Source organism: Malaclemys terrapin, chromosome 4 (genome assembly GCF_027887155.1).
Source record: "Malaclemys terrapin pileata isolate rMalTer1 chromosome 4, rMalTer1.hap1, whole genome shotgun sequence".
Taxonomy (NCBI): Eukaryota; Metazoa; Chordata; order Testudines; family Emydidae; genus Malaclemys; species Malaclemys terrapin.
The window spans coordinates 48895164-48967252 of NC_071508.1; the positions used below are offsets into that span (position 1 = coordinate 48895164).

General features: G+C 43.7%; 2 protein-coding genes across 2 annotated transcripts; one reads left to right on the top strand and one right to left on the bottom strand.

Moving 5' to 3' along the window:
- The first annotated feature begins 3397 nt into the window (after positions 1-3397).
- Positions 3398-35904, top strand: LOC128837230 (tesmin-like). The gene is made up of 12 exons (XM_054028220.1): positions 3398-3441; positions 13212-13329; positions 15523-15581; positions 17483-17641; positions 18218-18338; positions 20622-20698; positions 22796-22887; positions 28191-28262; positions 28862-28964; positions 31628-31765; positions 32572-32747; positions 34439-35904. Exons 1-12 carry the CDS (start codon positions 3427-3429, stop codon positions 34629-34631), a joined length of 1323 nt encoding a protein of 440 aa, XP_053884195.1. The 5' UTR covers positions 3398-3426; the 3' UTR covers positions 34632-35904.
- An 11922-nt stretch (positions 35905-47826) lies between these two features.
- Positions 47827-53137, bottom strand: LOC128837234 (spexin prohormone 1-like). The gene is made up of 5 exons (XM_054028225.1): positions 53089-53137; positions 52896-52973; positions 52747-52804; positions 49973-50050; positions 47827-48021 (listed from the first exon to the last, which is right to left on the bottom strand). Exons 1-5 carry the CDS (start codon positions 53125-53127, stop codon positions 47936-47938), a joined length of 339 nt encoding a protein of 112 aa, XP_053884200.1. The 5' UTR covers positions 53128-53137; the 3' UTR covers positions 47827-47935.
- Between the last annotated feature and the right edge of the window lie 18952 nt (positions 53138-72089).

A 72089-nucleotide genomic window follows, 5' to 3' on the forward strand; every position in this document is an offset into this window, starting at 1 on the left:
TCCAGCTCACCACTGGTTGTAATAGTATGAATGCTGATAAGGGAACACAAACATTTCTGGATGACATCCTCTGATAATACCAATAATACACTCTAGCTAACATAGACATAGAAGAAAATATTGAACTGTAGCGTGGCTCTTAACTATTTAATCTAAAAGCTTCCTTCCTTACCCCTCAGTATTTCTGCTAGTCTGTTGCAAATAACTGCAAAGTCACAAATGTAGCATTATAACCTCACTGTGAGACTGAGCAAGAGAACTCCAGGCCTTGTTATGGGTAAAAGCTTGAGGGGTGGGGAGGGCGAAGGTTGTGTGGCTTTTTTACACAGATGTTTAATAAGTAAATGTCATGGGAAAACCTAAACAGTTAAAAGGTAAATGGAATACAGTCTAAGTAAATGTTTTCTTGACTGTGAATATCTCTTTAAGTGAAGCAGATAGTTCTGCTGCTGCACAGTTGGTAGGGTAAAGTCCTGTTTTACAGCTGTGCAATGCAGGTCAATGTCTTGTGAACAAACCGTATTAAGATAACAGAAAACATGTTCATTTTACGCAAGAATTGCCCACATACTGCTCAGTCCAACAATATGAAAGGTCAAAGTGAGGACACATGTACAGGCTGAATGACGTCAGTTGAAATTGTCACTTTTGAGTTTACAACTACAAGTAGGCATATTGCTGAAGACACCTTTGTGACACCACCATTGAATGACTCCAGTTAACATCATGTTAAATACCACCTTTGCAACTTCTTCATATTACGTAGTTTTAAACAAAAATTCACAATTGAAATGGTTACTTTACCCTATGATCTCTTATTTGGTGCTCTCAGACTGAAAGTGTAAAGTACTACAATATGTCATGTTTCATAAGATCGCTGGTGCTTTCGATGAGCTTGGAAATTACTTACCTGATTTTCAGATGTGCTGAGCACTCACAGCTCCTATGGACTTCAGTTGGAGTGCTAGCAATATTGAAAATCAGGCCTAGAATTCAAACTTAATTTTTAGAAATGTTTTTATTTATGCAGTATGAAAAGTGCTTTTCACCCTGTGAACTTACTGAAGGCCATGCCAGAAAGTCACTGGAAACTGTGGGTGCGCAGCATCTATGAAGATCTTTCTTTAGGTGCCTAGATTTGAAAATTTGGGCCAGGGCTCATTTCAGAAAGTTCTGTGACAATGTCCTATTATTTGGCCAAACATTTTAAAGGTAAAGGTTATAGCCAAGGGGTTTTTTTATTACAGTAGGTCAGATGACTCAATCACTTACAACTTTTCCAAGTCGTGAATGGGCTTTTCTGAAGGCAGTACTTCAGCCTCTGACAGGATGCTGTTTCTACTAGAATACTTTTTTCCTTTCTTTATTTCTACATCTGATTTTTCCTCCCCGTTTTTCCTGATCTCTGTTACTTCTCCTTTTCTTTCTGTTTTTCTTCCTGCATCCCCCTGTGCACCTTTCCAGCCACCCATGTTTTTCTATCCCGCTCTTTGCCACTCTTCCCCTTCTTCTTCTATTGAATGCTATCATTATCTCAAATAACTAACAGGAGAAGTATTAGCAGCTTCTTATGCCAAACCAAGTAGGCTGTCTAATACCCTATTCGGATAGTACACCATGCTATGATGGGAGAGGGCTAGGGAAGAAGTGACAAATTATCATACTCTGAGATAGCACACTGGGTGTATGAAATAATCTGACAGAATGTGCTTGACTATCTAGAAAATGAGTGTTTTATTTAGTAACTAAAATCTTCTATTGCCATTGACTGCACTATCTATCAGCCTCTTAAAATAGCTGTTAAGCTCCCAGTTCTTTCATCAGTTCAATAAGACTTGCTTTTTATAGCTGTCTAAGCAGAGTAATACAAAAACAGAGTAAGATTAGATTTTTTTGTTCTATAATCTCTCAGGGAGCTTGATTTGATTAGATGCACAATGAAGACACAAACTTCATAGGGCTAGTATTGTAATCATATCTCATGATGTACCTGATTCAGTGAGTTATATCACACGTTTTCTACCAGAAACTATTGACATATATGCTAACTCCAGAAATTGAAATATGTTAAAACTAGAAAAATTGGATTTAAAAAAAAAATCAATCCCACATCACTTCAAAGTTCCTTTCCTGATGTTGGTGGTAGTTCCTCATAGCTGTTTTTTGTTGCATACTTTGTCTTGTACTTGGCTTTTAGTGCTGCAGGTTGAGACCAGTCACTGTAATTTTGATTTCCCAATTTAAATACCTTCTGCCTTTTTCCTTGGTGTTTTTTTATTATTATTATTCTTTAGAATGAAAAGAGGTGTAAACTATTCAGGATTGCTGCGGATAAACACCAGCACTTGTAAAGCACACTCCAAAGCCATTCTGTACCGACTCAGCCTGTTGTTGAACCGCTTCTTGCTGCTGTCAAGACTCCCTGTGTAGGATTTCATGAGCCACGGCATTAAAGGGTAAGCGGGGTCTCCAAGGATCACAATGGGCATTTTGACTTCCCCTACGGTGATCTTCTGGTATGGGAAGAAAGTCCCAGCTTGCAGCTTCCTGAACAGCCAAGTGTTCCAAAAGGTGTGTGCGTCATGCATCTTTCCAGGCCAGCCTGCGTTAATGTCAATGAAACGCCCACGGTGATCCACAAGCACCTGGAGAACCATAGAGAAATACCCCTTCCAATTAACGTACTCAGAGGCTAGGTGGGCTGGTGCCAGAATTGGAATATGCGTCCCATCTATGGCCCCTCTGCAGTTAGGGAAACCCATTTGTGCAAAGCCAGCCACAATGTCATGCATGTTACCGAGAGTCACAGTTCTTCTGAGCAGGATGCAATTAATGGCCCTGCAAACTTGCATCAACACAATTCTAATGGTCGACTTTCCCACTCCAAACTGGTTAGCGACTGATCGGAGTTGCCAGCTTCCAGATTGCAATAACCACCTGCTTCTCCACCGTCAGGGCAGCTCTCAATCTCATGTCCTTGCACTATAGGGTGGGGGGCGAGCTCATCACAGTCCCACGAAAGTGACTTTTCTCATGCGAAAGTTCTGCTGCCACTGCTCGTCATCCCAGACATGCATGATGATGTGATCCCACCACTCAGTGCTTGTTTCCCAAGCTCAAAAGCAGCATTCCACGGTGGTGAGCATCAGGGGTGGCTCTAGGCACCAGCAAAGCAAGCACGTGCTTGGGGCAGCCCATTTGCAGGGCCGGCAGGGATCCAGCCTGGGAGCTGAGAACCAACAGAGGGCCCTGGGAGCTGTAGTTCCTTGGTTAGCTCCCTGCCTATAGAGCCAGCCCTGGAGCAGGGAAAGAACTACATTTCCCAGCATTCCCTTGGCCATTTCCCAGCATTCCCTTGGCCACTACCAACAGGAAAGAGGAGGAGAGAGTGAAGTAGCTGAGACCTCACTCTGCAGCCTGCTGTGAATGGAGAGCTACACTGTGAGTAGGGATACCATATTTTAACATTAAAAAAATAGGACACTCCACAGGGAGGGAGGGTAGCCCCACCCTGCCACCATCCACTCCCTCTGCCTGCCCCCCACAGAAACCCCAACCCCTCCTGCTCCCTGTCCCCTGATCACCCCTGCCCCTAACTGCCCCCCAGGACCCCACCCCCTATCTAAGCGCCGCTGCTCCTTGTCCCCCGATTGCCCCTTCCTGGGACCCCTGCTCCTAACCGCCCCTTGGGATCCCATCTAAGCCTCCTTTCTCCTTGTCCCCAACTGCCCCCTCCTGAGACCCCCCCCCCAACTTCCGTCCTAGGATCCCACCCCCTACCTGTCCCCTGACAAACCCCTGGGACTCCCATGCCTATCCAACCGCTGCCTGTCCCCTGACTGCCCCCCCAAACCCCTGACCCATCTAACCTCCCCTTCTCCCTGCCCCTGACTGTCCCCCCCGAACCTCCACCCCATCCAACCCCCCAGCCCCCTTACCGTGCCACTCAGACCAGCGTGTCTGGCACTGCGCAGCGCCAGACACACTGCTGCATACATGCTGCTGTGCTCCCCCGCAGAGCCACAGCCCCCTCCCCCCCAGCACCTGCCTTCCAGATTTGAACACCTCAAAGTTCAGGAGTGCTCAAGCTCAGTTTGGGCAGCTGTTACTTCATTTCTCTCAAATCAAATATACTGATCCACTGTAACTGGCTGTAGAAAAAGTAGGATAAAATTGAGCAAGAAATGCTTCCCAGTGGTTATTAGGACTGGAATTGCTATTTTCAACAGCCATTGCCTTTTTTGTTTGTTTGTTTGTTTGTTTGTTTGTGTAAAAGTAATACAGTGATATTGCATTGGCAAATTCCCCATAGAAAGAAAGAGTGGAACAAAAGAATAATAAAGGCACCTCAACTTTTCCTCATTTATGTAGGACAGTCTTATAATATGCATCCAGATATCCTCCAATCACACAAGCTGAAAATTGTTCCACTTTACTGCAGTTCTGTAACCATATGGGAACGAATCCTGTCTGTGTTCTGTGCACATCTAAAATTCCTGCTGAATGACCTGCCGTGGGAGCGAGTTACCAGTGATCCAGGGCTGCAGCGGAAGGAGGGTGCAGGTGGGGGGGGGAGAGCCCAGGGCTGGGGTGGCAGGAGGTGTGTGTGGGGGTCAATGGTGGGGAGGAATGAGGGAGCCCAGAGCTGCTGTGGCAGGGGGTGTGGGTGGGGGGGGAGAGCCCAGGCCTGGGGCAGCAGGGGGGTGCTGCGAGGAGCCCAGGGCTGGGACGGGGGGCAGCCAAAATTTTTTTTGCTTGGGGTGGCAAAAAACCTAGAGTCGGCCCTGGTGAGCATGTCCGTGAATGCCACAAGCAATCTCATGTCATATGCATTATGCGAGTCGACATCATTGTCGGACTCCTCACTGTCAGTTTGTAGCTTAAGGAGTAACTCGACTGCCAAACGTGATGTGCTGGCGAGACCTATCAGCATATTCCTCAGCACTTTGGGATCCATTCCCGCAGACCAAAAGGGAAGACAAAGCGCACAGTACAAAAAACGTTGAAAGAGGGCGCCAGATGTGGATGGAAGCACAGGGATTGCTTTGATGCAAAGCGATGCATCACAGGGCATTGGGAAAGGACCCAGAATGCCCCACGTACCCCTGCCCCCTTCCCACAAGCCACAGCGCCAGAATGGGAAGAGGTGCTTTGTGGGATAGCTGCCCATAATGCACGACTCCCAGTGCCATTGCAAGTGCCGCAAATGTGGCCACACCAGTGCGCTTGCAGCTGAAGGTGTGAACACACTGCAGCGCTTTCCCTACTGCTCTCTCTCTCTGTGGGCTGGTTTAACTCACAGTGCTCTACATCTGCAAGTGTAGCCATGCCCGTAGTGTCTAACAAAGTTATGTGGAACAGATTGTTTATCGCAAGTAGTTAACACATATTCAAAGGGACCATTGTTTAACTTAAATTGATCACCTGATTGTGAAGTTCCAGATCAGGTAGTCTGTGTTTGTTGTAATTTCTGTTCATAACTTAAATTTGCAAATAAAAAAAACAGGTATTACAGATGATGCAATTGTAAGTGCCCTGCATTTAAAATACAAAGATATGTTCGTGAACAAGAAAACAGTAGTAGTGTGTTCAGCTTTCTTTCACAAGGTTTTATTTTAGTATCTACTAGTACTAGATAGATTGAAACAGTCTTATACAGCTCTCTGACTATCTCTAGATCATATAAATATAATAGAAGCATAGACTGTGAGGCCAGAAGAGACCACTGTAGTCATCTATTCTGACCTGTATAACACAGGCCACTGGACTTCCTTGAATTAATTCATATTTGAACTAGAGCATATCTTTTAGAAAAAATCCTATCTTGATTTAAAATTGTCAGTGATGGAGAATTCACCATAACCCTTGCTAAGACGTTCCAATGATTAATTATACTCACTTAATTTTTTTACCTTATTTCCAGTTTTAAATTGTCTAGCTTCCATTTCCAGCCATTGGATCTTGTTCAGTCTGTTAGACTGAAGAGCCCTATATCAAAATTTTGTTCCCCATGTAGGTATTTATAGATTGTGATCAAGTCACCCTTGGCCTTTTTTTTCTTTTGGTTAAACTTAGCAGACTGAGCTCATTGAGTCTGTAAAGCATGTTTTCCAATCATGGGGGGGCGGGATAGCTCAGTGGTTTGAGCATTGGCCTGCTAAACCCAGGGTTGTGAGTTCAATCCTTGAGGGGGCCACTTGGGAATCTGGGGCAAAATCAATACTTGGTCCTGCTAGTGAAGGCAGGGGGCTGGACTCGATGACCTTTCAAGGTCCCTTCCAGTTCTAGGAGATGGGATATCTCCATTAATTTAATTTAATCCTTTAATCATTCTCCTGTCCCATCGATGGCTCTCCAATTTAATCAGTATCCTTTTGGGGTTTTGGACATCACAACTGGACATAATATTCCAGTAGCAATTGCACCAGTGCACCATGTCACCCCTAAATTTCAAGGTAATTGTAAATCAGGTTTTTGGATAACCAAATCTTCTTCTTCGAGTGCTGTTCCTGTGGGTGCTCCACTTCAGGTGTCAGTGTGTCCCATCTGTGATGTTACTGACATGAACCGTGACTGTATAGATCATTGTTGCAACCAGGGTCCTATAATGGCACCAGGTCTTGTACAGAGGAGGTCAAGTGGTGTGTCTATGGAAACGTTGTAGTTTTCTGGTTATGATTATTCTATCTGTGTGTGTGTGTATCATTTTTGTATTTGAAGTTATGAGTATTGGCTATGTACTTGTATCTCAATGTGTTTGATTCTAAGTAGCCTCAGTGAAGGATTTGGTCAGCTTCTTGAGAAAGGACTAGTCTCAGTAAGTGCCCAATCAAGAAACACTTATCTGACAATGGACTTTGGGAGACGCCCATCCACATCTGAGCTTTCCTGGGAATGTTCAAACTAATATGTAAACAATGGCTTTGGCCTGCAAAAAGCTGAATCATTCATGGACAGATTTATACAGAGTAAAACAGATTTATTTGGGGTTTAGGCTCCCAGAAAAATTGAATACCGGATGCTGGGAAAGTTCCTGTTAACTGAGAAACTCCTGGGCCAAGTGAATCTTAGTTTCTGTGAACTGCAGGGGGGCATGGCCAAGCCTCTTGGTCTGTGCTGGAGCCAACTGGTGTGTCTAGCTCAGCAAGATGGGAGTGGAGGGAAGCCTTTTCTGGCAGAGGGGTTTGTTCTCAGTGGTATCCCAGCACATCTAGAGACAGTCTTCAGGGAGTTTCTGTGACCCAACCCATCGCACAGTCAATCTGAGATTTTCGGTAGCAGTGTCTGGTCAGGATGCACCTGTACAGTAGCAGTCTCGCGGTGCCGCCGGTGCCTCATCTAGCTCACACACACCCCGACCCCTGCAGTTCCTTCTCAGTCATCCTCGGCTTGAGACAGAGTCCGGTAGCAATGTCTCTAAAACCTTCAAAAACATTAGGTTAAGTTAGATAGCATAGTTATTACCCTTTTTTATTAGTAATTTGTTATTTTAATTAATATAGTTAAAGTTAGCATTAGTTAAACTTAGTTAGATAGCCATAAAAAAACCTTTCATTTTCCCATCCCCCTTTTTCATAAATATGCCTGGCTTCCCAGGATTTAAAAGATGTACTTCATGTAAGGACGCAATACCAATTTCTGATGGCCACTCCTTATATGTCCGATGCTTAGGTGAGTCACACGTACTGCAGAAGTGCGCTCACTGCAACAATCTCAAAGCGAGAGCAATGAGAGATAGAGATCTTTATTTTAAACTTATTCTAATGGAGAAATCCCTCATTCCTACATTGGGCCCTGGACAACTCGCAACAAGGGACTCTGCAGCTCATCCTCCATGGACAGACTAAGTGCCAACTCCTCTACAAAATCGAGGAAAAGGGTCATGTCTCCACCAAGCCAAGAACTGTTAAAAAAGAATGGTCTCCAGCGAGATCGCTCCCCATGGTGCCGACCTTCTCCAGAATGAGCACTATTGATGCATCGGGCACCTCTGATACCGTCCGCTCCATGACCTCTGCCGGCAGGAGAAAGGAGTCAAGTAGCAGGCACAAAGAGACTTCCTGCTCCACAGCTCCGACTACCCCTACAAAGGGCACAGTACCACAACCTCAACCACCTGTGATGGCTCCCCCTCCAGCATCAAGCTCATCGGCACCGAAGAAGGCTACACACAAAGGGTCGGCACTGGGCTCACTTCCATCTAGGATGGCAACACAGAAGGATACAGCACCGCATACAACGGTACCAATCCCCCTTATGCACTTGTCAGATATGGAAGTGTTCTCTGTTCCCAGATCTCCACTGTTCGGCACTGCCTGCTTGCCATTACTGACTGCACTGGACCAACCAGAATCTCCTGGTGCTCCACATTTTTTGAGTGATGAGGAGGACAACATGGAGGAGGCAGTTTTCTCATCTGGACACTCCTCCCCAGCAGGAACCTCGTTATAGACCCAGGGAACAGAGCACCAGGGACTTCTCCCCCCCCCCCCGGCTCACTAATCCATGGATGTGCCCTCCCATTCCATTTCCGATTCAATGGCCACAATGGGACCCATGGGCAGCCTACAGGTCTCAATTTCACAGACCTCCCACTTCCCACAGGAAACCCATGCGCTCTGTAATGACATCGGTACCCGAGCCCTCTGAGGTGACAGAGGAGGTGGAGGAAGACAGGGATGAGACAACAGAAAATTAAACATCCCCTGATCACAACTCCTGTTTCCACTGATGAGGCAGTTATGCCCCCGCCTCCCACTAGTACAGATGATTTCAAACACTTTTAGGAGTTATTCCGGTGGGTGGCATAGAGCCAAAATATTCTTCTTGAGGAGGTACCAGGGACGCAACACCAACTCCTCAAGATCCGACACACTTCATCAACAACAAAAATAGCTTTGTCCATAAAGGACGCTCTGATGGAACCTTTAGAAACGGTGTGGCAAACACCTGCCACCATCCCCCCAACCCATAAGCATATGGACAGGAAATACTATGTGCCAAATAAAGTCATGGACTTCCTTTTTTTCACACCCACAGCCTAACTCCTTAGTGGTGGATGCGGTCAACCAGTGGGGCAAATATCCTCAATTCAAATCCACACCACAAGACAAGGATTGGATGAGACTAGACCTCTTGGGGCAAAAAGTTTACTCTTCTGCGACTCTTGAATTCCACACAGCCAATTACACACTGTGTACGATCATGATAATTATATAAAACTGAATTATATAAAAATGATTTCATCCAGGAAATTCCAGAGGAAAAAAGAGACCAATTCCATGCCATTGTCAATGAGGGACAACGTATTGCTAGAACAGCGCTCCAGACATCCCTCAATGTGGTGGACACAGTGGCATGCATAACAGTGACAGCTATCATCATGCACAGAGCATCCTGGTTGCACTCATCTGATATCCCAAGGGAACTCCAGACCAAGGTAGAGGACCTTCCCTTTGACAGGGACAAGCTCTTCTCCGCTAAGACGGATGAGGTCCTCCATTCCATGAAAGCCACACTGAGGATCCTCAGGATCTACACACACCCTAACAGGAGATGCAGATACCAGCCTTACAATGGTAACAGAGACAGCACGTCTCAACGCCAGCAGAGACCATACGACAATCAAAGACAAAGGCACAGACCACAGAGATATTGCCTTACCCAATCCCAGGTTGCAACGTCCCAAGCACCACCAAACAAGACACAATTTTAAAACATTGATCAAGGGTCTGACCGACCTCCCCCTACCGTTAGCGCCAATGGAACAAACGATCCAAAACTTTGGTCATCAGCTTCGACCATTTTACCATCCGTGGGCCTCTATCACCACGGACCATTGGGTTTTAGAGATCATTCGAATGGGTTATACCATCCCCTTTACCTCCATCCCACCTACCCGTCTCCTCGTCCCCGTTCCTCTTCAGGGACCCTTCTCACAAGCACCTATTGAGACAAGAAATACATCACCTTCTACAACTAGGGGCCGTGGAACAAGTTCCAACACAACACAGGGCAGGGATTTTATTTCCATTAATTCCTGACTCTAAAAAGAAAAACGGATGTTGGCAACTCATACTAGATCTCAGAAAACTCAACAAATTTGTCCATACCCACAGATTCAAAATGGTCACACTGAACTCTATCATCCCTGCGCTGGAAGAAGGTGACTGGTTCTAAACCTTGGACCTGCAAGATGCCTATTTTCACATTGCCATCCATCCCGCTCACAGACGATTTCTATGATTCACAGTGGGACAAGATCACTTCCAATACAGAATACTGACATTCGGACTGTTGACCGCTCCATGTGTCTTTACCAAAACCCTAGCGGTGGTAGCTGCTTATTTGCGCAGACAGGGAATATTGATATTCCCATACTTAGATGATCGCCTGCTAAAAGGCCATACCTTGACAGAAACATTACACATTACTTGAGAAACCATCTCTCTTTTTCACTCCCTAGTGCTACAAATCAATTAAAAGAAATCTATCCTAACTCCAGTACAATGTTTGGACTTCATAGGAGCACACCTGGACTCAGTGGAGGCTAAAGCATCACCCCGATTCACAGCAATGACCTCCCTCATGTGGGTGGTCTCAGACAGCCCATGGGTGTCTGCACACACCTGCCTACAACTCTTGAGACATATGGCAGCTACCACTTTCGTTGTAAAACACCCCAGACTCTACATGCGCTGCCTTCAAGGATGGCTGAGCTCGGTATAGATTCCACGAAAGCACAGCCTAAACAAAAGACTTACACCGACCCCAGAGGTTCTACATTCACACACGATAGTGGACAAACCCAATAAACGTTTGCTCAGGCATCCCATTTCAACAGGATCCACCATCTATACAAATCACAACAGATGCTTCACTGATCGCATGGGGAGCTCACCTAAACCAACATTCAGTCCAAGGCAAGTGGTCCCCACTGAAACACATTTATATATCAACCGTGCTCAAATTACGCACGTTCCACAAAACGTGCCTTCATTTCCTCCCTTTTATATGAGGCAAAATTATAAGGGTTCTGACGGACAACATTGTGTGTATGTTCTATATAAATCAACAGGGTGGAGCATGTTCCCACTCCTTATGCACAGAGGCCTTAAAACAATGGAACTGGTGCATAAAACACAACATCACTATTACAGCAGCATACCTCCCGGGTCGACTGAACATGATGGCAGACACATTAAGCAGACAGTTTCCCCAAGAGCACTAATGGGAACTGAATGACGAAATAACACAACACATATTTTACATATGGGGATCCCCACACATAGACCTGTTCGCGACATCAGTAAACAAGAAATGCCCAAAGTTTTGCTCACGAGCAGGACTAGGGGCACAATCCCTAGGGGACACTTTTCTCATCAAATGGAACGCTCCCCTTTTGTACACATTCCCATCAATACCTCTAATCTCCAGAGTAATACACAGAATACAAACCGACAGGACCAAAATAATACTCATAGTACCAACATGGCCCAGACAGACATGGTTCCCTTACCTGACACCCACAGAGATCTGCACACCATTCACTCTCCCTGGCCTATGGAATCTTCTCTCTCAGGACGATAGTCAAGTCCTCCATCCAGACCCAGAGAAACTTCACCTGAAGGTGTGGCTCCTTCATGGCACCAAGACGACGAACTAACCTGCTCAGAACATGTAAAACAAGTCTTAATAAACAGCAGGAATCACAACACGTGTACTACTTACCTCCAAAAATGGAAAAGATTCTTCCTATGGTGCCAGAATAAACAAATATCTGCAAGCAAGGCACCACTTCCACTAATCTTGCAATATTTATTATCCCTAAAGAACTCAGGGCTTACTATGAGCTCACATAGAGTTCATCTTGCCGCCATCACGGCCTTCCATCAACAGGTAGACAGGACTTCGATATTCGCTCACCCGATTACTAAGCAGTTTCTCGCGGGCATATAGAACATATATCTAGATATCTGAGAACCCATGCCAGTATGGGATTTAAATCTGGTGCTCAGAAGTCTAACCAGAGCCCCATTCGAACCCTTAGCCACATGCTCATTACTTCACTTATCTATGAAAGTGGCATTCCTGGTCACCATTATATCAGTGTGAAGAGTCAGCAAAATAGGGGCTCTCGTGGCTCACCCACAATACACAATATTCTTCAAGGATAAAGTGACACTTAGAACACATCCTAAGTTTATGCCCAAAATATTCTCCTTGTTCCATCTCAACCAACTGATTCACTTAACTACATTTCATACAAAACCACACACTATCGCTCAAGAGGCGGTCCTGCACACGTTGGATATGCGCTTAGCATTTTATCTATTTGGAACGAAGCTCTTCCAATTGACTTTTGACTTTGTGTCAACAACAGAACGATCAGAGGCTCTGCTATATCTCCGCAAAGATTACCGAAATGCATATCCAGCTGTATCCATATGTGCTATTCATGCACAACACTGAAGCCCCTCCGGGCATCAGAACCCACTCAACAAGAGCTTTATCTACATCCATAGCATTCCTACACAATGTGCCCATTCTAAACATCTGCAGGGTGGCCACCTGGGCCTCTTAACACACATTCACAAATCACTACGCAATTACTCTCAGTTCAAGCTCAGACACAAGACTAGGCCTCACTGTACTAGCCTCAGCAACAAACTGAACTCTGAATTCCTTTCCATCCTCATGAGAGCACTGCTCTACATTCACTGAAGTGGAGCACCCACAGGGACAGCACTCAAAGAAGAAGAGAAGGTTACTCACCTTGTGCAGTAACTGAGGTTCTTTGAGATGTGCGTCTCCTTGTGGGTACTCCACTACCCACCCTCCTCCCCTCTAATTCAGAGTACGAGCTAAACACTCCACGGTAGAGAAGGAACTGAAGGGGTCGGGACCTGAGCATGCTAGATGAGGCACCAGCAGCACTGCGAGACTGCTACTGCGCACACGCACCCCGACCAGACACTGCTACTGAAAATCTCCGATTGATAGCACTGGGACGCACCAACACCTGAAGTGGAGCACCCACAGGGACACACACCTCGAAGAACCTCAGTTACTGCACAAGCTGAGCAACCTTCTCTTAAACTTTGAACTAAATGGCTATGATTTTTCACAATTGAAATCAAATAGTTAAATTTTTCTATAAATGTGTTGAAGTTAAAGAAATGAATGAAAGAAAACATATTCTCTTTCTCTAGGTATTCAGACCTCTACTAGATCCAGTTACTGGTGGGAATAATTGTATTTGTTATGACCAATTCAAAGGAATGCTTAATAGTTGTGTACAGTCACAAGCCTTGCCAGGTACCTCCAATGGTAAGTGTTTGGAGAAGTCACCTACTGTGAGTTTGATTTTTTTAATTTGGTCTCCTCCCATCTACAACTGACAGTATAAATGACTGACTGTCCCTGTATGATTTCTAGTTTGTTTTTCTCCTCTAAGTTAATTTTTTGTTAGCACTCATTAAAGTGTGATGGGATTGGAGATGGAAGTCTTCTATTTATCCATGCATAAGGCTATGTTTATGTTATGGAGGTCATCGAAGTCACAGAATCCGTGACTTCCAAAGACCTCCATGACATTCTCTGCCTCAGGCCCAGGGGCCCCCTGTAAGGTTCCAGTGACAGGCAACAGCCTCCTGAATGGGCCCTTGGGGTTCCAGCAACAGGCGACAGCCTCACGCGGGAGGGTGCGTAGGGGGCGCCTTTGGCGAGTGGCTAAGGGTGTCCAGTTTTCTCTTTGGGAAATTTGGCCCCCCTTCAGCTCCCAGCCACCGTGGTTGGAGGGGGCCCCCCTGCAGCTTCCAGCTGCCACAGGCAGAGGGGGAACCCCACAGCTGCCAGCCACCATGGTGGTAGAGGAAACCATGGAGCCGCAGCAGCAAAAGTCACAGACAGTCACGGCTTCCGTGAATTTTTGTTTATTGCCCATGACCTGTCTGTGACTTTTACTAAAAATAACCATGACAAAATCTTAGCCTTATCCATGCAGCAGTTACAGCAGTGCAAGCTTCTCCACATTCCCTTATCAGTGTGCCTCAGCCCCAATCTAGGAGGAGCTGCTGCTCTAGTTAGGGAGAGGGAGATTATCAGTCTTCAGGTTATTTTAGATCTTGACCTCTCTGCTGAGTCTGCCAGCAATGAGTGCCACTGGTAATTGGGAATTTGTAATGTGGATGCTTACACATTAGAAACAAGACAGCAATCACAAGCTCATGTGACATAAGCCACTGAACAGCTATTAAATGGGAATGATTTTTGGTCATTACTCACAAGGCCCAAATTTGAACCAGTTACTGAAAGGTAAGAAGTATGATATACCATCACCAATCCTCTGAATTGTTCCCCAGGGCTCTGATTTCTGATTGCACGTTAGCTTTGTGACTTTTGATCTTGCTATGTGATAATGTGGGCTTTACATCATGGAGGTTGAAAGGAATTGTTTTTAATTTCTAGGCAGTATTGTTTCTATCCATGTACCTCTATTTACTTTGATGTCCATAAGGAAGCTGAAGAAGTTTGAAAGAGAATGTGTTCAAAAAAATTGTCGTAGCTCAATGGTTATCTTGAAAAGTGAAGATATAAAGTTCAATTAAAGGATAGTTTTCTCCCTGGTCCTTTAAAAAGATATTGCCCAGGTTCAAGTAGGTAGGAGTGAGCTCTCTTCTCATGGGCTCAGTAATGGCCACTTTGTGCCCTTCCATACACAGGTGTACAAGGGAAGGAGAGGGGATGGGGTGGGCAAAAGGAGCCTTACACCATTGCATAGGGGCCATGCACAGTTGCACTCCCTGTGTGCAACAGTATTCCTTGCTTACGAGCCATCCCAAAGGGGTAAGGGAAGAGACAGGAGTAAAGCCAGATATACAGAGCTGGACAGATATGCAGAAAGGATCATGCTGCATCTTCGTAAGCAGTGATGCCGGGGGTGTGCTCCCTATAGTATGCATGCCTGGAACCTCTTGGAGGGATTGTGCATCCTTGAAGAACGTTGCCTTTTGGAGTTCCCCCTGCGATTGTGCTGCTCTGCATCAGTCCTAGCATGAGCCAGTGTCAAAAAGACAAAGCTGCCCTTGTATAGATGCCAGACCACAAGGCATGTTCTCCAGTTGTTTCTTCTAATATATGAGGTATCGCATAGCCATTTGTCATGTGATCGGGTATTAGAATCCCTCCAGTGGCAAGTTGCACATTCATTAGCCTTTATTAACGTAACATCACTGAGAAATGTATAATTTTTCCCAGCTATTTTGAGAAACATCAAGCTGGCTCAATACTGGGGTCTCATTTCCCAGCGTTCCTGACAGGAAGTCTGTTAGTGGAGAATAATCAATATTTTTATGCCAGCTTAGCTGCACTTTCAGAGTGCTTGTTTTAATTTTTGTCAGTGTCCTACGCAATCCTGTGATGTCCAAATCTTTTTTCCTTAGACCTATAGTATAAAAGATCTCCTAATGTTTGCCATTGTCCTCATTGTTTGTTTAAAAAACCTTCCATTTTGTGTGACAGAACCTTGCAGTGATACCAGCACTTTACCTCAGACTAGTGCTCCTGTCTGTGATGAACTTGTAAGTATGATTTTAAGATGTTATTGTTATTTTTCTGAAAGTTTTTGTTCTTTGTTTTTGATCTTACAGGCAAAATATTGTAGAAATTGAAAACGGGAATCACCTAAACTGCCAAAGGGTAAAATGTTTTTTCAAATGCAGTCCTACATATTCCACATACAAAAGAAAAAAGAGAACATTAGACATCCATTTATGAAAATCTTGGCTGTAAAGTTAGGCTCCTAAATCCTCATTTAGGGGCTAACCTAAAACCCACTGAAGTCAATGGAAAGACTCTGATTGACTTCAGTGGGTTTTGGATCAGGCTGCTAGGCACCTAAGTAGGTGGCTGATTTTCAAAAGTGCTGAGGACCAGCAGCTGTCATTGAAGAGAATGGGTATGTCTGGGTTGACAGACTCAGGTTAGTGGAGCTTGCACTACTGCACTGAAAGTAGGCTGTGTAGATCTCATGGTTCGGGCTGAAGCTCGGACTCTGAAGCCTGGGGATGGGGGTAGACTTCAGAGCCTGAGTTCCAACCCAAGCCTCAACTTCAAAGCACTATCTGCACAATTCTTTTTAGATCACTAGCACAAGCCTCAATTCCTCAAGTGTCTCATCCTGGGCTGGGAGACTTGCTTCTGTGGGCAGTCTGCAGGCAACATGGATGTACCCAGTGAGGCAGTGCACATGCATAAGTACTTTGCTAAATCAGGGCCCAAAAGAGACACTAGTCCTGCAGATGCATTTTATTTGATAATGTAATGCACTATAGCTGCCTTGCCTGCCCCCAAAGGATTTCCCCAGCCCAGGGGGATCTTGGGTGGTGTAGTAGCTTCTATGCTACCCCTCTGCCTAAGGCAGTCACATGGACTGTGGCCAGTCATCCTTGTACAGTCAGAGAATACAAAAGTGGCTTATGGCTACCTTTGCACATATCTCATCCTGAGCTGTGCCAAAAACCCCTCAGCTGTCACTTAGCATCTGAGCCTGTATTATGTTGCATGCATACAAAGGGGCAGAGTTAAGGCTGAGGTACAACTATAACACTGGCAATTCCTACTGTTGGAGTGCTTCACTTTGCAACCCTAACATTCTTTTACTGTGTTCGGGTTTTTTAAATGTAATTTCCTAGGTTTATAAAAGAGAAACCATAAAAACAAAGAAATTCCAGGTTGGAGAACTTTTTGCTAGACATCCCTAGGACACTGTCATGGACAAGGTGTGCCGGGGTTCCTGGTGAGTGCTTTAGTGTGTGCTTTGAATGAATCAGGGCTTTATTCAGAGGTTTGATCATTATGCAGTGGGTACTACAGTTCTTCCATGTACCAGCTTGACAAATGCTTTATGGTGGATAGTGTTGCCAATGAGTAAAGGTGCAGCAATTCCCATTTGAAGAAGAGTACCACCAAAGTTTACTCACTAATCACTGTGACAAATGACTTAGTATGGGAATGCTGCTTAAACTGTCAGGTTCCAGTCCTGATGTTATTGCTCAGTTGTTAATTAAATTAAATCCCTTGGGTCCATAGGGCTCAAATTGTGTATTTTATAATTAATTCATGTGTTTCACATTACTTGCTAAAGCAGTCTCTTAGCTTCTCCACGGCTGCGTGGAACTGAGTTGATGATTGCCAGTATAGGAAGGGAAGGAACGTCTTTGTTACTGTAAAATATGTCTTTGTGCATTACCCATTGTTATTCTTTAGAAGTATTTTCATTTGAATATTAAATGAAAATCATTCAGCCTAAGCTGTACCATTTAGAACTAGCTATTCTCCAAATTAGGTTTGAATACAGTTTTTGCTTTCAAATGCATTGTTTATGCAGCTATAAATTTTCATCTCCTGTCCTACTGGCATTGCAATTTAGGGTAGCATTTAAAGTATTCCTTTTAAGATGTGAAACTATTTATTTTTTCAGGCGGAGGTAAAAGAAGCAATTGTTAGTAATATGGCTAATAACCAAAAGGAAGCAGTTTTTCAGAATTCAAATGCAGGAGAAACCAGCTGCAAGTTACTAACTGCACAAAATGTAATGGAGGACCCCAGCTGTTCACACAGAAAAGATTCCAGTCCAGTGGTAATTACTTCTTGAAACTGACAGCAACAGTACACATTGAAGGAAATTATGTTTATTTTTTGCTTATTTATTTGTATTATAGTAGTCTAGAGGCCCCAGTCAGGGGACCACTATGCCTGTGCTATACAGACAAGTAATGAGAAGGCAGTCCCTGTTCCAGAGAACTCATGATCTAGGAGCTTATATTTAATTATACTATATTTTGTCTATATTTACTATATAACATTAGAAACAAAGCAAGCTGTGGAGTTGGCTACAACCAAAAAGAGGTGCTTGCTCTATAGTTATAGTTGGGTGAACAAAATGAAACACCATTGCAGACCCATATTTCTGTCTTGAGGACCAAATCCTAAACACAGAACACAGCACTAGTAATTGGAATGTGTCCTGGAGAGTTCCATGGTTGGGGAGTCTAGAAAGCTATAAATCCTTCCCACCTGAGATGAGGAGCAGCAGCATAGCTGTTCAATGGCATTCTGCAATCAGACAGATAGGTATTCTTGTGAAAAACTTTGTATCTATGTGCCTAGAATGACTATCCTTAGATGAAAACTAATCATTTATGGTGTATTTCAGGTGATCTGCCAGTTGAAAGGAGGTACTCAAATACTCTGCATAAACAATTCTGGCACAAGAGAACTGAAAACAGTTCATCTGGTTCCCCAGTATCAAAACCAACATAATTATCTTCAGTCAGGTACAAAGAAAATGAAAATTTAAACTAATGTGTCAGACATTGTGCCACAAATCATTAATGTGTATCTACGTGTTTGTGTTTCTAAGCAACATTGGTGCTGAGATGAGCCAGGACTACCACCAATTACTCTTTATTATTTTATGGTTTCTGCTAGGTACTTCACAAAAAGACCACAAGAATGCTACAATAGATGTGCTGAAATTAATGAATTGGTCATATGATGTTAATAAGCAGATTACATTCAGTAGGAAGCAGTTTGTCCAAGCCACACGCATTCTCAAGGATGACACCCACTTGCATTTACCCAAGCTTGCCACCAAATGTTACTCTTTCTCCAAAAATAAAAAGCAGCTGAAGGGGCATGGATTTAGCATTAAGATTTTCATCTACAACAGCAATGCTGTATGCAGGGCCGGCTCCAGGATTTTTGCCGCCCCAAGTGGCGGAAAAAAAAAATAAATAAAAAAGAAGCCGCGACCGCGATTGGTGGCAGCTCCACCGCGCCGCTTTCTTCTTAGGCGGCAATTCAGCGGCAGGTCCTTCCCTCCGAGAGGAACTGACGGACCCGCTGCCGAATTGCCGCCAAAGAGCCCAACGTGCCGCCCCTTCCCCTTGGCCGCCCCAAGCACCTGCTTGCTGGGCTGGTGCCTGGAGCCGGCCCTGGCTGTATGTGCATGTAGTTTAATGGTAACATTTTAGTAAGCTTCTCTTTCCTCCAGCAGCATGACTTTCTTAAGAGCCATCTTACCATTGTCTCCTTCCATGTTGTTTTTAGTATTATCTGTTGTTTGTATTGCAGTAGAGCCAATGGGCACCAATCTGAGATTAGGGTCTGATTATGTTAGGCACTGTAAAAACATGACTAACAGGCTCAGTTTCACAAGGTGCAGAGCATTTCCAACCCTGATTGACTTCGGTAGATTCTGCAGATGCCCAACATATTTGATATAGTGTAAAAAAGCCAAACAAGGCCCTTACCAAGGATAAATCTGAAAGATCCAAAATGAGGAAAATATTTATATTGAAATTCCAAATTCTATTACAGTCACAATATCTCCAGAGGAGAGGATGGTGAAATCATATCAGAGAACTACCATATGTCTTTATCTCCCATTTGACCAGACTTTCTTCCATTTTACTCACCTTCATAGTATAAAACAGAGGGCAATGGGAGGCCCAGTATTAGAAGAACCAGAAATTAAGTCCATTAAAGTCCCAGAGCGATGGACCCCAAAAGTTTCCAATTTGAGCTTTTTTCTGAGCTCCATTTTTTCTTACAACATCTGCAAGAAGGCATCTATAAATTAATTTCAGATAGCAAGATTCATTTCGTCAATCTCATAGAGTCTAATCTTTTTTTTTTTCAAACTGGTGTGGAGGATTAATATGAATTAAAGTGAGTGGGACTGTTCACGTACTTCAAGTTAAGCATGTGCTTGAGTGAATTGCTGAATCAGGACCTATGTAAAGAAACCCCCTCTAGGGCTATGGCCTCCTCCTTATTTTTCTAGCTGTAATTTCTTGTTCATAGGCAAATACTTCTGCTCCAAGTGCATTCTTTTGACTTTCAAAGTTGTAAAATAAGAGTCCGAAATAAATACAATGAAAGTTTCTGTCAGTTACTTATTTATAAAGGTATTTTAGGCTATAAAATTTGGATTTGGAGTATTTTTAAACATACTCTGATGCATTTAAGGTCAAAGAGTAAAGGCCTCTGATGGTCAACTTGTTGACCAACTGGTGATGGCCTTTGGTGGCTGTGTGCAGTTGTTTAGTACACCTCTACCTCGATATAACGCTGTCCTCAGGAGCCAAAAAATCTTACCGCGTTATAGGTGAAACCGCGTTATATTGAACTTGCTTTGATCCGCCGGAGCACGCAGTCCCGCCCCCCCGGAGCACTGCTTTGCCACCTTATATCCGAATCCGTGTTATGTCAGGTCGCGTTATATCGGGGTAGAGGTGTATTTAATTCCCAAATGCAACCCTTTTGCAAATTTAAAAGAAATGTTTCTGGAGAGATATCTTCTGGGCCCTCCATTAACAATATTTATTGTGGGGGAAGCATGAGTTTGGTTCCAAGCTAATCTATGACAAAGAAGCGGAGATGAAAGATGAACTCCGGAAATGTCTTTTTTTTAAATAAAAGAAAGGCTTAAAGATGCTAAATGGCACATCTGTTCCCACAAGTTTAGGCTTTGATCCTGAAAACACTTATGCATGTGCTTAACTTTATGACCTATGAGCAATCCAATTAACTTCATATAAACTTTTTCTTATCAGATATGCCTAACACTATGACATCTCTGCTGGGACAATTTTTGCCAATTCCAGGTAAAGTGGATCTCAATGAACAACAGGTGAGGAAGCCTTTAAAAAAAAAAAAAGAAAAAAAAGTAAATATACTGTCATTTCTTCTCTTAAGGCTTCTCATTCATTCATAAAATGGGATATTCATTCGACTTAGGGAAGTAACCAACACATTGTAAATTCTGTAAAGACCCTATAAATCAAAATTTCTAGCTGTTATGTACATGTTGCTGTAACGCTTGGCTAGGTCTGCATCCAGTGGTACAATAAGATATATTGAGGCCTGTGATTTCAATATCATTTTTGGAAGAATGAAGGTGAACCCAGTGTTAAGAACATACCTTTCAGCAAGAATGTAATTATTACAGTATCAAGATCTTGAATTTGGAGTTCATATATGAGCTGTTATGATTGGAAACTGTTTCAGGTGTTGTCTACACAGTGCCACAATCTGGACTATCGGTGTGTGATTTGTAGAGCTTTTTGAAGTGTTCCACTCGACCCTTCTAGCTTTCATGATCTAAAAGTTATCTACTCTGAGTTAACATAGTCCTGTCTGAAACAGGAATACATCAATATGAACTAGGTACCTTTTAGTTCATGTCAGCAGAATTTACACAGAGTAGTCAGAGAGCAACAGTTTAGTGTGCTCTACAGATCACATACCTGTAGTCCAGTCTGTGACACCATACAGACAAGGCATTAGAGACTTGTTTCTGTTTGTAAATGAAATCACAACTTCCTGATTTTTGCCTGGAAAGGCGGAAACTCTTCATCCAGAAGCTTTGAAGAGAGAACATGAGCTAAGAATAGCAGTCTGAAAATTCACACTTGTGAGGTGCCAATTACCCTTCAACTCCCATTCAAATCTGTCAGAGTTGAAGGTGGTCAGCACCTTGGGGGATTGAGCCATAATTGGAAGAAATTCCCACCATATATAAAATATGAAATGGTTTTGGAATTAAAACTCACTTTTGCCTTCTGTGTGCGTTTGTGAGTGTTTGTTTAAAATGTCAAATTTTGAAGTGGAGCAATCACAACCCAATGCATAATACATATGCTGGGTATTAATTTTTTCTGCCATTGTAAGCACTCTGGCAAGCATCCTCCGTTGTACTTCAGTACTTCTCCTCTACTCACCCTGGTTAGGACTTAAAATGTTCATTGTTATTATGCTTTATAAGTATTCAGGTTGTTATCCTTGTTATTTATCTATTATCACCGCGGTAGTTGTTGGAACAGTGTGATAGTTTAAATAAAACAATGGGACCGAAGCCTGATAAGAAGATAGAAAGCCCTGGATTTCTAGTCTATCAGTACAAATAGAGTTCAAACCAATAGTGACTGGAAGTTATTACGTGATGACGTGTGATTTGAATTATATTAATTTGAATGAAATGTGTCAGATGAATTTGTGGCTCAGGCGAATTCCTAGTGGATAAGTGTCTATATAAAAAGGGGAGAGGAGAGAAACCCCAAGCACTGAATGGAGTAAGGTGCTGGAAGTGTTCTCTTATCCATAAAGATAGTGACTGCAGGTCAGGGGTGAGACACACTGGAAATGTGGTGTAAAGAAATTTGCAGTTTTGTTTTCCATATCTTTCTGTATCCTCTATTTCTACATTCCTTCCCGTCCTCTTCTTCCCAACAGTTCCCTGTTTTCTCCTTCCATCTGTATAACCTCCCAACATAGCCCCAGCCTTTCTTTTCCTGATCCTCTCCAAAAAAGGTCCTAACCGTTGTTACTCTTTTTAAATTTCAAATGCTCTGGGGCCAGTCAAAGGGTTTATTACATTTAAACTCAATGGAAAACATCAGTGGCCAGTGGCTACTGACTGCTGGAATTAAAAAGAGATTGGACCCAGACTAGACAGCAGCATGAAAATACTGTGCCAGTGCTGAACAGCATAAATGAAACTTACTGCTAGTTCTCTGTAATAATGAGGACAAGGGTCCTGGCATATCGAACCTTTCTAAAGAATGTGACTACATATTTTCCCAAGATCTGTGCCTCCATTCGTTTTATTAGTAACTTTCGCGTGATTAAACCAGTCCACTGTTCTCTGTCTCATTCTCATAGTCACAGACATGATTTGTCTTTATTAAAAATTATCAAAAACAGATTTTTTGCTTATTATTTTGAACAGCTTGAGAACGGATCCTTACAATCAGTAGCTAGCAGTGCCACATTCCAATCAGAAGTAAATCTTCAAGGGCCAACAAAAATGACTTTAGTTGGGTAAGAAACACAAAATCTTTAATTTTCTACTAATTTCAGTGTCAAGTTATTTTGTTTCAGAGTGGTAGCCGTGTAAGTCTGTATCAGCAAAAAGAACGAGGAGTACTTGTGGCACCTTAGAGACTAACAAATTTATTTGGGCATAAGCTTTCGTGGGCTGAAACCCACGTAATCGGATGTATGCAGTGGAAAATACTGTAGGAAGATATATATACACAGAGAACCATTGTAATATTTCTTGTCGTTTTGGAGAGTTAACTTCAAGCACTGATATTGTTGTTCTTAATATGTCTTTTCCCCTCTCTTCTTCAGCAAAACTGAAACTAACAGGAAAGTGAAGCTTTGCACTGGGGAAGGAGGAGTGCTCCAACCTTTAAAGGGACAGGCATCACATTTCCCCACCCTACTTTAAAAAACTTCCCTAATCTATGTACATTATCATTTATGTGGCTAACAGGAAACACCTTAAAGACTTAACAGTGAGCTTCATTGACATGTTGCTCATCCGTCCAACTTCTTTTTCAAAACTTTGGAGTGTCTGCCCAGTGTTTCTTGATTTCAAGGTGCTTTTGTTATCACCTTGATCTTAATCCAATTCACCTTGAGCTTCTCAATTCAAGATCTGCCTGAGAATGGTGGATACTTTCCTTCAATCACAAGGGTAAAACAACTGATTGTCCATGAAGGTGAACTTTCACCTGGAGTATCCCTTTGGGGACTAACTTATCTCCAGTATAAGTCTTCAAAACCATGAGGTGTCTTCCAGAGCAGTGGTTCTCAGCCTTTTTCTTTCATGCTATAAAATCTCCATGGCTCACCTGTGCCACAACAGTTGTTTTTCTGCATATCCAGTAGATTGAAAGCTACGTCCGGCATTAGGGCGTAGCAAGCAGGGCAATTGCGCGGGGCCCCACACCACAGGGGGCCCTGCGAAGCTAAATTACTCGGGTTTCGGCTTCAGTCCAGGCAGTGGGGCTCAGGCTTCAGCTTCAGCCGCAGACCCGAGCGAGTCTAATGCCAGCCCTGCTCTCTGTTTTCTTTTGGCAGATCCCCTGAAACCTGCTTATGCCCCCCAAGGGGCCCCGGACCTCTGGTTGAGAACCACTGTTCCAGAGGAACTTGTGACAACATCTGGTGATAGGTAGATGCAGAACTCAGTGAGATGGCAGCTCCAGTATCAAGCTGCATTCTTGTAGGAACTCCCTCGATCAAGAATGTGACCAAGATAGCATCTCTTACTCCAGCTTCTCAAAGCAGACGTAGTGCTAGGTCTTGATCAGTGTCACTAGAAATCTTGTCTTTTTCCATATGATGAATTCCCAACTTCCATCCTTTCTTAGGTTCAGTCTCCAGAGGTGTCTTCTTAGATGTATGGCTACTCTGTGTTGCTGGTAATTGAACTGTGTGACAGGTCACAGCAATGTGTCCTTTCTTTTTGCACTTCCTGAAGATAAGCTGGCATGCCCAGCATTCCTTCTCAGCACATGTGGTTTATGCATAACAGCCACACAGAAGTTCCTTAGGTTCCCGTGGTCCTCTGTCTCGCCAATGCAGGAGGGGAACTTCTTGATTCACATTAAATTTCAGCAAATCCTTCTCTGCAGTCTCCATGACAATTGCTATCTCAACAGCCTTCTTGAATGTGTAAGGGCTAATACAGTCAGTAACTTTTTCCAGTTCTGGTCATTGCATAATCCAGAGACAAATTGGTCATGTAGGGCATCATTTAATGTTTGTTGGAACTGACTGTGTTCTGACAACATCCTGAGAGCAGCAACAAATTGTGCTTCCGAATCTCCACTTCCCTGATGTCACTGATGGAACCAATATTATTCTGCTTCATCAGCGGGGTAGGAAAAAATGTTCCTGCATTGTTGCAGAAATTGTGGCAGATGTAGCAGTTCAGGGCACAGCTGGAGACAGTAGGTCACACAGGTGTCCATATGCTTTTGAACCCATCATTGTCAGCAAGATTGAAATTCTTTGCATGTCTGAAATGGAGTTGCAAGCAAGAAATTGCTCAAAACATTCAAGGTACACTACCCATGATTTCTGGTTTTCATCGAACTCACCAACATTGCCCACAAGAGTTGCCATTTCTCTGCTCTCCTGTTGGACTTCACATTTCCTGAAGGTCTTCTTTCATAGAATCATAGAATATCAGGGTTGGAAGGGACCTCAAGAGGTCATCTAGTCCAACCCCCTGCTCAAAGCAGAACCACAGTGAAACTTTTTTTTCCATTTTACTGTACACGAGCTGCACTTAATCTGCCTCTTCTGACTGTGTCTACACTGCAGAATGCAGAATTTTTCCTGTGGTTGCACTTGGGCTCCCTCTCTGCTTGCTTCTTCCTCATTGCTTTGTTTGCACAACTCCAGCAGTAACTGCAGAACCCTTTATCCTTCAATTTTATTTGCCTGCTTCTCCCTCTCTAGCTAGCTGGCTCTCACAGTCCCAGCAGCAAAAAGCAGCAGTTTGTCACTTTGTGCCTCTGAGTCTAGATCAGGGGTCTCAAACTCAAATGACTATGAGGGCCGCATTACTGACACCTCCCCCACGCCACCCTCGACCCCGCCCCCACTCCACCCCTTCTTTGAGGCCCCGCTCCTGCCCCACCTCTTCCCACCCCTTCCCTTCCCCCATTCCAACCCCTTCCTCGAAATCCCCACCCCAACTCTGCCCCCTCCCTGCCCCCAGGGGGTACAGGAGGGGTGTGGGGTGTGGCAGGGGCTCAGGGCAGGGAGTTGGGGTGTGGGGTGCAGCAGGGGGCTCAGGGCAGGGGGTTGGGGTGCAGGAGGGGTGCGGGGTGCGGCAGGGGGTTCAGTGCAGGGGGTCAGGGTTCAGGAGAGGTGTGGGGTACAGCAGGGGGTCGGGGTGCAGCAGGGGGTCCAGGGCAGGGGGTCAAGGTGCAGGGTGCGGCAGGGGGTCAGGGTGCGAGGTACGGCAGGGGGTTGGAGTGCAGGAGGGGTGCGGCAGGGGATTCAGGGCAGGGGGTCGGGGTGCAGGATGCGGAAGGGGGCTCAGGGCAGGGGGCTGGGGTGCAAGAGGGGTGCGGAGTGTAAGAGGGGTTTGGGGCAGGGGGCTCAGGGCAGGGGGGTTGGCTGCAGGACTGGTTCAGGGGGCGGGCTGTGGCCTGGCACGCACTGGGAACAGGGTAGGCTCCCTGTCTGCCCTGCCACCGTGCTGCTCCGGGAAGCGGCCGGAACCTGGGGGAGGAGGGGCACAAGGGTCTGTGTGTTGCTGTTGCTTCAGGCACCGCCCCCAGCAGCTCCCATTGGCCGGGAACGGGGAACTGCGGCCAGTGGGAGCTGCTAGGGGCGCTGCAAGAAGCAAGAGCAACACACAGACCCATGTGCCCCACCTTCCCCACGTTCTGGCCACTTCCCGGAGTGGCGCGGGGGCAGGGCAGGCAGGCAGGGAGCCTACCCAGCCCTGGTGTGCGTCGGGCTGGAGCCACTCTAGGTAAACGCTGGAGGAGGGTGGGGGGGCCGCGAGGAGCTCACGGGCTGCAGAAAATAACCCTGCGGGCTGCGTGTTTGAGACCCCTGGTCTAGATGAACTTTTTTCTTTTTGATGATCATGATGATGATGATTGTCTTCTTCAGGCAAAGGGAGCACTAGATACTCATGGGATAAAAATTCCTCATCACTAATATATTCTATCTGAACCCAGCACAGAAGGAGATAGACACAGAGGGAGCTGATAAAAGCACAGGTGACTGCTGTGATGGTAGGTTTATTGTTCAGCAGGAATACTGAAACTAACACAAAAGTGAGGCTTTGCACTGGGGCAGAGGGGTATGCTCAAACATTTAAAGGGACAGGACACCACAGTTGCAACCTGCAAATAGTGGCTTCCTCTGTGCTGCTCTATTTAGAGCACTTAATTTCAATCACTGTCATACTCTCCAGTGGTGTATTGGTCCCATTGATTCCCAACATTCTGTTCGCTTTTTTGACTGCTGCTGCACATTGAGCGGATGTTTTCAGAGAACTATCCACAAAGACTCCAAGATCTCTTTCTTGAGTGGTAACAGCTAATTTAGAACTTATCATTTTGCATGTATAGTTGGGCTTATGTTTTCTGGGGTTACTTTGCATTCATCAACATTGAATTTCATCTGCCATTTTGATGCCCAGTCATCCAGTTTTATGATATCCCTTTGTGACTCTTCGCAGTCTGCTTTGGACTTAAGTATCTTGAGTAATTTTGTATCATCTGCAAAATTTGCCACCTCACTGTATACCACTTTTTCCAGATCATTTATGAATATGTTGAACAACACTGGATCCAGTACAGATCCCTTGGTGACCACTATTTACCTTTCTCCATTCTTAAAACTGACCATTAATTCCTACCCTTTGTTTCCTGTCTTTTAACCAGTTACTGATCCATGAGAGGACCTTCCCTCTTATCCCATAATGGCTTGCTTTACTTAAGAGCCTTTGGTGAGGGACCTTGTTAAAGGCTTTCTGAAAGTCCAAGTATGCTATATCCACTGGAGCACCCTTGTTCATATATTTGTTGATCCCCTCAAATAATTCTAATAGGTGAGGCACGATTTCCCTTTACAAAAGCCATGAAACAAACCTTGTTTTAGTTTGGGATTTTTTGGATCAGTACATGTATCTTCTCCCTTCTGCACTCCAAATTCTTTGCAAAACTCTTTGTAGTGCTGCAGATTTATCCCATACTCTAACTCTTCAGTAAAACCTCAGCTGAGAACTTCAATAAAAAACAGATTCTCCTCTCTCCCCATCACCTTTCCGTAGGCCCAGTCACATTTGGGGTTCTTTCCTTTCTTTCAGCTCTGAAATATTTCAAGAATTTGACATTCCTTTATTTCATGCTAGATTAAAAAAAAAATTGAGAAAACCTATATAATATGCTTTAAAAAAAATCTGTGTTTATCTGACATCTCCTAACCCGTCCCATAGGCCTGCTGTGTGTTCCAGCAGACTCCATAGTTGATGTGATGTTACAAGCATAGTGCATGCTAGGTATCACTTGGAGTCAGTGATTTGGACTTTGGGGACCTGAAAGAATAAAATATGTCAGTTTTAAAAGTTAATTTATATGCTGATGACTCGAAATCTAACTATGGAGAATTCACCATATAATTCTATAGCTAATGAATCTTTCTTAATTATGATGTATTTGAAAATCATCTTTAAATAATATTGATACCTGATGCTAAAAAGTCAGTATTTGTGGTTTAGGGGAAAATAATCATAATTAATTTTCATAAGTTTTTACATTAAAATATCATCTAATATCTTTTTTCTTTTTTAATCTTTATAGATTGCCTCTTAGTTCATGGGATACAAAGTCTAAAAAACCGTGTAACTGTACCAAATCTCAGTGTTTGAAATTGTAAGTAACTAACCAACTAGCATTTATTATGAAATATGAGCTAAGTTTATTTTGGAAAAGGCAAAGCTTAGAAAACACGAAATAGAATCCATGCATGTTCCAAAATACACAGCTAGTATGTTGGGTTAAAACCAGAGAGGGTCAGATCCTTAGTGGGTGTAAATTAGTGTAAGCCCATTGTGGTCATTGTAGCTAGGCCTGTTTACACCGCCTGTGGATCTAGCCCAGAGGTGTACATGACTACATGTGGTCCAGAGTTTTGAAGAATAAAACTTGAAACTAAATAATATTGATTATAATATGTGGCAAAAACATTATGAAGTTGTATCAACCTCTGTATACTTGAGGCTCACTCCTCTCCATGCGTGTATATATAAATATATATATAGGGAGAGATACAGATGCTGATACAATTTCATTATGTCATTATGTTTTTGGCATAGATTATAAAATGTGTGAGAGAGAAGTAAGCATCAGATATAGTGTGTGTGTGTGTGAGACGTATATGTTTCTTGTTTGGTTACCAGAAATTCTTTCTTGAAACAGGAGAATGATGAAAAATAGTTAATTTTTATATATATTTGCTTTGTTAATCACAGATATTGCGATTGCTTTGCCAATGGTGATTTTTGCAACAACTGCAACTGTAATAATTGTTACAACAATCCACTTCATGAAACTGAGCGGTTTAAAGCTATTAAGGTAATAAAAGTACAATATTTATGTAGTTCAGACAGTAAAAAATACACAAGTGTTTTTGTTTGGTTTTGGTTTGGTTTCAAAAAGAGTGAAAAATAGAGGGCTAATTGCTATGCAAGAAGCAATATAGTATATCTGTCTCAGCTGTTACTACGGAATTATATTATCTAGCTAATTTTTGTAAAATTTGTAACATAAAAAAAAATCTATTCTCCAAAGGTAGGTGCTTTGTAATAACTCTGTATTACTTGGTCTGTGCTCCTAGAGTGCAACTGTTAAGAATTCCTCAATATGGTTCTAAGCACTGTGAATAGTGGTAGTAGCTGATGTTGATTTCATCAGACTGAGAGTTTTGTCACATCTGATCACACAAAGCCATGACACTTCATTGCATCATACCCTTGGACTTCTTTCTGTGTCAGCCTGGCTCTTTGGATGGTAAAGCTGGAGAGGTTTGGACTCTCCAAGCAGGTGCCTGAAGTCCTCCTTGCTACTTCAGATTGCATCCTGGAGAGTACATTTGGTTGCTGTTTCAGTTTTGTGTATCACCATGCTGAAGGCAGACCAGTTTCTCTGCTGTCCCTTTTCCTCAGATTCATGAGGGGCTTGTTACATTTAAAGCCTGCCTTTTAGAAGTCCTTGGTGTCATGAAATCTTAAGGCCTGATTGAAAACCCATTGAAGTCAATTGAAAGACTCCCATTGTCTTCAACAAAAGGGCTTTAGATCAGGCCCTTAGTATGATATTTATAAATCTGATGAAACCTCCTCAGATAAATACCAGTGACTTCAAGTATGGAATGTTATATTTCTGGTGAAAGTCGCTTTAGTTTGCACAGTGAGTGAGCTTTAGCATTTCGTGATTGAACCATATTATATTAAGATTATTTAAGAATAACGTGTTGTGTACCAGACTGATCCTAAGTGAGCCGGAGAGAGTAGGAGTCACTAGAGTTTACCATAAGAGGGAGAGCACGTGGTACCATTGATGGAGCCCTGTCAGCTCAGAATTTTGAGTTATAGGAATTCCCACTTACCTTACACTAGATATCCAGACTCAGAGGTGTGGGTCTATTGCACATACCTCAGAGAATAAGAATTACAGGAAAGTACTTTTTCTTTCATAAGCACAGTTGATCTTGTATTTTACATAAAGACAATTTCTGTGCAGGGCCGGCTCTAGGCTTTTTGCCGCCCCAAGCAAAAAACATTTGGACAGACACTGACCCCCCAAGTGCCCAAGACGCGGGGGTCCCCTGGTGGGGCAGTATCCGCTGCCCCACTCGGAACTGGGCTCTGCCTCTCCCCGCCCAGGGCAGGCAGCACGGGGCTGAGGCGGGGGAGGTGCACGGCGGGCTGGGTCCGGGGGCAGGAGGGGGCAGCGGCCAGGGCCGGTGCAAGGAAGTTTCGCGGCCTAGGCGAAACTTCCACCTTGGGCCCCCCCAGCCCTGCGGAGGCTCCCCGCTCCGCCCTGAGGTGCCCCCACCCGCAGCAGCTCCCCCGCCGGGGAGCTGTGCGGCAGCTCCCCACCCCAGCTCACCTCTGCTCTAATTCTCCTCCCCGCCCAGGCTTGTGGCGCCAAACAGCTGATTGGTGCCGCAAGCCTGGGAGGCGGGAGAAGTGGATCAGCGACGGTGTGCTCGGGGAGGGGACGTAGCAGAGGTGAGTTGGGGTGGGGAGCCCTGTGGCAGCTCCCCCCCCCCATCCTGAGGCACCCCCGCGGCAGCTCTCCAACCCCCTGGCCCGGGGAACCGTGCGGCAGCTCCCCACCCCTGCTCACCTCTGCTCCGCCTCCTCCCCGAGCACGCCGCCCCCGCTCTAATTCTCCTCCCCTCCCAGGCTTGTGGCACCAAACAGCTGATTGGCGTTGCAAGCCTGGGAGGCGGGAAAAGTGGAGCGGCAACCGCGCGCTCGGGGAGGGGGCGTAGAAACGCTGTTTAAAAAAAAATTGGGGACACCGCTTTTTGGCGCCCACAAATCTCGGCGCCCTAGGCAACCGCCTAGTTTGCCTTAATAGTAGCACCGGCCCTGGCGGCGGCAGTTCCCTGGCAGCTCGGGCTACCCAGCCACTTGCCCTGTCAGCGCGCGAGCCGGGATCCGCGTGCTCTGCACAGCCCACTCGGGCGGGGAAACGCCATGTCGCCCTGGGGAGACTAGAGCAGAGCAGCAGCGGCAGCAGGACCCCACCCCCTCCCTGCATCCCGGGCCTCACTTCCCTCCCTCCCCGGCTCCTCTCACACAGGCTGGACTGCAGTTCAGGCTGCCCTGCCGCTGGAGAACCAGAGCATCATCCCCGGAGCCGAGCCCCTCTCGCCGCCGCAGCCCGGGCTCAGCTCGGGTGATGATGCTCTGGCTCTCCAGCGGCAGGGCAGCCTGAACTGCAGTCCAGCCTGTGCAACTCAGGCTGCCACAAGCGCCATCTAGCTACTGAAGCCAGAACTGCAGTATCAGTTCCAGCTCAGCCTGAAAGCCTCAGCTGACAGGGAACATCTTGGTTCAGAGCCGGCTCCCGGCTTTTTGCGCCGGAAGCAAAAAAAAAGAAAAGGGGGGGGGGGCTGCAGTGCCGCCCCTTGGAAAGGGCTGCCCCAAGCACATGCTTGGAGCGCTGGTGCCTAGAGCCAGCCCTGTTTCTGTGTATGTCTCACATGCCAATGCTTTTTGTTCTAGGCTTGTCTTGATAGAAACCCAGAAGCTTTCCTACCAAAGATTGGGAAAGGGAAACTGGGGGATATTAAACCTCGCCACAACAAAGGATGTAATTGCAAGCGCTCAGGGTGCCTTAAGAATTATTGTGAGTGCTTTGAGGTTAGTCAAGAGAACTTTCCTAGCATTAATCATGTTCTTAATAGAAATGGATATGTTCTGATCCAGCTGTTTTTGCATAAATAATATTAGACACTAAAAATAAATATTTTTCTTTCCTCCCCTCAGATTGTTCATTCTAAATCTTATTCAACTTAGGGGGACAGATTCTTTTCCCTGATCGCCGTGGCTCACCAGCTAAGAATTTCCCCATGGGGGTGGAGGAGCTCTCAGCCAGCTCCTATGCCAGCTGCACTCCTCGCTCCAGTATTGGGGATGGGGAAAGGCTGTGTTGCGAGGAGCAAAGCACAACTTTGCTCCACTAGTTCTCAGTTGTGTGACTCCTTAAGGGGCTTGCCCCACACCTGTTCCAAAAGTATTTGAAGACAGAGGAAAGTTTCCCATTGGATTTTTGGATCAGGCCCCAAGTGCAGATTTTTCCTGTCCATGTGGAATGGTGGCCCAGTTGCTTCTGTGACATTGCCCTCCCATCTGATCCAGCATAATCTTCCACATGTCTAGAGTCCATGCTGGGGGAGCTGAAGGAGACTAGGCAGGCTAGAGGGAAGGAGCGGGTGGGCCATGTGCAGGGTCGGAGGCATACACATTCCAATCATTCCCCTCTGTGGCCCCACAGAGAATACTTGCAAAAGCTGATAATAGCCTCTTGCTCTATTGACTTTTCTCTAGTCTCCCTCTGGGAGTCTCCAGGACTGGAACAGCCAGGGTGAGTCTGTGGTAGCATGGCTCCAATGGATAGTCTTATGTATGTTTAGTAATTTATGATTTTGGTGTTTGTTGTTTTCCAGGCAAAAATTATGTGTTCCTCTATTTGCAAATGCATTGGTTGCAAAAATTATGAAGAAAGCCCAGATCGAAAAACACTAATGAACATGCCCAACTACACGGAGATTAGAAATAATGAAGAAAACATCCTTGTTTCAACATCTACATTTGAAATGTTATCAAAATCTAGAAGAGACAGGTGAATATTTGGCATTAACAAAATCAAGTCCATCTATCTGTCCAGCTATTTTAGATTTTTCTGAAGTGCCCATCACTGGGTTATCTAAAAAATAGTGACTAATATTGACTAATGGTTTGTATAACAGATATCTGTAGATCCACACATAATTTTGGATTTATAGGATTAGAAAGATCATTTAAGACAAACCATTTAGGAATACACTATGCATAGCTTAGGGTTTATAAATATTACACCTGCTTACCAAACTGCAATTACTTTTTTACTGATTGAGGGCCTGATCCTGCCCCCCCTTCTGTCCTCCCCGTCCCACTCACTTTCAGCATCCCTTCTCCCTTCATTTGTCTTTCGATTTAGCTAATCCCCTTTTAACAAAATCGTGGCCAAATAATTTTTTTAAAATGGCATTTACAAAATGTTTGCAGGTGATCACGTTGTTCAGCCTGCTTGTATGTTATACCCCTCTCCCCTCTGCCTGTTGTCTGTCTTGCCCAGATAGATTGTAAGCTATGTGGGGCAGGAACTGTCTGCTGCTCTTAACAGTGCCCAGCCCAACAGGGCCCCATCCTAGGGACCATCCTAATAAACATCATAAACATGAATAAGGATCCAAAGCCCATTGAAATCTATAGGAGTCTCTCCATTGACTTCAATGGACTTTGCATCAGGCCCAGAAGCTTCTATGCAGGATGAATTTTTCACTGCATCAACCACTGCTTTGTGTTTGTTAACCTTCATATACACCTCTACCCCGATATAACGCGACCCAATAGAAGACGAATTCGGATATAATGCGGTAAAGTAGTGCTGGGAGGGTGGGGCGGGGCTACACACTCCGGTGGATCAAAACAACTTCGATATAATGCAGTTTCACCTATAACGCGGTAAGATTTTTTGGCTCCCGAGGACAGCGTTATATCGGGATAGAGAGGTGTGTGTGTGTGTGTGTGTGTGTGTGTGTGTGTGTATATATATATATATATATATTAATTGTATTATTAATTCTGGTTTAAAAACTGCCTGGTGACTTATTTTGATTAATTTAAATAGTTTTTGTAGGCTTGCTGTTTGTGCATGTGCTTGTGAGGTTAGTTAATTAGTTAGTACTAAGTCCTGCCATTACTTTCTTGAGTCATGCTGCAGGGGGAGTGGAATGATGGCAACCATATGGTGGTTACAAGAGTCATCCTGTTGACTTGAAGCAAGATGGCTCTGTGTGCCAGGAGAGGACACTCACTGCCTTTTCCTTAAAAATTAGCAGAATATGTTTCCAGCTAATGTGTGTTGCTTCCTGCAACATATACCATGGTGCCTGACTAGGCCTCTTAAATGGTAGACCATCTTCCTTGACTGCAAAGGTGGGAATCTGACTGTTTCTTACAAAAGAGGAAAGAAATTCATAGCACCATCGTTCCCAACTTGTACTACGTGTGCAGCACTTGGATACACTTATCCCTTAGTCTGAACACTATCTTACATGTGATTAATTAGGAGGATTCAGAAGCAGCTTGTTGGCTTCTAGAGCTGTTACAAGTAGAGGAGTAAGATGTCCCACAAGAATATGCTATCTAGAAACAGTGACTCAGCTCTATGTATTTTCAGTTTCAGTAAGTTTAGTAGAGTGTAATTGTCTTTCACATATTGAGTGTTTACTATTCAAATAGTTTATATTGTTGTTTTTTTCCTGACAGGCAACCTACTACATGTATATCCTGGGAAGTGGTTGAAGCAACATGTGCTTGTCTCCTGGCACAAGCTGAAGAGGCAGAAAAAGAAACTTACTCTGTTTGTCTAGCAGAGCAAATGATCTTGGAAGAGTTTGGGAGATGCTTGTCACAGATTCTGCATTCAGAATTTAAGTCCAAAGGGCTGACAGTTGAGTAATGTACAATGTATTCTAAAACTAATGAGTGTTCACTTTATTGAGCATCACTATATTTTGAGTACTATTATTACTCAGTGGCCTGATTTTGATCTCACACTGGCTTAACTTCATTGACTTTAACTCAGTTGATTCTGAATTACAGTGATTTAAGTGAGATCAGAATCAGGACCAAAACATTTAAGAGTCACCTAGAATATTTTATTTATGTTAAAGGATTTTCCATAAAACAACATCATTGCTTTGGGCCAAATTCTGAAGTCTTTACCCAAACAAAACTGCCATTGAAATCCAAATAATTTACATGGTTTTGAGAGGAGTTTACCTAAATAAGGTATTTAAGTCAATGATTTTAGGATTAGGCCCCAAAAGAGGCCTGATTTAGGATTAGGATTAGGCCCCTTTTAGTACTATGAAAGCACTTAGTAAAATCAGAAGAGTAGAGAGCTACCTTATAACTTGTAATATACATCTTTTGGTGTTTTCTCCACTTTTCCAGTTTGGGGGAAAAATTAAATATTAAAACCAAGATTTTTAGATATAGCCTTCATTTTTGCAGTTGCAATTTTGCTCCCACAAATCTGGTAGTTAGATGTGAATGATTGATATTTATATGTGCAGTTCACTACAGCTGCCCAAAAACACCTGCAGAAATGGAGATTGGATGGAGGCGCAGCTGAAAACTAGGGCCTCAAAGTTTTCTCTAGACCTATCTCCACACCTGCTCTTCCAATTACAATGAGTAGAGCTGCACTACTTTAAAAAAGATTAAACAGTCACTGTCCATTTTTGTGGGAGTTTTGTGAATATTTGTTTTTGGTACATATATACTGTACCTGTCAATATTCAATCTACCTGCAGATAACTGTATTTTGAAGGTGTTCACATTTTTGCATCCTCACTTAGATCCACCTTTATTCTCACAATAAACATTTAATCTATTTATTTCCAAGTTTTATATGTTATCACAAATACTAATGTTCTAAAAACCCTTCCACACTGCTCTATACTGGAGTTTGATATGACAGAGCAGTGTTTTTATTTCATTTGTTTTTTCCTATTTCTCATAGTATTCTTCCACTATGTCCCTGGTCCAGCAAAGCGTTTAAATATGGGCTTAAATTTAATCACCTGGGTAATCCCATCACCTTCAACAAGGACTATTCACGTGAATAAAATTAAGCAAGTTATGTGCTTTGCTGGATGGTAGCCTAAATCTTCTTTCTAATGTCATTGTTTTTATTTAATATAACTTTGTTGTGAACCATATGTATAAAAAAGCAAATAAAGCATAAGAGATATTGTATGCTTCAGAACTTATTTTTGACAATCAGTATCTTATACTGCTTATAGGTAATTTACATGCTACAGCATTTTGTATTTTGAGCAATTTCTAGAATCAGTGTTTGAAATTAACGTCTTAATAGCTTAATTTATCACAAGGTTTGTCTACACAGCTTGATAATGCATACTAGAGGGTTGTGAATTCTAAAGCACACCGCTTGCTGCACACTAACTGGCCCACGTAGACCCTGCTGGTCAGAGGTGAAACTAAGCTGGTACGCCCCGGTACGGCGTACCAGCAAGAGTTGGTGCGCTATATCGGGGCGGATTGGCTTCCCCTGGTGGCAATTTAAAGGGCCTGGGGCTCCCAGCAGTGGCTGGAGCCCCAGGCCCTTTAAATTGACGCCAGAGCCCTGCTGCTGGAGCCCTGGGGAAGAGGCGGCGGGGCTCGGGTGGCGATTTAAAGGGTCCGGGGTTCCAGCAGCCGCTACCGCCCTGGCCCTTAAAATAGCCGCTGGAGCCCCGCCGCCGCCTCCCCAGGTCTCCGGGGATGATTTAAAGGGCCCGGGGCAGTAGCGGCTACTAGAGCCCCGGACCCTTTAAATCATCCCCGGAGCCCTGGGGAAGCGGCGGTGGGGCTTGGGCGGCAATTTAAAGGGCCTGGGTGCCTGCTGCAGGTACCGTCCCGGGCCCTTTAAATCGTTCCCGGAGCCCTGGGGTAGCGGCGGGGCTCCGGCAGCTATTTAAAGGGTCCAGGGCTCCGGCAGCCGCTACCGCCCCGGCCCTTAAAATAGCTGCCGGAGCCCCACTGCCACCTCCCCAGGGCTCCAGCAGCAGGGCTCTGGGGACGATTTAAAGGGTTCAGGGCTCCGGTAGCCGCTACCACCCCGGGCCCTTTAAATCGTCCCCAGAGCCTGCCGGAGCCCTGGGGTAGCGGCGGTGGGGCTCCGGCGGCGATTTAAAGGGCCCAGGGCTCCCACTGCCACTACCCTCTGGGGCCCTTTAAATCGCCCCCCGAGTCCCGCTGCTGGAGCCCTGGGGTAGCAGCGGCAGGGCTCTGGCGATGATTTAAAGGGCCAGGGGCTCCTGGCTGCTGCTACTGTAGCAGAGCCCCGGTCCTTTTAAAGCTCCACCAGAGGTCGGGGTCTGGGGGTAGCAGCGGCAGCCGGGAGCCCCCTCCGATGGTGATTTAAAGTGCCCGGGGCTCCAAAGGCCCCGTCTCTTCTGGTAGAGGCCACGCCTCTTCCAGTTGAGGCCCTGCCCCCTCCTAAGGACTCCGGGGTACCGGTAAGTCCTTTAAGTTAGACTCATAGACTCATAGACTCATAGACATTAAGGTCAGAAGGGACCATTATGATCATCTGGTCTGACCCCCTGCATGCTGCAGGCCACAAGACCCTTCCCTGGACTCTACCGTTGAAGTCCCCAATCCTGTGTTTTAGTGACTTCAATCGGCTGAGACCCTCCTGCTAGTGATCCCTGCCCCATGCTGCGGAGGAAGGCGAAAAACCTCCAGAGGCTCAGCCAATCTACCCTGGAGGAAAATTCCTTCCCGACCCCAAATATGGCGATCAGTAATACCCCGAGCATATAGGCAAGAGTCTCTAGCCTGACCCATGTTGGCCATTATGCTGTTCATGTACCATTGCTTGGTTTTCCTTGGCTACTATGTTTTATCATTAAACCATTCCCTCCATAAACTTATCCAACTTAATCTTAAAACCAGACAGGTCCGTCGCCCCCACCGTTTCCCTCGGAAGGCCGTTCCAATATTTCACCCCTCTGATGGTCAGAAACCTTCGTCTAATTTCAAGCCTAAACTTCCCCCCGGCCAGTTTGTATCCCTTCGTTCTCGTGTCCACATTAGTACTAAACTGGAATAATTCCTCTCCCTCCCTTGTATTAACCCCTCTGATATATTTAAAGATAGCAATCATATCCCCCCTCAGCCTTCGCTTTGTCAGACTAAACAACCCAAGCTCCTCTAATCTCTTTTCATACGACAGGTTTTCCATTCCTCTGATCATCTTAGTCGCCCTTCTCTGCACCCGTTCCAGTTTGAGTTCATCTTTTTTAAACATTGGAGACCAGAACTGCACACAGTACTCCAAATGAGGTCTCACCAGCGCCTTATACAACGGAAGCAGGACCTCCCTATCTCTACTAGATATACCTCGCCTAATACATCCCAAGACCGCATTGGCTTTTTTCACCGCCACGTCACATTGCCGACTCATAGTCCTGGGGTAGTGGCGGTGGGGAAAGTTACTTTCACCCCTGCTCCTGGTGTACACTACATGTTCCCTACTGCGCAGTAACATAGTTACTGATTCAACAGCACTACAGGAACATGCACTAGGGAGCATTTAGTGTGCGCTACCAGGGTCTAGAGAGGCCAGTTAGTACACAGCATGTTGGTGCTCTTTAAAATTCACACCCCTTTAGTGGGCATTGCTACACCATGTAGACAAACCCTCTGAAGCAAAAATTCTTCAATAAGGCTTTCTCAGGATGCCTGTTTTTGCATCATATCCAGTTGCACTGCACTAATAGGAAATTTCAGTTCAGTATTGTACAGCAGAGTTCCAATCCATCCTTTATCAATCTATATACAGATACTGTATATTGAGCCTAATTCTCCTCTCACATACATCAATGTAACCCCACTGACTCCAATGGATTTACACTGGTGAACAGAATTTCACCTATTTTATTTAGACATAAAGCATTTAAATTAGATAATCAGAGGGGAATAGTCTTATCAAATCATGCAAATATTTAGAGTTTTGAAATATCAGCAATTATACTAGCAAAATGAAAACTACAGTAATTAATAAACTTAATTTCATCAGCTGATCATCAGCTGAGGACATGAAGGGATTCCCTCTATGGTATAGTATTGCACCATTATTATTATTGTTGTTGTTTATTTATTATTAAGCTTCAACAACATGGGGATTTTACACTTTCTTCTGAAACTTATAGTGTTGGCAACTACAGAGAAAAGGTACCAAACTAGTTGAACCTTTGGCCTGGTCTGACAATTTCTCTTACTATAATATCTTTCTTCCTGTCTGCAGTCTTTCCTTATTCAGAAAGTTAAGCAGACTTCTCAATGCATTTTGGTATTTAACATTGAATATCATGTGTTTCAAATAAATACTGAAACCTCATTTTCACGAAAACCACACAAATATCCAAACACAATGCATTCCTATGACAAACATTGTGTTGAGTCCACTCCTCACAAAAATAACAGAGGTGGGGGACTTTCCCTCCCTCTGCTCTGAACTTTAAATTACATTTGAAAAGGACATTATAATTTACTGTTTAAATGTTCATAGCATCATAATTTAAGTGTATTTCCTGAATCATTTATTCATGATCCTGCACATAATTTATTTTTAAAACTCTGAATGTCTTTTATTTAATTCCTCTCTCTGTCTCCCTCATATAGATGTTGATCTGATGGAGTTTCTTTTTATGCTATGCAATGTTCAGTTTAATTTCCTTAAATTACAGCAGGCCTAGTTGCTGCCATTTTTCAGTAAAATAAATTCTGTTCTTCTGAATGATTAGTGGGATTAAGAATGGCACTAATTAGAATGCAGGCTATATCTGCATTACACAGTATTTTACATTGGAGAGAGATGGTCTTATGTCTAAGGCACTGAACTGGAGGTACTGAACTCAGGAAACCTCGGTTCAATTCCCAGTTCTGCCACACCCTTCTTGTGTGGCCTTATTAATCTTTCTGGCGGGGGGGTTAAGGAGGCACCTTACACGTTCCACTGCTCGAGCACTCAGTCCTCACCCCAACAGCCGATTGCCACATCTCTCTGCGGGGCTCTGCTCTGGCCCACGCCACCAGCCTCCCTGCTGGCTGCTTGCCGCACCTCTCTGCCAGCCACCCTGCTGGCCACTTGCTGCGCCTCTCCACCAGCTGCCCAGCTGACCACTCACCAAGATGTCTTCAGGGCCCCCCACTTAACACAGCTCTCAGTGATTTCAGCTGTTAGTGGGGGAGCCTCACTATTGGTGCACACTGGGCAGTCTGTTGCAATAGAGATACTGTCCCAAAGTAGCTCTGCAGCATGTAATAAGACTCTCAATTGAATCTAAATTAGCTCTTTTATTATACCATGGAGAAAGAAAGGGTCGAATGGTGTCTAGAACCCTTAAACAGGGCCCACACCACCAAGTACCTGTGCCACACCCTCTCTCAACTCACTGGGCTTTGGAACCCATGTTCCCTGCCTAGCAAGTGCTGTTCAGTTGAGGATGAGTCCCTCCATTGGGGTATGCCAGGTGCAGTTCTGTTGCCCTCGGTTCACAAGGATAACAACCCTTTATTACTCCTGCCCAATAACAATGAGACTGGGGATCCAACATTAGCCACAAGTGATCATTTGGGCAAGCAATGCCATCATGCTGAGCACCTAGGCAAGGTGAGTGTGCCCATGCAAATGAGATCAGCTCCTGAAGTCTTTTTCCACACAGCTCACCACTAGATGTCAGGGGAGAGCTCATTCAGACTCTGCTTACATCCTCCCCCAGCCGAGAATTTGTCGTCCCGACAAATCACACTCCATATTATGCCAAATTCATTAGTTTCACCCAAAGGGCCTCAGGAAACCCACTATGGCTTCCACAAGCCTGTGAACTAAGTGTATTGATTCTTCACTAGCCACCCCAGGTGCATCACGAGTTAACCGGCTTACTGGCCTTATAACCCTGTCTCATCTATAGAGAGTAGGCATTGCAGGAGCAGGGGGGGACATCTTCTTGGGCAAGGGATGGTGAGGGTTCTTTTGAGGATCCCTCGGCTACTGGCACAGGCCTTTGCATCTCTGATTCTAGTAGTGGAAGGTCCAAGGCATCCAGGACACCTTCCATCTGTATATCTCCACTGTCCAATAACCTGGATGTGTCATCGCAGGGCGGTCTCATTGGTGGCATGGGTGTGTCAGCAACGGGCCTAAATACTTCCGCCATGGGGTTTAGGGCTGAAGAAGTGGCTCTCTCCCTCAGTTCAGCTGATCGAGCCCAAAATCTCGTCTCCGTTCTAGGATACACTATGGTAGTGTTTTCCTCCTCAGACTCACTCTCAAGTGTGCTGAATAGGGATAGGTTAGCCACAGGGGGCCCGCTGTCCATGTTGGATGATGGTCTAGCACGTTTGTTCTGCCCAGTTTCCATGTTGTGATCCACTTCGTAAAGGGCGCCTACCAACTACCCCACAGGGAGTAAAAGGTTTCTACGTACTGTCTTTATTTGCCCTGGCCCCACTTCAGATTTAATCTTGTAGACCGGCAGATCTCCCAGTTTTTCCACCACCAGGTAAGGTATTGCCTTCCATCTGTCGGCTACCTTGTGTTTGCCAGCAACACCCAAATTTGGCAGCAGAACTCTATCCCCCGGCTGGAGCTCCTGCGAATACACCCTAGCAGCATACCGATGCTTGTTATGGTCTGAGTTTTTCCGAGCTGCAGACGTAGCTAAGCAATAAGCATCCCACAGCTTTTCTCTTAGTTGGGATACATATTGCTGATGAGTCTCATAGCTGTCTACATCCTGATATGCCAAAGCACAAGTCTATGGGTAATATTGGTTCTCGCCCAAACATCAAGAGATATGGGGTGACTCCTGTAGCATCATTCTTTGTGGCGTTGTAGGCATGCATCAAAAACGCAACATGCTGGCTCGAGGTTGCCTTCTGCTGTGGCTGTAAAGTCCCCAACATATCTAACAGACTTCGATTAAACCTCTCTGGCTGAGGATGACCTTGCGGATGATAAGGCATTGTCCTAGACTTTTTAATTCCTGTTATCCTCAGCACCTCCTTCTGAAGGTGACTCTCAAAGTCCTGCCCTTGGTCAGAGTATATACGAGCTGGGAACCCATACACTGAAAAATATTTCTCCCACAGCACTCGAGCGACAGTGGTGGCCCTCTGGTCACGTGTGGGATATGCCTGTGCATAATGTGTAAAATGGTCAGTCATTACTAAAATATTCCTGACATTCCTCTTGTCCACTTCCAAAGACAAGAAGTCAATGCATACCAGCTCCAAAGGTTTGCTGCTGGTGATATTCTTCAGATATGCAGCTCTAGTGGGCAGAGTTTTCCATTGAACACACTGAGTGCACGTCTCACATTTCCTATGAACATCTTTCACCATCCGGGGCCAATAGAACCTACTACAAATAAGTTCCAGGGTTCTCTCCATTCCTAAATGTCCAAAGTCATCATGCAGTGCCCTCATGGCCAGGGCTCTGTACTCTTTTGGTAGCACTAGTTGTGTTCATTGTTGTTCTAAAGGGCCAGTGGTAATTCGATGCAGCACTCCCTGAATCAGTTTTAGTTTGTTCCATTCTCTCAATAGTAGTTTACCCTCAGGGTTAAGTGGGATAACTGCAGTGGGACTTTGCCCCTCCCTTTTGGCAAGTAGTGTATCACAAATTTCAATATCTTGCAGCTGGGCTTCTTGCAAGTCAGCTGCATTGAGCATGGGCAATGGAGATTGGTCCAACACAATATAATTCACTGAGGCAGATGGCATGCTTTCAGGGGGCAGACCTAGAGCTTCTGCAACACACCCATGAAGACTCATGGGCCTCTGGCTCTCGATGACTCACATGGCTCTTCTTCAGCTGACTGCTCTACCATCACTAATGCCCCTTTCACATCTCTCATCTCACCGTGGTCCAAATGGTTCTAAGGGGCCATAATGTCTCTGCTCAGGAGCCTTTGGGGACCTCCCCTTATTCTTGTTCTTGCTGGATTTGTTCTTAGATTTGTTCTTGCTGGACTGGTACCCCCGGTTAAGATCATTCAGGGGTTTTACAATGGTAGCATAGTTCTTTACAAATCTGCAATAGCAGCCACTAAATCTAAGAAAGGTCTTGAGTCCTCTGTAATTACTTGGATGTGACCACGTAGTGAGGGCATCTATTTTGTCAGGATCAGTACTCACATCCTCTTGAGACACAATGTGACCCATGTACTTCATTGAGGTTCAGCAGAACTGGCATTTTTGTCAATTGAAAGCTTCAACCCATAGGCTTCCAACCGATCTAGAACATTAAGAAGTCTTTCTTCATGCTCCTCCAAGGTTCTTCCAAATACAATCAGGTCATCCAAATAAACTAACACTTGCAGTAAATTCATGTCTCCCACAACTTTCTTCATAAGACACTAAAACTTAGCAGGTACTCCAGAAATCCTGATTGGTAGCAGTCTGGAGTAGCCAGCTTCCACAGTGCAATTGCCACATGCTTCTCCAATGACAGGGCAGCTCTCATTCTTGTGTCCTTGCGCCACAGTGCTGGGGCGAGCTCATCACACGGTCCCATCAATGTGGCTTTCCTCATATGAAAGTTCTGCAGCCACTGCTCGTCATCCCAGACGTGCATGACGATATGATCCCAGCACTCAGTGCTTGTTTCCCGAGCCCAAAAGCAGTGTTCCACTGTGGTCAGCACCTTCGTGAATGTCACAAGCAATCTTGTGTTGTAGCTACTACACATGGTGAAATCAATGTTGAACTCCTCTTGCCTTTGTAGTTTAAGGACTAACTCCACTGCCACTCGTGACGTGTTAATAAGAGCGAGCAGCATATTGGTCAACAGTCATCCATTCCTTCAGACCGAAAAGGCAGAGCACACAGTACACAAACCGTTGAAAGATGGCACCAAATGCGGATGGAAGCACAAGGATTGCTGGGATGCGAAGCAATGCATCACGGGGCAATGGGACAGGACCCAGGATGCCCCACAACCCCCTCCGCCTTCCCACAACTCTTAGCAGCAGAAGAGGAAGAGCTGTTCTGAGGGATAGCTGCCCAGAGTGCACCGCTCCGAATACCGATGCAAGTGCCACAAGTGTGAACAGGCTATTGCGCAAGCAGCTGACAGTGTGAACACACAACAGCAGTTTCCCCTCAATGCTCTCTGAGCAGCGCTGTAACTCTGCCAGTGTAGACATACCCTATATGTATGTGCCTAGCACAACAGGGCCCCAATCTTGGTTTGGGCCTCCAAGCACTACTGTAATACAAATAATAGTAATACTATTAAGATATTAGGCCCAGGAAGAGGCGTGTAGGGAACTTGCAAAACCAAAAAACAGTCCTCTGAGCAAACCACAAAATAATGCTTTCATAAATCTTCATTATAATGTGGATATTTGGCATTCAGTATTATCCACTTCAGAGACAAATATGACTCAGTATTAAATTACTACAATCTGTGCTGATGTACGAATAACCCTGACACTATCTCTTTGTGAGCCATTTTTGTTAGAGTAATTGCATTAGTAATAGCCGATTACACAGCAATCTTATGTTCCCACAAAATTAAGGTAATTACTGTAACTGGAAACACATCCCCCGTATTCCATCCTAACAAGGAAACTGGTTAGAGGCAATGTAATGTTTTAGTGTCTATAAAAGAGATTCAGTAAGGTGTAATTATATTATTCGAAGTGGGGAGGGGAAAGTTTTTACATTTGGAGAGAGCATGGAAACAAAATTACAGTTGGGGATACAAATGTCTGTTCTGAATGCATGCAGAACAGGAGGCATTTATATTTAGGTGCTTTTTTCCAACAATATAGAGGAAACGTCTTGGGAACATGTGAACGGAGTTCTGTATTTTGAAAGAGGTAGATGTATGTGTTTGAAATAGATTTATTGTGACTTACATAAATGTACATTCTTCTCTGAACTGAATTACCCAGAGCACAGAGAATCTTGGGTTCATTTATTTTAATATAGTAGTAAATGTGTCTGAACATTTACTTTAAGCAAACATTCCGAGTGCTACATTCAGCTCATAATTAGTCCATATTAATGTAATGTTGTATTTTAGCATTTACCTTTCTTTAGATTCCCTGATACCTGTACAGAGCTCTGGGCACTTCTCAGAACTTTAAACACGAGGTTAGCTATTTAAAAATGACCACACAAAACCTTAGTTCATCATTTTTTCCCAAGTACTATATTATTCATAGATTCATAGATTCATAGATTATAGGACTGGAAGGGACCTCGAGAGGTCATCGAGTCCAGTCCCCTGCCCGCATGGCAGGACCAAATACTGTCTAGACAAATACTGTCTATTAACAGAGTCTCACAAGAGCTAAAGTCCAGTGATATAAGACACCACCTAAATTGTCTTTCAGCTTTCAGCCCTCCAGAGAAATACCAGTGAGAAAATAGGAGCACTGCACATGCCTATAAGATTAACAAATCCAGGCTCTGTCAGACCAGTGGGGAAGTGAATTCTATAGGGTCCCTCAGAGAGAACCTGTCACACTGCCTTCTGAGACTCCTGCTAGGTTAGTACAGTTCATGCATCACCTCTCATTCAGGGCCGAGCACTGAGCCTAAAGTCACAATCTAGCCTTTATGTATTTTGATTTGGAAAAGATGGCAAATAATTTAACAGGCATTCACCTTGTCAGCAATTAAAATTAGAATTTCATTAATGTCATAAAGCAACAATTAATAAACTGCTCACCCACCACAAATACCCAGCTCCCCCAAAGCTACAGAAAACAAGTAACCAATAATGCTTCAAATAAAATATAAAACCTCCCTTTCCCCTTCACACAGCCTTCTCCCCAAAGGCCTGGGAGCAAAGGTGGGCCTTGCAATATGTCCAGCAGATTAAAGGGTCACTGTCAACTTGAAGCCTATTCAATTTTAAAACATGAGTTAACAGTAGTTTCAGATACTACCCTTGTCCCTGAAACTCCCTACCAATCTATGTGGTTTTACAGTCATGCTTTCCTATTTGTTTTTCTCTCTTGTTGCTAAATGAAAAGTGAAAGTGCTGTTAAATGCAAAGTAAAGTGGGGAGAAAGAAAGATACACTACTGTTTTCCTCTGAACTCTTTCAGTTATAGTAATCTTAGGTGTTCCTTAACAATATAAACAACGCTCTCAGGAAGGGCACTCCACCATGTACTCTGAAACACAAAGTAGTCCTTCCCATCCTCAAGAAATCAACACTTGATGCTAGTGACTCTGGCTATTTTTCAGCAGGGACCATATACTATCAGTAGCCAGAGAATTGCCCTGGTTTCCTACAGTTTACAGAAGTTCAAGTAGCTGTATGTTTTAAGTCAGAAAGTCCTAAGTGGCACAGACCCTGGCTTCCTGAGGGGCCACTTATTTTATGTTGCCACAGTGGATATCAGTAGAGATGCTCAAGCTGGACGTTCCCTCATTATAAATGAGAGGAAATCATGGCAGGACATTCTCCCTGAGGAGAGGTTGGCTATGAAATTCACTTCTCTCCTTGGTCCTTCAGAGTCTGAACAATCCAAGGTATCCTGCAAAGCGCATCTTTTTGCACAGGCTTTCAGGGCTGTTAGAGTTCATAGATGGAGGGGTTGGAGAACACAGGATGAGGCTGGGAGGGACCAGACATCAATCCAGGTTCTTCACATCTTTCTAAACAAGTCTCTCCTATTTCAAACTTGTAAGTAAATAGCCAGGCAAGGCGTGTTAGTTTTCCTTTGTTTTCTCAACTTGTAAATGTACCTTTTACTAGAGTGTTTATCTTTGTTTGCTGTACTTTGAACCTAAGACTAGACGGGAGTCCTCTGAGCTCTTTAAGTTTGATTACCCTGTAAGGTTAATTTCCATACTGATTTTACAGAGATGATTTTTACCTTTTTCTTTAATTAAAAGCCTTCTTTTTAAAAACCTGATTGATTTTTCCTTGTTTTAAGATCCAAGGGGTTTGGATCTTGATTCACCAGGAGTTGGTGAAAGGAAGGAAGGGGAATGGTTAATTTCTCCTTGTTTTAGATCCAAGGGGGTTGAATCTGTATTCACCAGAAGTTGGTGGGAGGAAGGAGGGGGGATGGTTAATTTCTCCTTGTTTTAAGATCCAAGGGGTTTGGATCTGTATTCACCAGGGAATTGGTGAAGGTTTTTCAAGGCTTCCCAGGGAGGGAATCCATTGGAAATGGTGGCAGCGGGACCAGAGCTAAGCTGGTAGTTAAGCTTAGAAGTTTTCATGCAGGCCCCTACATTTGTACCCTAAAGTTCAAAGTGGGGATTCAGCCTTGACAGATGTCCTGTGTCAGTGTGATGAGTGAGCATCTGATGTAAAATTTCAATCAGTAATTAGCAAACACGGCATTTGTAGCAGAAAGCTCAAAAGCAGCTCACGTGAAGGATGCTGTTGTGTTTCATAGCTCTTACACAAGTACCAAACATATCCTAGCACAATATTTGTGAAGTTTGCATGTACAAAATCCCACTTCAGTCATGTTCAGATTCCTGAACAAACTTTAAGAAGCCAGTGATGTGTGAAACCTGATAAAGAAAGCAAGCTAATAACTCGATTGCAATAAAATCAGAAAAGCCAATTACCCACAACCAAAACAGATACATCGATGAGGTACAAATGCATTGCCGTCTGGTTTAATCTATGTCTTAAAGGTAGCGTGGTCTTTTACATGTATGATGAGAGGCAGCAAGTGCTCTTTCTGTCGGACCAGAGAATTGCAAAGGAGGCAGCTCCAGCTGGACATTTCATTCTGCTTAAACACCTGGCTGATGGGGATGACTTTGTTGAGTGGGTCAAACACAGGAGGACGCTTAATGTGACTGCAGTGGAAGTGAGAAGCACAGTCAATGTACCTGTTTTGGGGAAGTATGTCTTTGGTGATAGCAGAGAGAGACACCTGTCTTGTGTTTTGAACACTGCTACTTTGCAGATACCTGGGAGTTGTAAACTTTGCTGTTGCTTTTTTACATTGGATATCGCTCCTAAGAACATCAAGCATTTAATGTGTTGTTCACCCTTTAGCTTCCATGACTACCAAATTTAATTTTATTAACATAAAATGAAATTGTTACTAAATCAAACTGATTTAAAGTTTACCAGCCTTTAATGGAACTTTTCACAGTCACATTTACAGTAACTTTTTTAAGTTAACATAGTTATTTTTATTTTTACAGCATGATGAGAAATTAGCAGCAGGTAAAGTAAACCTATTTGTTCTATTCCAAGTAGTTAATGTCCATATTTTGAGCTGTTAATCTTCTTTTGATGTTCATAAATTTCACAGGTGTTGAATTTTTATAACCTAAATTCAAAAAATATATATTCACTACACATGTTCCTAATATGAAAACATATACAATGTTTAGTGTCCATGATTAGATATTATGGCTTGTTCAAACTCCCATTGAAGTCAAGGTCTTTCCATTGACTGCACTAGGAGTTGGACTGGGCCCTAAAATCAATAATATATAAACACCTGAATAGGACTCCACCTACTTTAGATGTAAAGATCCATCCCACCAAGTCTGGGCTACTGTTTCTAGCCCTCTTCCTTGCCAATTTAGTCTTGAAAACTTACATGAATCTAAACCAATTTATAGGGTAGAAAGTTTGTTACTGATCTTTTTCTAAAGATTATAGTGTATTCGTGAGCTTTGTCCTCGCCCTCCCCTTCTCCCCCCCTCCCCACCCAACACACATACCCCTACAGCAGCCCAGACTTGGTGGGAGTCTGATGGAAAACAAGTTGCTCTTCCTGGAGTTTTTGTTTATTTTACTTTTTAGCAAATTCCCCAAAATACACTGAGCAAAAACAAAGAGAAAAATACAACTGTTCATTCATTTCCTAGAGCAACAGTGAGTTGCTGAGTGACCTGAGCTAGGACTCCTTCTTATTTCCCCCTGGTAAGGCCTGTCACAAACACCATCCTTGTCTCTACCACTAAAAGGCCACGTCCTCCTGGAGCTCATTCCTTCCTGTCCCCATTGTAATTTGCTGCTGATTTGCTCACCCAGTCCCCAGTTGAGGAAAGCACTTAAGCACATACTTAAATCCATTCTTAATCAGGAAAGCATTTAAGTACATGCTGTTGCACTTCTTGGCACAAGTACTGACAATAATGGCCATGAACCCCTGCCCAGAGACAGGACTGAGGTAGGGTTTCTGCTGCTGCTGCATAATAGTGAGAGAAGATGGTATTGTAACACCAACCACTTTTTGTGGCTTCATGGCAGCAATCAGAGAACTGGGGTATGATTCTGAACACTCCCAGCTCACCTTGTTAGGGCTGCCACCTTTTTGTATTTGCTTGTGAGCCAAGCTAATCCTGGGTGAAATCCTGGCCTCATTGAAGTTAATGGCAAAATTCCTCTTGACTTCAGTAGGGCAGGATTTCACCATTGTGCTGCCACATCAGAAAATGGGAATCTCCCCAGTGTGATGTTGCATCAGTGCACTGTAGTGTAGCTCCATGCTGTGATGCAGCATTGCAATGCCATTTCCCGTAATACTCCAGCATGCTTGATGGGAATGATTCTCATGTCACAAACTAAGCATATATTTTCCCCAGTAGCCTTCACTGTCTGTAAATTTGGCGTCACCCTGGGCCCTGAATGTCACTGTTCTACCTGCATGACTTACGTGTACAACCCTGCCTGTTAGCACCTCCATCATTGCCGTTGTGTGCACAACACTGCCACCGCTCCACTTCAGCTGAAATCCTCATCTGTTCCTTCATCTCCTCTTGTCTTCACTCCTGCAACTCCCTTCTCTCTGCCTTGCCCCACTCCCACCTCTGCAGACTCCCAGATGTGCAGAAGATTGCTGCCTGTCTTTTTGCCAGTCCAAAAATAAAGGCTTTTTAATGTAAATTTTTGCGTTATGCTATGAAATGGTCGAACCTCCAGTTTATACCTGGGATTTTCCACTGCACTCCATGCTGGCCTAACTCTGCTCCCATCAAAGTCAGTGGTTCACTGGCAGCAGGGTTAAGGTAACACTAAACATTGTGGAAAATCCTGCCTGTGTTCAGTCTTTTCCCCCGAGTTGAAGTGAATTAGCAAGGCAAGGGACAGATCCTCAGCTAGTATAAATTGTCCAGTGGATCTATGACAATTTACAGCAGCTGAGGATCTGCCCCGAGGGTTTTTCCTGCATCCCAGACCAAGACATTTATTTGTCTGGGTAACATTTTAAAAATCGACATATAAATGCTTATGGCAGATTTACTTGTATATTATATTTTAAAAATTACTTTTTAACACTGCATTTAAGTCCTCCAGGTCAAGCTTGTAATATTGCTCTTCACTATCAGAAGCATATCTTCTACCATCTGTTAAAAATGAAAAAAAGAGAGAGAGAAGTTACCAGTGAAAATGTTTTATCAATACATCATTCAAAACAAGGCACAGGTCTGGATGGTTTATTACAAATATTCAGTATGCATGTGAGAAAGTCACACTGAATCCAGACAAAGCTGTGATTTGCTGAGCTGTGTGAGGGAGCTGGCAACTTCTGAATCTTGACACTGACTCCTTCTTTGGCGTTGGTCAGGTCACTTAACTTCTCTGACCTGGTCTCTACTAGTTAAAAAGGCATTGCAACAAACCATTAATTGAGCTTGCAATGCCTGTACAATCATAGGCGTGTGCAGCACATTTCATTAGGGTGTGTACCCAGGGAATTTTTTTTTAAAGGTGAACATTTATTGAATAGTATCCCTGCGTCTGACAAAGTGGGTATTCACCCACGAAAGCTTATGCTCCAATACTTCTGTTAGTCTATAAGGTGCCACAGGACTCTTTGTCATTTATTGAATACTCAATTGTAAAGGACATTATTTTTATTCATCAAACAAACTAAAGAAACTAAAACTTAACTAAACATAATTTTTTTAAAATTAAGAAATAAACTTTACTTAAATTAAAATGCAAAGCCACTTTTTTTTTGAGACATTGGGGTGTGCCTGGGCACACCCAGCACTCCCCATATGCATGCCTATGTGTACAATGCCTTGTGTCCTCATAGACAGCAGCTGCCCAGTGTTTTGCAAGAGCTGCTTGTACTGGTTGCTTCCAGTTCTGGGACAAAGTGCACGCTACAATGCAGTGCTTTGCATATGGAAATTACCCAGCCATCTCTGCTGCCAGCAACACTGCTCCATGTTATGGGAAAAAAGTTTCTGTGGCCCTAGAATGCACTTGGTACAGTACAAGCATGATTGTAAAGAATATTGCATACACACCAAAATGGTTTAGTTCAAAAATATTCCTGTGTGGAAATACCAGACCATTGCAAGGACAAGCAAGAAAATGAACTGTCTCATACAGTCATATCCCTGCAGTAGTTTCTTTGCTTCATATAAACACATCCTCTCTGGAAAAAATTCTGGACTCCAACTGAGGATCTCTTAAAATTTGTCAGGAGAAGCAGGAGTGCAAAAGTGATTTTAAGTACCTCTGAGTTCCCTTGATCCTGGGTCATCTGGATGTTGGACAGCTTCTCTGGCACAGATTAGAGTAGCTTGAAGATTTCTCTAACTTGCACCCACTGCTAACAGCCCTAAGGGGTCACTATGATAACTGGGGATCGCTGGGAACAGGGAAACTGTGCTAATCCCCTCTTTCCCCGAGCTTTGCCCCGTGTACTGGCCACCAGGAGGAGGCTGGGTTGGAGTAAAAGCCATTATGGTGGCCTTATTGGTTTATGCCATCCAAGAATCCCCCTACACTGGGGAATATTCCTGTGGCTGGTTAAACCAGCCTCATAGCCATTGTCCATCAGTGAAGCAGGGCCAAATCGTCCTAGTGGTGGAAGGATCTAGGCCTACATCTGTGATCCACCTCTGAAATATTTTGATTTTTAATTTGATCCACTCCAAGATTATTATTTATCTACATTTACGTCTCAACCTATAGTCACAGGAAATAAAACTTCTTAAGTAAATCAGGTTTTAGAGGTTTATGAATTTGAGAGCTTACAGTAATTATGAATGAACTCTATGGTCATTACTCTCTAGAAGCATATTGTTCCCACAGTATCATTTACAAAATCCTTCCAAGCCTGAAAGAGCATTTTAGACCTTGTCACAGTTATCTCTTTTTGCAAATGTCATCTGGATAATATAGGAAGACGTTGAGTAGGTGTAGTGTTAAGTCTCCGTACTTCAGGTACCTTTTGTCACTTCTCATCAATTAAACTAGTTTGTTTTCAAAGATATAACTAAATACTGCTGTCTACTCTGTGACATTCTGTTGCCAAACAATGGCAAACTTTATCAGATTGCCCTCCGCTGCTAGCTCTTGTCTTTCTCTAGTTATTTAATTAAATTAGATGATTGCATACTTTATAGACTCCTGTGAGAATCAACGAAACAAAATACTTGTTTACTTACTGTAATTTAAAAAATCTGAATTGAAAGTGAATTTAAAATCCTGCATTGGAATGCATGAGTCGTTCTACAGGTAGAGACATTTGAATGCTCTGAGATTATTTGTTTTCAAGACTGGACACTAGCAGTAAAATTGGTTAAAAGTAGACAGTACAATATACAATTACCACTTTTCATCAAACTGTTTTTGGTTTGACTTTATAACAAGTACATGAAAATGTACAGACATCACAAAAATTAGAAACACAATCTTATTTTTCTGCCAATAATTATTGTACTATTTGTCCAAGGCACTAGTATTTGTAATTGTAAATAATATGTTGTATAAAAGAAAGACATAACTGAGTAAGATATGACTGTGGTATTAGTAGAAAAATAACATTTCTAACAACATCTGCATGTAACACAAAAAAATTACCAGTACTTTGGTATTAGGATATCCTTACACAGAAAATGTATCTGTATACTTCACGGTGGTACAACTTTCATATGATAAAACAGCGTTATTAACTTACCAGTGTTTTTATTTAATGTGGTATTTTAAAAAATACATATCAATTCAGTTTCATAACTGTTTTTTAGTCCAACTAAACATTTAATCTCACTGTGCAAATGATAGGCTACTGAATTTAACTTACATCGTCCTTTGAGGTATAGCATTGATTGTGGGCCCCAATTTCTTGCTATGAGTTTGTTCTGCAAGTTGCAAAAACAAAGTAGAAATTATTCGGCTAGAAATGAATCCTCTCATAAAGTCCTGCAGAGACATTTTTAACCCAAATTTTACCTTTGGAGCACACCAAGATTCAACTATAAGAAAAACCATGAGGATGGCACAGGCGCAAACCACTGCAGTTTTAGTTTTCTGTAAGAAAATAATAATTTTTAAAAAAATATTTTTGTCTTTCATAATACATTTAGCAAAACGGAGCAATGAATATTATAAATCAAAGTTCATGCACACTCTGTATTTGTCTTACCATTTTAGCACGTCTGCTGCTGTCACTCTCTTCTATCATCCAAATGCTGTCAAAGATTTGGTTTGCCACTCTCTCACTGGAAAAGAGCTTGAGCAGCTGATGATCATAAAACATGCAAACCTCAGTTCAGCTGGGCATGTTTCTTTCCAGCAGTCAGTTTTAAAGGCAACAATATATAGATGCAGTTTAATATGCGAAAATTAGGTATACAGAACCTACCTTCCTTTGTGATCAAAACAACAAAATTATTGTGTCAGGCTCTTTTATACCAGGGTAGTTAATGACAGTTGTCCCCGTGAGATCCGGAAACAACCTGTACCCAAAGGAAAAAAAAATACAAGAGAATAAGGTTGACTAAATGTCAAGCATTCTCAGTAGATGCTGCATATGTGTAATTTGCATCTTCCGCCCTGTTTTCTACCATAGTAAACACCTAATGATGGGGAGGGTGGAAAAGGAAAGTTTCCCTGTTCATTGACTGTTTTATATGCTCATTTATCCATCACTCTCTTCTGTTCTCTTTAGTTGGTTGTACCGTACTCATTACCATAGCACCTATGTAGAGCTACACATTTTATTTTACTTGTATGTACTGTTCCAATCCTTCTTTGCAGTCGTTATTTGTTTTTTATGCTATATGCCATTCATCCTGTATGGCATAATAAATACACATTCAGAGTATTTTATATCATCTTTCAATTTCACACATACAGAATGGGAAAAGACTGTCTAGGAAGGAGTACGGCAGAAAGGGATCTAGGGGTTATAGTGGACCACAAGCTAAATATGAGTCAACAGTGTGATGCTGTTGCAAAAAAAGCAAACATGATTCTGGGATGCATTAACAGGTGTGTTGTGAGCAAGACACGAGAAGTCATTCTTCCGCTCTACTCTGCTCTGGTTAGGCCTCAGCTGGAGTATTGTGTCCAGTTCTGGGCGCCGCATTTTAAAAAAGATGTGGAGAAATTGGAAAGGGTCCAAAGAAGAGCAACAAGAATGATTAAAGGTCTTGAGAACATGACCTATGAAGGAAGGCTGAAAGAATTGGGTTTGTTTAGTTTGGAAAAGAGAAGACTGGGAGTGGACATGATAGCAGTTTTCAGGTATATAAAAGGGTGTCATAAGGAGGAGGGAGAGAACTTGTTCACCTTAGCCGCTAAGGATAGAACCAGAAACAATGGGTTTAAACTGCAGCAAGGGAGGTCTAGGTTGGACATTAGGAAAAAGTTCCTAACTGTCAGGGTGGTTAAACACTGGAACAAATTGCCTAGGGAGGTTGTGGAATCTCCGTCTCTGGAGATATTTAAGGGTAGGTTAGATAAATGTCTATCAGGGATGGTCTAGACAGTATTTGGTCCTGCCATGCGGGCAGGGGACTGGACTCGATGACCTCTCGAGGTCCCTTCCAGTCCTAGAATCTATGAATCTATGAATCTATCTCTTTGGTGTGTTGGCTTAAGTCCTTTAGATCATTTCATTGTAAAGTCAATGACTCTATACATTTATATGCTCATTTCAAGGGTTCAGATTCATTAGGAAACGAACTAGTCCCTGGTGTATCTGTTCCCATTGATTACACAGAGCTGGGCATGCCACTGTTTCTTTTATACTTTTTAAGCGTATTAATGGCAAGATGAAAAACAAAAACACGTACATGAATTTCCTACATTTACAGGACTTTCCAGAATTAAAAATGTGTTTCGACCACAAAAGGAAAGAAGATTGAATTATTCTGAACTAGTAAACTAAAACAAACGTTAAGGATTCTAGCAAAAGATGCTGGCCAGAGTAAAAGAAAGTGAGGGGACTGAAATTCAAGTTGTAGAATTGGAAGGATTTTATTTCCTCTTCTCTTCCTGTAACTATATGCAGAAATATTAGCTCTGGGCTGTGTGTGAACTTTACAAATCTTTAGGGTTTACGTATTACATATGGGTCCAGTTCTCATTAACACAAAGGCCACTTTTATACGGCTCTAGCAGTGTAAAGGGGCCATCTGCTCCCACTTTAAAGTCCTTCTATGCTGCCAGTGTGGTGTAGAGTTGTCTCAATATAAATCAGTTTCAGGCCGATATGTGTTTATTATAATATAAAAAGTTAGCTGCTCACTCAAAACTCCCTTGCAGTTAACTGGAATTTTGGATACAGAAGGGTCCTGAGAGAATTAAAAGGAACGGTGGACCAAATTTTGCACTGATTTACATCTTGTGCAATGCTGAAGTCACCAGCATTGTGTTACCTGGAAATCAGCACTGAATTGAGCTGTGTTTGTTCAGAAGCTGCAATACCAACAAATGGAATATCAATCAGTAAATTGACAGATTCATCACGTACATTAAATTAGATAGAAGTAAGAAATGTTGGTGATGCAACAACTTGTATGAATTTTAACAGTACATATGACCAGACCTGACTTAACTGAATCTTCGTTTCTGTGCAGTGATCTAATTATTTTGCATTTAGGAACAAATTCTGATGTCAACTGCAGGTTGAGAAACTGCACCAATGAGTTCCACCACAGTTTGTGGGCGAGCCACTTTATGGTAGCCCATGCAGCTCCTGTGCTCCTGCTCTGTAACTGGAGCAGTAACCCATGGATTTCCATAGTCTCAGACCCCACCAAGCCCCACTCCTACCCTATGCCACCTCTGCCCTCAAAAAGTAACCTGTGGGCTGGGGCACGGGCAGGGCCGGCTCCAGAGTTTTGGCCACCTCAAGCAGCCCCTCCCCCCCCCAAAAAAAGCCGTGATCGCGATCTGTGTCGGCAATTCAGCGGGAGGTCCTTTGCTCCGAGAGGGAGTGAAGGACCGTCCGCCGAATTGCCGCTGAATACCTGGATGTGCCGCCCCCATCCGGAGCAGCCGCTCCAAGCACCTGCTTGCCAGGCTGGTGCCTGGAGCCGGCCCTGGGCACGGGGAACCTCCACAGAGCTGTGCTCAGCAAAGCAGGTATGTCTCCTCTGTATAGGCTCTCCAAATCCTGCCCTTTTCCCCTTTGGAGTGGAATTGCACCAGTTCCTCTGTCTTTTGAACCCTCCTCATCAGGACCTCCAATCTGGCAAAGCACTTAAGTACATGCTTTAAGATAGGCACATGCTTTAGTCCATCTCTGTTCAGCAAAGCACATGTTTCAGTGTAACTTCTGTCAGTGAGTCTAAGAAGCAGATTTGCTACTTAAAATTATACATTCCAAAGTTTTCTTTTGGGTTTTGGTTTTTTTTTAATCTTCATCTGAACCATCCATAAACATGTATTGAATAACATTTTTTTTCAGTTCCCTAATTAGCTTACATCAAAGTTATATCAATTCAAGACCGTAAAATGTGAATACATGTGCCCTTCAGTTTTAATATTGCTAGTATTATGACAGATTGCAGTTGATGCTATTTACGTAATATTTTCTTTAGCACTGATTTTATGTAATGTACTCCTTGTTTTTTTGGTTTTGTTTTAACCAAATGACGTGCTTTATTCTGTGTTCAGTTACAGCTTCAGAGAGTTATTATCCAGTCCATGATAACTGAAAGGCTAATCTCTGCATAATCTGAAGCAACTCATTGAAGCTGTTCCAAAGGAAATGGGGTGAATTTTACAACAATTTACCACTCCAATACAGAGTTTACATTTGAAAAGGTCAGCTTAATGGCTTTACCTCTTTGCTCATTATTAAAAAGTATATGTGTATTTAATGTATTTTCTTTTATAATTTCATGTGCTGCTTTTAGAATGTTTGATTTACAGAAGTTAAATCTAAACTAATGATTGTTAAAATAATCAATATGAGCCCAACCGTGCAATCCTTATACTGTCCTCTAAAGCAAAACTCCCACTGACTTTAGTCGGATGCTGCCTGACCAAGGACTGCAGGATTTGAAACAAATGGACAATAAGTTTTTAATGTCTTTGACTGAAGAAAAGGACAAGGCTTAATTTTTAAAAATGATTTGGGGTGCATAGCTTGAGATAGCTTAAAGGGGACTGATTATGAGAGGGAGACACTCAGCACTTTCTGCAAATCAGCTCCTTTTAAGGCTTTTCTTTTTTTAAAGTTAGGCTTATAAGAAATTTGCTTTATCCGCATTGTCAATAAATAGGATCCACTTTGTTTTTGAAAAGAACAGCCCTAGAGACTGTTTCATTTACATTTGTTTTGAAGTTATAGGCAAAGAGTGCAAAACACTAAACGCAGAGAACTCTACTGCAAAAAGGTTAGGGCCTGATTTTTAAAATCTGTCATCCTTTATTTGTGCTCACAATTTGTGCCCACAAATAATAAAGATCACTTAAAAAATCAAACCCTTAAAATCTTCAAATGTTTCCCTTTCTCATCAGTTGATCTGCATACTCCACAAGAGAAACTGTCAAGCTTGAATACCTTATTGTCTAGAATGTGTGTATTAAATTAGATTTCTTCAGTCATTAAAATACTTTGAGACATTTCTTTGAGGATCTGTCTGTCTCACTCCATAGGTTTATATGGCACAGTATGTTAGACAGAAAGAAACTTTAACTGTGTAAGTTCATATTGGTGCATTTGGTCCATGGAAAGCCTCCCATTTACTTCAGTGGGCTTTTGATCAAGCCCATTGTGTTTAACTTGTTAATAGAAAGTTTATTTTTTGTTTAGATGCATAAGTTCCATAGTTCATTTTAATACATTTTAAAGGGGCAGCGCAGTAAGACTTGGTAAAGGAGCTATTGGGTCCCACAGCAAAATGAATGAGGTTGTTAACTGTGGCGAGGCATCCATTCAGCTTCCTGGAGAGGGTGGATTGTCAATCCCTGATTGAGCTGCTTAGTTGTCCTTTGAAGAGAAGACTGGCTCCAGATTCAGCTATCTTCCAGGCCTGCTAACCATGAAAAAGTGGATAAGAGAAGGTGCTGGGAAGATGAATGCCATGTAATGACCCCCTCTAGTTCCCACAAAGATTTGGTCTAGGTGCAGTTGTAGGGATGGGTAAAAGTTCTTAGTTTTTCCAAACTGGTTTGCCCATCCCTGCTCGTAGTATAAATCCAGCAAATTTAAATAAACAAAAATAATATCACAATGGAAAAAATTGGGTCGTTTTACCCAGCTCTAATGATTTACAGAATTCAAGCTACTGGAATATAGAAAATCAATACAAATAGCATAGAGGTGTGCCCTGTCGCTATTGCTCAGAACATCATTATGTTTGTGGAATGGTCCTTTCTTTCCTGAATAAGCCTTTCCACAGCCAGGCTGATATTTCAGAAACTAATTGACAAGATAAAATCTGGCCTCTGACAAGTCTCCTAGACTACAGATAATAAAAAGAAGATTTACAGATGGCTTTTCAGGCATTCAGCTGTTTCTTAAAGAGAAAAATAATAGAGGCAGTCTTGGAAGCAGCTGTTACATGTCTTGTTAAGTGATACATCACTCAGGCTAGAGCCAGAAACACTGGAAAATCTCTTGCATAAATTTACTATGAATTAGATGATTAAAAGCTAGGTTTAGAGCTGTGAAGCTGCTTAACGCTTTGTTAGCTCAAGGTGTTCTCTGAAACCAGTGAGTTTGTTTCATACTAGTCATATAATACTATTGTCCTTGTGGCCCAAACAGTTACCCAAAATTTGGGGCCTTGAAGGGTTGTTTCTATTAGATTGAAAAATAGATTGTATAGGTCAGATATGTTCTTGGTGTAATCTTGTTTATTGATAAATAGTTTACATGTATTCTGGTCATCATCGAACCTGGGACCTCTGGAGCTTAGTGCATGAGCCTCTACTGCATGAGCTAAAGCTACCTGGCCCTAGCTAAGGCTGTAGAGCAAACTCATTAATCTTTAAGTGGTCTCGGTGCCGCTAGAGGGGACTAGGGTGATCAGATCAGCAGTCCAAAATATCGGGACGGGTGGGGGAGGGCAAAAAAAGGGGGGGGGGCGGAGCAAAAAAAAAAAGGGGCGTTTAAAAGGGGCTGGGGGCATTAGCAGGCCCTCCCCGCAGAGCCTCCCGCCCCCCGGCCTGCCACGGGCATATGCGGCACACGGTGGATCCGGGCGGGGGCAGCACGGAGCGGGCAGGAGCTGGGTGGGCGGCAGGGGCTGAATTCCCGCTGCTGCCAGGGAGCCCCGCGCTCCTTCCCGGCAGGACGCGCCACCCACTGCCCCGGCCACATGCGGCGCGCGTCCTCCGCGCCTAGTCTCCCTCCCGCTGGGAAGGAGCAGCTGGACGCGCGCTGCATGTGCCCGGGGCAGGCCGGGGGGGCGCGTCCCGCCAGGAAGGAGCCACAGCCGCGAGCGGGAGGGAGAGGCGCAGGGCTCCCTGGCAGCAGCAGGGATTCGGCCCACACCACCCAACCGGCCCCTGCCCGCGCCGCGCTGCCCCCGCCCGGACCCACCGCGCTACCCCGCGGGCTGCAGGGCTGGAGCAGCCTCCAGGCTGCGCTCCCGGCCCCGGGTGCAGCGGCCCGGGCAGGAGCCCTCCGTCACGGCGGGGGGCTCAAAGCTGAGCCCCCCCATCTCCCTCCCTTGCCAGCCCCCCTTTGCCCGCCGGGTGCCCGGGTGCCGGACCTGACTCACCAGCTCCAGGATCCAGGCACCGCCGCCACCCCCTACCCCCAGGCTTGCGCCGCCATGCTGCAAGCCTGGGAGGGAGAAGGAATGCTGCGTGGTTGGGGAAGAGGCGGGGATTTGGGAAGAGAGCCAATGGGGGAAGGGGAGCGGAGCCGGGGCGGAGCGCAACATTTTTTTTTGTCCAGTGTCCCGACCAAACATCGGTCGGGACGCGGGACAAAGAAGCAAAAATCAGGACAGTCCCGATAAAATCTGTCCTAGAGGGGACAGAACACCATACCCAAGAAGTGTGTGGGTTACATACACAAAGTCCTGATTCCCTGAATATAATAGAACAAACAACAAAAGGAAGTTTCCTTGTTCAAAAATCCCCAAATGTGCCCTTCCAGCAGGTAGTTCAGTGCTCAAGCAGCTCTGGCCCTCTGCTTCGTCTCAGGGTCACACACACTCACAGCTCCTTCTCACATCTGACTGCAACTCAATTAACCACTAATATCCTAGCCTACCCATCTGTTTGCAACCAGAGAAATATCTGTTAATCTGACTGGCTTATCATTTGCTCTCTAATACATTTATAAATATTTAACAACCCCACTACCATCACTAATACTAATCTAATTAAAGGAAAATGAAGGCCTTCCCCACCCCCACATCCTACAATGCCACCCACTCACAAACCACTTTCTGCTTTATTCATTTAAATTCTCCTCTTTTGATACTATTGATCAGGGCCGGCTCTCCGGGAGGAGGGCGGAGAGCCTGGCTGGGGCCCCATTCTCCCCGACTGGCCGGAGCGCCGGGAGGAGGCCGGAGAGCCCAGCCGGGGCTCCGCTCTCCCCGGCGGTCAGCCAGGAGGAGGGCGGCGAGCCCGGCTGGGGCCCACCTCTCCCCGACTGGCCAGAGCGCCGGGAGAAGGGCAGCGAGCCCGGCCGGGGACCCGCTCTCCCCGACCGGCCGGAGCACTGGAGGAGGGCAGCGAGCCCGGTCGCGGCCCCGATCTCCCCGGCGGCCGAAGTGCCGCGCCGCCCCCCTCCAGGTGCCGCCCCAAGCACATGCTTGGTAGGCTGGTGCCTGGAGCCGGTCCTGCTATTGATGCTGAATTGGAGGGATTTTGATTATGTTTGTTATGAAAACAGAAGGAACATCAGATGAATTGTGTTAAAGAATGGTGTAACTTTCTCCCCTGGTTTCCTGTGAACTAGCTGTGTAGAGTATCTATACCAGGGTCGGCAACCTTTCAGAAGTGGTGTGCCAAGTCTTCATTTATTCACTCTAATTTAAGGTTTCGCGTGCCAATAATCATTTTAACTTTTTTAGATGGTCTCATTCTATAAGTCTATAATATATAACTAAACTATTGTTGTATGTAAAGTAAATAAGGTTTTTAAAATGTTTAAGAAGCTTCATTTAAAATTAAATTAAAATGCAGAGCCCCCCAGAACGGTGGCCAGGACCTGGGCAGTGTGAGTGCCACTGAAAATCAGCTCGCGTGCCACCTTCAGCACGCGTGCTATAGGTTGCCTACCCCTGATCTATACTATGACTACCTTGTGGGACAATAAACAGAGTAATAGTGCTAATAATGTTGCATGTCATAAAGGTTGTTCACTGCACAAAAGAAAGCAACGCATGGCACAAAAAAGTGCGGCAGCTAGTAGGCTTGTGCAAAATGTGCAGTCACAAGGGGAGTGGTGAAAACACTTGCATCCCCCTTATTTTTGTCAGAAATTGATTACTGGCTGCTTGTCTAAGAATATGTCTTCACTATAATTAATATGAGTTACTATTTTCAAGTTAGCATAGCTCATGTGAGACCGGCTACACTGCAAAATAACATGAGCTGCTGTGTCCACACTCCCACTGCATTTATTTGTGTGAGGCACTAAGACCTGTGGGGGCTCAGCCCTGGATCTCAGCACAGCAGTAAACTGAGCTGCTCTATGATTTTTTTCTCAATGAATTGTGGGAGAAGTTATCTTTCCTTTCTGAACACACAGGAAGAAATATGGAAAGGCACTGGAAGACTAATGATACTCAAGTGAACATAGGCTACCTATGTGCACCCTACAGAGGGGTCATGTCAGCAGCTAACAAATTTTGCTAATTAAGGCCTGGTCTATACTAAAAAGTTAGGTTAACCCAGCTATGTCACTCAGGGCTGTGAAAAATCCACACCCCTGAGTGATGTAGTTAAACCAACTTAATCCCAGTGTAGAGACTGCTAGGTCAACAATATTTTTCAATATTTTCATTAATGGCTTGGATAATAGAGTGGAGAGTATGCTCATAAAATTTGCAGATGACACCAAGCTGGGAGGTTTTGCAAGCACTTTGGAGGACAGGATTAGAATTCAAAATGACATTGACAAATTGGAGAACTGGTCTGAAATTAACAAGATGAAATTCAATAAGGTCAAGTGCAAAGTAATACACTCAGGAAGGAAAAATCAAATGCACAACTACAAAATGGAGAGTAACCAGCTAGATGGTAGAACTGCTGAAAAGGATCTGGAAGTTATAGTGGTTCACAAGTTGAATATGTGTCAACAATATGATGCAGTTGTAAAAAAGGTTAATATCATTCTGAGATACGTTAACAGAAGTGTCATATGAAAGACCTGGGAGGTAATTGTCCTGTTCTACTTGGCACTAGTGAGGCCTCAGCTGCAGTATTGTGTCCAATTCTGGGTACCACACGTTAGGAAAGATGAGGACAAATTGGAGAGAGTCTAGAGGGCAGCAGCAAAAAATGATAAAAGGTTTAGAAAACCTGACCTGTGAGGAAAGATTAAAATAACTGGGCATGTTTAGTCTTGAGAAAAGAAGACTGAGTAGGGACCTGATACAGTCTTCAAATATGTGAAGGGTTATTTATAAAGAGGACAGTGATTAATTGTTCTCAATGTCCACTGAAGGCAGGACGAGAAGGAATGGGCTTATTCAGCAGCAAGGGAGATTTAGGTTATATATTAGGAAAAACTTCTTAATTAAGGGTAGTTCAGCTCTCAAATAGGCTTCCAAGCATGATTGTGGAATCTCCATCATTGAAGATTTTAAAGAACAGGTGAAAGAAACAACAACCAAGGATGTTCTAGGTATACTTGGCCCAGCTCAGCAGAGGGGCTGGACTAGGTGACCTCTAGACAGGGCCAGCTTCAGGCACCAGCCGACCAAGCACGTGCTTGGGGCGGCACCTTAGAAGGGGCAGCCAATGTTGGGGTGGCGGGGGGCGCTCGCAGTGTTTTTTTGTTTTGTTTTTTTGTTTCGGCTGGGCAGCGCGGAGAGTGTTTCGGTGGCGGCGTGGCGCTGGGGGGGGCTTCGATGGCCCGGCGCTGGGGGTGAGGGTGGGGGTTTGGGCGGCCTGGCGCTCCGGGGGTTTGGGTGGCCCAGTGCAGCACTTCGGGGGGGCCGGGAATTTGGGCGGCCCGGCCCGGCCCGGCCCAGCGCTCGGGGGTTTGAGTGGCCCGGTGCAGCGCTCGGGGGGGGGAGGGGGACGGGGGTTTGGGCAGCCTGGCCCGGCGCAGCGCTGGGGGGGGAATGTTACGGCAGGGCGGCGCTCTTCTTTTTTGTCTAGGGCGGCAAAAAAGTTAGAGCCGGCCCTGCCTCTAGAGGTCCCTTCCAGCCTTTATTTCTATGATTCCATTACTACAATTCTACCCTCTCCCCTTCCCTTCATACTGCAATTTTCAAGTGTCCTTGGAAAAGTTCTGACTGACTCTGCTCACAAGCATCCAGCCCACCCCTGTTGTTGTCTAACTTACTCCATAAATTCTGCCACCCCGAGTGTGAACGTTTATTCTTACAGACCTGTGACCTAATTACCCAATACTGATGCCTGACTAAATCTACCAGGCCCTGCTAAAAGATGCTTTTCAGGGGTGAGGCGCACACATAGCTCCCATTGGCTTCAATGAGAGCTGCAGGCACTTGGCCCCTCTGAAAATCAGCCACAGAGGTAGAGTTCCTCCAGATTTACTGCAGCATAACTGAGATTAGACTCTGATGTCTGAGATATCCCACTTCATGGTCCCCTCCCCATCCCTCTGCCTGAGAGTAGGCCACTTACCCCTTTTTGGCAATAGGTGACAATCCATTTTAAACCATAGGGAAATCAAAATTCTTATAAAACTGACTGGGGAAAAAACAGTAAAGGTTATAGAATGGTCACTATAGCAGAAGAAAAATAAGTAATTTTGGAGGGTTAGGATAGAGGCAATATTTTGTGGGGGGGCCTTGTTTGTTTTTGTTTTTTGTTTTTTTAAAGTCTTATAGGAAAGGATAATAGATGTTCTCCTGCCATCCGCCTAAATAAAAAGCTCCTTGTAGCACTACAAAAGCAACGTGCCATGGGACAGAAGCTGTGATAACCACTCTCTGCTTTTCACAGACTTGCCACCTTGTTGAGGTGAATTTCCAAAGGATCATTACATTATTTGTTCTGCCTAAAGTGAAGTGAACTCCCCCATGAATAGTGAGTGATTTATGACGAGGATCCTTATGATTAAGAGGACATGAAATGCACTCATTAGCCTCAAGAAAGATAACTGGAAAATGACTGAACTATTACTTTTGTTATAATTCAGTGACATAATTACCATAGATAATTGATGCAATCATTCTGCGTCCTTTGGTCAAGAATAAAAGGCCTGATCCTGAAAACCCTTTCTCACTTGAGTCCTCTCTGCTCATGCAAATAGTCCCACTGACTTCAATGAGACTACTCGCGCAGGATTAGTCTTGTGTATAAGGGTTTACAAGACTTGGCCCAGAGGGTGCATTAACACTGGGAAAATTCAGACCCATAATTCTCTACCTGGTCTGCTCAGAGCAAGGGTAGATGGCATAGCATCTGCACTACAATGTCCAGCATTGCTAGCACCAGTAGAGAACTACAAATCCAGATTTTTCCCATGTAGCCCCAGAAAGAACAACTTGAATAAGTTTTAAATTTCATCAAGGTTGTTTTTCATATATGAGTGTGTAATCAGTTCGAAGGAAGTGTATAAAAAGTACTTCCCAACGCAGGCTATCTCTGGGCTGCTTTATTTTCCACACTTGAGATGAACTATCACTTTGTGTGTTGGATAGTCAGTGCTCTGTGTGGAACAAGGTGCGCTTTCATTTTCCTGACATTCATTTCCCCCACAAAAATGCACTGGAGCTCTGTTTCTACTTCCAAAAAGTCCCTGGATGAGATGGATTGACACACTGCTCTAAAGACAAATTTCTCAGTATTCATAGTAAGATTCAGAATAGCTGATTTCTCCGACTGATCAGAGCAATGAGTATTTCCCAGTACTCTTTCAGTAATACCAGCTCCAAGCTTTCAAAAATCATCAGCCAAGCTCCTCAAAATACTGAGATTTCCTTAAAAATCATGGGATTTAAACAAAACACATTGGGGCTTTTTTTTTAATTTACCTTCTGGGTTTTGAGCACTTAGGGTACACTCAAGCCTTTCTCCACAACCATAAATAAATAAATAAATAAAGCTGAGTGTCTCACATATTCACATGACGGAGAACCTGGGGCTTCAAGAAAAACACGTTATCACAAGACTCATAATAAAATCAAAAGCATTGGCAACACTGGTGTTTCCTGAAGGTGTTGTAGGTTTCATAAGCCACGATGTCATTGCACCTAATGCCAAGCAATGACTAATCTTACATACTGAAATGGCTGACATGACTTTATCATGGAATTACTTGACCATAATTTACAGTTTTGCTCCTAAAAAAGAACAGGAGTACTTGTGGCACCTTAGAGACTAACAAATTTATTAGAGCATAAGCTTTCGTGGGCTACAGCCCACTTCTTCGGATGCATATAGAATGGAACATATATTGAGGAGATATATATACACACATACAGAGAGCATGAACAGGTGGGAGTTGTCTTACCAACTCTGAGAGGCCAATTAAGTAAGAGAAAAAAAACTTTTGAAGTGATAATCAAGCTAGCCCAGTACAGACAGGTTGATAAGAAGTGTGAGAATACTTACCAGGGGAGATAGATTCAATGTTTGCTCCTGAATCCTGGACCTGGCAGCTGATATCACTAACAACCTTAAACCAAATTATTAGATTACGTCTGGAGCTACCACCCAGCCTTGACAGCTGAGCACAGCAAACCTTTAAAACTGAGTAATAGGCATTCCTGTGGATGACAAGTCCTTGGCTCTCCTTAGGCTTCAACATATAAAACTAAGGATTTCACTTTATGGTATTAGCTTTCAACACTTTTCGTTCTCTCTTTTTCTCCGTTAGGTGAGCTGCATGAGGAACTAAGCTGAGATCTCCCTGTCAGGAACTGGTGTGAGCCTAATCAAGTAATTAACTTTTCTTATATATGAAAATCACTGTTGTAACTTAGCTTGAGTGGCCCCTTTTACATTTCTGTTTCCAGTAGCCCCTGCCATATCCTGGCCTCACTTATTCCTGATAATATGGCTGGACAGCAGTCATTCTGCTACTCAGCTAGAATTTTCTAGCTCTGTTCCTTTGCGCAGATTGTGTTACTAAATGAGGAAGATTCGGAGACCAGAAAATTTTTCAAAAGTATCTCCTAATTTTAAGTGCTTCAGTTTTTGGGTGCCCAACTTGAGATACTTCAGGCCTAATTTTCAGAGTGCAGAATATCTAAAAACCAGAGTCTAATTGTCTTAAATTGGGCACCCAAATGATGGAAGCACCCATAACCAAAGGACGCTGTTATAAAATTAGGCTTTAATAAATAAACATACATGACTCAGAATCAACACATTTTGGCAAATTCTTTGTTACCTTATATAATGTATTGTCATGACTTCTGACCATAGAATACAATTTAGAGTGATAATGCTTGCTACTATTCATATGCATAATATGTTGTATCTCATGTCTGCATGGAGAGATGAATCCCAGCACTGTAAAATAACTACATATTGTTACCCCTTTCTTGCTTGTCTCTGGGGCTGCAGCTGTACCAGGAAAATGGAGACCTGTAATTCTCCATCTGTGCAGATCTACCCTATATGACAGTGTATAATTTCTGGCTTTTGCCCATGTCATGTGATGGGCCAGGAAATACAGATTGGTCTCTTATGTGCACTCCCATTTTATGGGAAATAATATGTGAAAAGCTAAAGGGAGAACAGTTTCATTCAACAGAAGGTATTTCTGTACCTTTACCAATGTAGGACAAATTGTTAGCACTATTTCTGCTTCTTCTGATACACTGAGACACTTCCTTTGTGGACTTTGGATTAGGCCCATAGTCCCCAGTCCAGTAAATTAACTACGTGTGGATAGCTATAGCCACACAGAGCACAATCGAATCTCCATATGGGCTCAGACGTGTGTGCACACACAATGATTTGCAGGATCAGAGCCTTAGTGCTTAATATAGGTTCCCATTCTTTACACTTATACAATGAGTCTGATAATGTTTTTTAGCCTACAGTGTGTACTGTGAAAATCCTTGGTAGGTTTTTTTGCAATTCTTTTATGAGCTACATTAGCTATTCGGATATAAAGTTCATGAAAGTGCATACTTTTATGATATGTTATGTGACTATTGTCCCACTGGTTCTTTAGTACCTTCTTTGAGTTTTCTAATTTAAATCACCCCAAGAAGAATGTGCTAACACAATTTACCCTGGCCGATTACTATTACATATTCAATATGCTTGCTTAGTTAAGGTAAAAAGAAGTTTTTTTGGAGTACAGTTCCAATGCAACCCTCAGGTTTTATGCTGTCCTTTTTAGCTCTTGCCACATCCATTATGCTGAGACAGTGTAAAATCAGCCTTAAAATAACATGTGCTCAGATATGTGACAACTTCTGAAATTCACCCCAGATTTGCTTTCCTGATTGGCTTCTTTCCAGAATCCAAAGTTGTCATTAATAAAATGTATTTTTAAATGTTTGCACTTTCATCAGATCAGTACCACATTGCAGTACATGTTATTAAAAATCACTAAAAATGAGTCTTGAGTTAAATACAGTCACAGGAAAACCACATTGGGGGCAGTTCTTATTTGCAATAAGGCCACCACTCTGACAGTATAAAGGGAACTTAAAGTGGGCATAAATTGTAGTTTCTGCCACTTTAAGGCCTGTTTACATTGCCAGAATGGTATAAAGGGGCCTTAATGTAAATGAGGCTCAGTCAGTCTTATGGACTGTAGTAGAGACACTGACAGACAGCACAATATGAACATGAAGAGCTTGCCACCATACCCTTTGCTCCTGTTTTAGGGTTTCTGTTTCAATCATTTCAAATTCCATTGGATTGCTTCAAATTGTCAAAGGGTTGTGTTTCTTTTTAGCTGTGTCTTGTCAACTTCCATGAGAGTTGCAAGGCAAAAAGTCCCCATTCCGAACACTCCAAATACAGCCAGAGGTTAGCAGTGAGATGATGTTACTCAGCCAGTCAGAATTTGTTTGCTTAGCTGTATCCCAGAATAATTTGAACTTCACAACAGTGGTTCACCATGAAGTAAGACACCACCCCAAACCTCCTTCTACACTCTAGAGAGTAGTAAGTCACAGAATTCTAGAGAACCATCTGTCAGTGGTATGGAAAGTATAAAGATATTTTCTCCTTAGATCCAGGGTTTTCAACCTTTTTCTTACTGTCAGCTCGGCTACTCCACAGACTGGACACTCAGTGCTTTAAGGAGGTAATGGCTCTTGCAATGATTCCAAGGAATTTTTTAGGAACTGGCACATTTTTTATTGGAAGCTAGTGGTTTCTGAGTAGGACCTGGTTGTATGCAGCTGAGCAATTCTGTTTATGGGAAGACCAGAGGTAAGGAGTGACTGCAGGTTGACAACTTCTGTTCCCTCTGAAACAATGCCTGGTCACCTCATTTTGGGGTCATGACCCACACACTGATATACACTAATCTTTTATGAATGAAGAGCGGAGAGGAAAGACCCTATTCGGGCACAGACTGGCTAACCTAGTGAGGAGGGCTTTAAACTAGGTTCGACGGGGACAGGTGAGCAAAGCCCACAGGTAAGTGGGGAACATGGAGACCGGGGAGATGGGTCGGAAACGAGAGGGAGTGTGGGCTATATTGGCAGAGAGAAGGGAGAGTCAGGACAAAACTGGGAGGAAAGATCAAACCAGTATCTTAGATGCCTATATACAAATGCGAGAAGTATGGGGAATAAGCAGGAAGAACTGGAAGTGCTAATAAATAAATACAACTATGACATTGTTGGCATCACTGAAACTTGGTGGGATAATACACATGATTGGAATGTTGGTGTGGATGGGTACAGCTTGCTCAGGAAGGATAGACAGGGGAAAAAGGGAGGAGGTGTTGCCTTATATATTAAAAATGTACACACTTGGACTGAGGTAGAGATGGACATAGGAGATGGAAGTGTTGAGAGTCTCTGGGTTAGGCTAAAAGGGGCAAAAAACAAGGGAGATGTCATGCTAGGAGTCTACTACAGGCCACCTAACCAGGTGGAAGAGATGGATGAGGCTTTTTTCAAGCAACTAACAAAATCATCCAAAGCCCAAGATTTGGTGGTGATGGGGGACTTCAACTATCCGGATATATGTTGGGAAAATAACACAGCGGGGCACAGACTATCCAACAAATTCTTGGACTGCATTGGAGACAACTTTTTATTTCAGAAGGTTGAAAAAGCTACTGGGGGGAAGCTGTTCTAGACTTGATTTTAACAAATAGGGAGGAACTCGTTGAGAATGTGAAAGTAGAAGGCAGCCTGGGTGAAAGTGATCATGAAATCATAGAGTTTGCAATTCTAAGGAAGGGTAGAAGGGAGAACAGCAAAATAGAGACAATGGATTTCAGGAAGGCAGATTTTGGGAAGCTCAGAGAGCTGATAGGTAAGGTCCCATGGGAATCAAGACTGAGGGGAAAAACAACTGAGGAGAGTTGGCAGTTTTTCAAAGGGACACTATTAAGGGCCCAAAAGCAAGCTATTCCGCTGGTTAGGAAAGATAGAAAATGTGGCAAAAGACCACCTTGGCTTAACCACGAGATCTTGCACGATCTAAAAAATAAAAATGAGTCATATAAAAAATGGAAACTAGGACAGATTACAAAGGATGAATATAGGCAAACAACACAGGAATGCAGGGGCAAGATTAGAAAGGCAAAGGCACAAAATGAGCTCAAACTAGCTACGGGAATAAAAGGAAACAAGAAGACTTTTTATCAATACATTAGAAGCAAGAGGAAGACCAAAGACAGGGTAGGCCCACTGCTTAGTGAAGAGGGAGAAACAGTAACAGGAAACTTGGAAATGGCAGAGATGCTTAATGACTTCTTTGTTTCGGTCTTCACCGAGAAGTCTGAAGGAATGCCTAACATAGTGAATACTAATGGGAAGGGGGTAGGTTTAGTGGATAAAATAAAAAAAGAACAAGTTAAAAATCACTTAGAAAAGTTAGATGCCTGCAAGTCACCCGGGCCTGATGAAATGCATCCTAGAATACTCAAGGAGCTAATAGAGGAGGTATCTGAGCCTCTAGCTATTATCTTTGGAAAGGCATGGGAGACGGGAGAGATTCCAGAAGACTGGAAAAGGGCAAATATAGTGCCCATCTATAAAAAGGGAAATAAAAACAACCCAGGAAACTACAGACCAGTTAGTTTAACTTCTGTGCCAGGGAAGATAATGGAGCAAGTAATTAAGGAAATCATCTGCAAACACTTGGAAGGTGGTAAGGTGATAGGGAACAGCCAGCATGGATTTGTGAAGAACAAATCATGTCAAACCAATCTGATAGCTTTCTTTGATAGGATAACGAGCCTTGTGGATAAGGGTGAAGCGGTGGATGTGGTATACCTAGACTTTAGTAAGGCTTTTGATACGGTCTCGCATGATATTCTTATCGATAAACTAGGCAAATACAATTTACCCTGTTTCCCCGAAAATAAGACAGTGTCTTATATTAATTTTTGCTCCCAAAGATGCGCTAGGTCTTATTTTCAGGGGATGTCTTATTTTTCAGAAATGAAAAATGCCTTATTATCGGTGGATGCCTTATTATCGGGGAGGTCTTATTATCGGGGGGATGCCTTATATTACAACGAGAGGCAAAACTGTAAGTAGGCCTTCTTTTCGGAGGATGTCTTATTTTCGGGGAAACAGGGTAGATGGGGCTACTATAAGGTGGGTGCATAACTGGCTGGATAACCGTACTCAGAGAGTTGTTATTAATGGTTCTCAATCCTGCTGGAAAGGCGTAACAAGTGGGGTACCGCAGGGGTCTGTTTTGGGACCGGCTCTGTTCAATATCTTCATCAACGACTTAGATATTGGCATAGAAAGTACGCTTATTAAGTTTGCGGATGATACCAAACTGGGAGGGATTGCAACTACTTTGGAGGACAGGGTCATAATTCAAAATGATCTGGACAAATTGGAGAAATGGTCTGAGTTAAACAGGATGAAGTTTAACAAAGACAAATGCAAAGTGCTCCACTTAGGAAGGAAAAATCAATTTCACACATACAGAATGGGAAAAGACTGTCTAGGAAGGAGTACGGCAGAAAGGGATCTAGGGGTTATAGTGGACCACAAGCTAAATATGAGTCAACAGTGTGATGCTGTTGCAAAAAAAGCAAACATGATTCTGGGATGTATTAACAGGTGTGTTGTGAGCAAGACACGAGAAGTCATTCTTCCGCTCTGCTCTGCTCTGGTTAGGCCTCAGCTGGAGTATTGTGTCCAGTTCTGGGCGCCGCATTTTAAAAAAGATGTGGAGAAATTGGAAAGGGTCCAAAGAAGAGCAACAAGAATGATTAAAGGTCTTGAGAACATGACCTATGAAGGAAGGCTGAAAGAATTGGGTTTGTTTAGTTTGGAAAAGAGAAGACTGAGAGGGGACATGATAGCAGTTTTCAGGTATCTAAAAGGGTGTCATAAGGAGGAGGGAGAGAACTTGTTCACCTTAGCCTCTAAGGATAGAACCAGAAACAATGGGTTTAAACTGCAGCAAGGGAGGTCTAGGTTGGACATTAGGAAAAAGTTCCTAACTGTCAGGGTGGTTAAACACTGGAACAAATTGCCTAGGGAGGTTGTGGAATCTCCGTCTCTGGAGATATTTAAGAATAGGTTAGATAAATGTCTATCAGGGATGGTCTAGACAGTATTTGGTCCTGCCATGCGGGCAGGGGACTGGACTCGATGACCTCTCGAGGTCCCTTCCAGTCCTATAATCTATGAATCTATGAAATAAGAGCCATATTTTCAGCGTTGGGATTTGTTGACTAAAGTCTTGTTCATGCTACTGGGAGTCATGCAGCCAAAGGCATTGAAAACTCTCCCCTTGCACCATGAGTACAATGAAACCACCAAAAGTATAACCCCTCAAAGTCCCTACATCTTATATTATTAATAAACCTATTAGAGATACTTGCCTGCTTAGAGGTGGGTGCCTCTAATGAGATTTTAGCACATGTATGTCTGCACTGCAATTAGACAACCGCCAGTG

Excerpts from the sequence above, each read along its gene's own strand:
- LOC128837230 (XM_054028220.1), top strand. Across the intron at positions 28,965-31,627 it reads AGCGGTTTAAAGCTATTAAG|GCTTGTCTTGATAGAAACCC; the intron begins GTAATAAAAGTA and ends TTTTTGTTCTAG. Across the intron at positions 31,766-32,571 it reads ATTATTGTGAGTGCTTTGAG|GCAAAAATTATGTGTTCCTC; the intron begins GTTAGTCAAGAG and ends GTTGTTTTCCAG.
- LOC128837234 (XM_054028225.1), bottom strand. The coding sequence starts at position 53,127 with ATGATAGAAGAGAGTGACAGCAGCAGACGTGCTAAAATG. Across the intron at positions 52,974-53,088 it reads GCAGCAGACGTGCTAAAATG|AAAACTAAAACTGCAGTGGT; the intron begins GTAAGACAAATA and ends ATTTTCTTACAG. Across the intron at positions 48,022-49,972 it reads CTTAAATGCAGTGTTAAAAA|GTTATAAAAATTCAACACCT; the intron begins GTAATTTTTAAA and ends TTTTGAATTTAG.